Here is a 72,089-nt window from a genome sequence, read left to right as displayed (position 1 = left end):
CGTCCACTGTTCAGATACAAAGATAAGGTCCAGTGTGCCTGCTATTGATATCTTGTTGAAACCCTAATGCATCATATCCCACTGATTTGTCTTTCCTCTGGTTTTCCTAGCTCCTCTCTTTCTTCCCATCAGCCACTAACAATATTCCAGTGAAGCATGTCCCATGAATTTAGCTGCCCCCATCTTCTTAGCCCCTTTGATCCTTCCTTGCACTTTCCTCTTCTGCTTATCTTTTTCCTCATTATTTCTTTTCGGAAAAAACAGCCCCATTTTGACTCCCAACCATCTGTTCTATGCAAGGAATATTTCCTATATGGAAAGTTTGCATATCAGCCCTCTCTCTTTAATACACGGGTGTTAAACTCTTGTATCATGTTGCCGTCGCATGATGTTTCATGACATTTTTCCCATTTGTGGAACTGGGGTAGGCGTGGCCTGTGCATGACGCATCTGACCCATGGGCCGCCAGTTTGACACCCTGTTTTAGTATATCTCTATATTTATTAAATAGGAACCATATCATTTAATTTCTGAAAAATGTGGATTTTTGAAGATATATACTCCTGTAAATATTGCAGGGGATACTGTTGGCAGCCTTGAAAGATGCTATGCTCTACCTTCCCTTTAGGAAAGATTGCTGAGGTTATGATGGAGAATCCAATATATAGCATCTTAGGGGAAGTGGATTATCTCAACCCCTTCAGTCAGGGTTTAGGGCTAGATATGGGTTGGAGTTGGCAATGATCACGTTAATGGATAACCTTTGTCAAGTTCTGGATCTAGGAAATGTGTCTATCCTCATAGTCAAAGTCAGAATAGAGCTGGAAGGGACCTTGGGAGTCGTCTAGGCCAATCGCCTGCTGAAGCAGGAGATCATTTACCATTTCAGACAGGTGGCTGCCCAGTCTCTTTTTAAAAACCTCCAGTGATGAAGACTGAAGGCAAGCTGTTCCACTGGTTAATTGTCCTTACTGTTAGGAAGTTTCTCCTTAATTACAGGTTGCTCCTCTCCTTGATTAGTTTCCATGTTTCTTGTCTTGCCCTCTGGTGTTTTGGAAAATAAGTTGACCCCTCTTCTTTTTGGCAGCCCCTCAAATAGTGGAATACTGCTGTCATGTCCCCCCAATCCTTCTTTTCCCTCGACCGGCCATACCCAAATACTGCAACTGTTCTTCATATATTTTAGTTTCCAGCCTTTAATCATCTTAGTTGCTCTTCTGGAGGCAGTATTCCAGGTGTGGTCTTTTTATCCTGAACTTTTGAAATCTTTTTTAAAAAATTCTGATATTTTAAAATATTTCAGTGCCATTAATGGGGGTATCCTACTGGGCCATGGGGGGGGTGTTTGGACACGGAAGACACTTTTAGACTTAATGTTTGTATTTAATGTACAGGTAGTCCTTAATGTATCACTACAATGAAGCCCAGAATTTGCACTGTAAGTCACAATGATGTACATCGAGGCACTGGATTGGACCCAAGGATTGGGTGACCAATCCACTGGATTGGAGGTCATTAAGAGAACACCATAGTTGTTAAGTGAATCCACATTTTGCTATGGGTGTTTTTTGCGGGAAACCAGCCCCAAAAGCCAGAAACAGGCAAAAACCATTGTAAATCATGGTCAGGTTGGTGAGCTGGTTTCTAAGTGCCCAAAATGTGGTCTTGTGAATGTGTGTGCAGCCATCAAAACTCCAGAACTGGATCCTAAGTAGTTTTTGGAAGGTCTGTCATAAGTTTGAATGGTCGCTATGAGACTGGTCATTAAGCAAGGACTACCAGCAGGCAAAGGAAGAACACTTTATATTTACGCATTTTTATTTTACAGCTAATGTGGGGCAAGAAGGAATATCATCTTTTAAGTAACAGATTAAAAACCTTCCTGGCCTATGGATGTAGCCATGCCATGCTTGATAAGCTTTGCCTTCAAGGTATTTTCTTTATGGGAGGACATAATAAAAAAAACCTAAATACAGTAAGTACAGTAAGCTCTACTTTTATTGTAATTTCTATAGAGGAGGTGGGAAGATGAAGAAAAAGAACAGCTTAGAACCAAAACTATACAAATAGAGTAATTACAACTCAATATGAAATTATATGGTTGGTTGATATTTGGGGATGAAAAAGTCAAAAGGATTCTTATAGGACAGGAAAACCTACTCCCACAAAACTAATAGATATTATTACAGTTAGTGTTTGAAATTCCCATTTTATTCACCAAGAGTTTTCATTGAATATTCTCTAGGAAAAAATATATATTACGAATAGGTATAGAAAAATTAAATGTAATAATAATGTCTAAACAATCTCTGTAGAATGAAGTATCTATAAAGTAGAGTTGTTGTTATTTAGATGTACTTCTTACATTTTCTCCAGAATTTTAAAGTAGGTGTCCAGTTTTCTCAGAAGTGGTGTAGGGTCTTCTTGGACAGGGGGTTGGACCAGATCAATGGTCACTAACTGGTGGTCTGTGAGAAAATTTTGGTCCGCAGAAAATATAATTGCATTTTTTATATTGCGCTAAATCAGGGCTTCTCAAACTATGGCCCTGGACTGGATACGTGCAATGAACATTTGTGTTGATGCAGAGAGTCTCCCCCTTCGGGGTCTTTTTGTGCAGGTCGGAGGGGGTTGATAAATTGCAACTTGGGGTCTGCTTCAGCCTCCTTGTGTGGGGCTTTGGTTGAAGGCTGGAAGGAGGTGCTGCTGGTGGTGAAGAGTCGGAGGATCTTGTTCCAGTGGGACTCATCATGGCCTGGAACTGGCTGATCATCTCAGTCCGCTGAGTCTCCAGGCGCCAGTACCTGGCCTTTCACTTCTGCAGGTCTTCCCTTTGCTTGGAAAGCCTATGCTCATAGTCCTCACTGAGGTGTTTCTGTTGAGCCTCCTTCTTGGCCAGATCCAATTTGAATTGAGCCAGCTGTTTTGTCAACTCTTTCTCATGGTGGCTGAATTAAACCATGAAGTTTCATTGCCGCAGGTGAACCTGATCTTGGGTTCCCTCAGACCCAAGTTAATACACAGCCTGGTTTTTGCTTCCATTATATCCTAAGCAGCAGCAGCTCTGGGGAGGCGGGGAGGAGTAGATTGTAAAAAAAACAAAAAAGTCAGGTGATCAACTGTCATGTGTAAGACATATGCCGTACTTTTTGGTATATAAGACACATTTCCCAGCAATTTGCCTCCTTGCAGCAAACAGCAAACAGCCTGACTTAGCACAAGCAGCTGGTTGGTGATTGGATTGACCTCCTATTAGCTGTTCCAGGTTGCGGGGATCGCCATGCCCATCGCCGCCGAAATGCGCTGCTGATTATTGCCTCTGTGAATCACGTTTTCAGCCTCTGCATGCCCTGTTTTTGGCCTCCGCATGTCACGTTTTCAGCCCGTTCCAGGCGGTGGGGATCAGCCGCACCATCTGGAATGAGCTGAAAACACATTGTGCAGAAGCTGAAAATGCGACATGTGGAGGTGGTGATCAGCAGCAATGTGCTGTGGTGATCCCCGCAGCCTGGAACAGCTGATTGGGGGAATTCCGGGAGATCGATCCAACTGCCAATCAGCTACTCATGCTAAATCAGGCTGCGATAATATACTGAAGCTGATCAGGCTGTTTGTTGTTTGTTGCAAGAACTCTAGCCAGATGAATACCAATGGATACTAGTAGGCAGAGGCAGAATTTTGATTTTTCTTGTTTTCCTCCCCAAAAACTAATGTGCATCTTATACTTTGGAGCATCTTATACTCTGAAAAATATGGTAAACAAGGAGCAGGGATTTCATCACACAGCTTGTGAAAAATCACATCTTGACTTTATAAAACTCCCTATATTCCTCCCTCTCACCTCTTCCCCACTTTTTTTGCATCACTTAACTATTGCAGGATTGTGCTACCAAAATTCCAGCACACATTACTTTAGTGGTTCATTTCTTTTCACTTTTTTTCCTTCTTTTAAAATAAGTAGGTCTAAAATAGCCATAAACCCTTCAGGTATTCTTCAGTTCTGTTTTTAGAAGATCAGACCACTTTCCATTCAAATGTACATCAGCTCTTTTCCTAGTTTTGCAAACATACAGTGTACCTATTTTTTTTCCTTTTACTAATTGTTTTTTTTTACCATATACCGGGTGTGGGTTCCTGCCAGTTCTAACCTCTTCTATAGAAGTGGTTCCACAAATCTACAGTGCCATTTAGAACCGGTTCCAACTCCCTCCCCCCGCCCGTCCGCACATCATCAAGATGAAGAGCGAAAGGAGGAATTCTGGGAGTTGAAGTCCAGAAGTGTTAAAGCTGTCAAGTTTGAACACCCCTGGGGGGGGGGGTTTCTAAAGAGTTAGGGGTGCAAGGGTCTTGTAACTTGACAGTTTTAAGACTTGCATGCTTCAAATGCCAGAGTTTCTGAGCCAACATTTTGGTTTCTAAGCAAGAGTGTTGTTAAGTGAGTTCCACCACATTTTACAAGTTGGCCAGGCCCACCCAGTCACATGGCCAGCAAGCCACTCCCACAAAGCAGGCCACAACTACAGAAGAAGTTCTAAAAAAAATTGAAACTCACCACTGCTATATACTCTTCTTATATTCCAAATCTTAATCTTTTAATTGTGACAGTTAACACCAGATGAGCGCATAATAATCCCATTGATCAATTGAATTGAGTTGAGACAAAGAGTAGGATAGATACCTGATTTTTCTTAGTATATGAACAATGATCTCTGATTATTAGGGGAACGGTTGAAGGGAGAATACAAAGATTGCAGCAAGTAGCATTGTTTTCAGATTTGGAACCTATTTATAGGTAATGCAAAACTGTTAAATTGTGACTTTCTTCCTCCGGCCCATTCAGTACAGGGAGGGAACAAATTTCTTGTTAATCTACCCTCAGGTTGTGCTTATATAATGGTATCCTCATTATCAGTGTGAGAATTCTATGTTACAAATGATTAGTAGCTTTATTCATCATATATGTCACATATAGTATTCCTTTCTAAATGTAATAATACTGGTAAGATAAGTCAGTCTGGCCATAGTTTGGTCTGTAGGTCATTAGGGCAACTGAACCTAGTTTTACTCTAAGCATGTTCAAGCTATCTTTGCAAATTAAGAATACTAGAGGCTGCTGTTGTCCACATCAACTAGGAGGTATGTACAACATACGGATAGATATTAACATGTAAATTCCTCTTGTTTTCCAGAGTCGAGCAGATGTTTATGTTGGAATTTTTCCTGATTTCACATCTGTTAAAACATTATCTCATTGGGGACAGGTAGCATGTAATTTACATTTTCACTGCAAGACAAAATCAATATTGTATTTGACAAAATGCTTTCTTCAGTATGCAAGACCTTATTTTTATATATTTATATTATTAACGCTGTCTATAAAATATTTTTAAAAATAATTATAAAGTATATTTTATATATTTCTTGGAATATGTCTCTCCTTTCTGCATTTTTAAGAACTAATCACCAAGTTCCAAATCTTGGAATTTATATATGAGTGGGCTAAAATGAATTGAGTGCCAACTGCTCACATAGAATATATCGGATGATTCTGCAAATGTTTCTAAAATTCTGAATTTCATCAGTATCTGAACAGGAACTGTCAGAAATGTTATATTAATAGAGTCTGAGTTGATAAATTCATATTCAGAAATTTGTGTTAAGTGAGGTAGTACTAAGTATCAATCCATTCCCAATATTATTACATCTTCTTGTTGAGTGAAAGTATTTGCTTACATACTAATTAAACTCTTTACACAATCAATAATCCGGATCAGGAACAACATGAAGTTTCGATTCATGTAATTATAGTTGCTACCATCCTGACCTATATGACATTGTTTTGTTTAGTCTTGTTTACTTTATAGAGCTGATACTCAGGTCTGGAGGAAGGAATAAGAGAATATTCTTAAATAGTGAGACACGTTGCTGCAGATTTTCAAGCCTTCTGCTGGTGAAAGTTGGGAAAAAGAAAAGTTAATTTTAACTAAAATCTATCTTATAGAAGATTTCCCTCTATTTAAACTACACTATATTGCCAAAAGTATTCACTCACCTGCCTTTACTCGCATATGAATTTACTGTAAGTGACACCCCATTCCTAATCCATAGGGTTCAATATGACGTCGGTCCACCCTTTGCAGCTATAAAAGCATCAATTCTTCTGGCAAGGCTGTCCGCAAGGTTTAGGAGTGTGTTTATGGGAATTTTTGATCATTCTTCCAGAAGCACATTTGTGAGGTCACACACTGATGTTGGATGAGAAGGCCTCTGCTCTCAGTCTCCACTCTAATTCATCCCAAAGGTGTTCTAGCGGGTTGAGGTCAGGACTCTGTGCAGGCCAGTCAAGTTCATCCACACCAGACTCTTCATCCATGTCTTTATGGACCTTGCATTGTGCACTGGTGCACAGTCATGTTGGAAGAGGAAGGGGTCAGCTCCAAACTGTTTCCACGAAGTTGGGAGCATGGAATTGTCCAAAATGTCTTGGTATGCTGAACCATTCAGAGTTCCTTTCACTGGAGGTGGCCCATCTCCTGAAAAACAACCCCACACCATAATCTCCCCTCCACCAAACTTTACACTTGGCACAATGCAGTCAGACAAGTACCGTTCTCCTGGCAACCACCAAACCCAGACTCGTCCATCAGATTGCCAGATGGAGAAGCGTGATTCGTCACTCCAGAGAACATGTCTCCACTGCTCTAGAGTCCAGTGGCGGCATGCTTTACACACTGCATCCGACATTTTGCATTGCACTTGGTGATGTATGGCTTGGATGCAGCTGCTCGACCATGCAAATCCATTCCATGAAGCTCTCTGTGCACTGTTCTTGAGCTAATCTGAAGGCCACATGACGTTTGGAGGTCTGTAGCGATTGACTCTGCAGAAAGTTGGCGACTTCTTCGCACTATGCGCCTCAGCATCCGCTGACCCCACTCCGTCAGTTTACTTCGTGGCTTTGTTGCTGTTGTTCCCAAACACTTCCACATTCTTATAATACAGCTGACAGTTGACTGTGGAATAGTTAAGAGCGAGGAATGTCACGACTGGATTTGTTGCACAGGTGGCATCCTATCACAGTTCCACGCTGGAGTTCACTGAGCTCCTGAAAGCGACCCATTCTTTCACAAATGTTTGTAAAAACAGTTTGCATGCCTAGGGACTTGATTTTATACACCTGAGGCCATGGAAGTGATTGGAACACCTGATTCTGATTATTTGGATGGGTGAGCGAATACTTTTGGCAATATAGTGTACGTGTTTCATATACAATTAGGACCATTTTTAATTCTACAGCGTCCAGAGTTACTTTGTGACTGAGGTGGGCAGTCTCTAAATTTGATAAAGAAATAAAGCCATAAATGGTTTTTGAACTGAGATCATTATTTCCTACATTTGGGGAAATAATTCACAAATGTTGTAATAGAAAAACGCTGCAATAATTTTGATTTAAGTTTTTACTTTTTATAAGTCACCCCCGAGATAGATCACACTAGGAAATCAACGTCATGCAGACCAATATTACTTATGTTACATAGTAACAGAATCTTGCAAGTTTGCATGTGCTTCCTCCTCCCTCCTTTTATCTTTGTTAGAATTAGGAACAGGTCTTGTATGAGTTTACAATTTTGCCAGTCCTTTGTTTTGATAGCATCTGTTTCTTCTGTTCCCCCAAGATCATTCCTTCTGGCAGAGACACACAAAGTGGGTCTATGATAGCACCTTCTCCCATGGATTTTAAATGTTAAATGTAGAGCTCCTGCATGACATTGGGGTAGTTTGTTTTATAAGTTGCTTTTGTACGCACACAATAATGCAAGTGTATATACATACTATATATAAATAGATGTGTCATTTGTTTACTTTAAAAATGTTCTTTCTGTGCAATTTACTAACCTATTTTATTAGTTTATTACTCTTACTCTTCTAAATAAATTTCAACAGCTATATGCATTTTGAGAGCCAAATATGACTCTAGGTTTGTGCCTCACCATGCATAGTTTCCCAGTAAAATAGACCAAGAGAAGACTATTTTATTAGAATTTATTCAGAATGTTCTGATTAAAAAGGATTCCTCTCAATCAAAGGGGGAACCCAACTCTACAGTTTACATTGTTTTACAGTTAACACATCAAAGGAAAATACAAGGGAAAGGTTAATTTGACAGGACAAAAATAGCCATTCCCTTGCATAGAAAATCAGTTACATGGAGTTTAACATGTGACATGTATGTCCATTTAAATCAGCTCTGGCATAAGTAGAGTACAAAATTTATATGTTTGGAGTTCCCAGACAAACCAATCCCAATTAACATAATCCTTCTCTCCCTCCCTCCTCCCCTCTCTCACACACACATCAGGAAACATTCTGACCTGGACAACAAAGACAGTTTTTTTAAAGATTGAGATTTAGGCATGTTAGAAATTATCAAGTTGATACTACAAAGTCCATGTTCCATAAAGGTCATATTTTTAATGAGCAAATGATTCTTAATAACAAGGACATTATGTTGAAACTCAATAGCATTGATCTCAACAGAACATTTGAAATGAGAATCAGACTATTTAAATACATATTGGCTATTGTATTACTTCTACTAAACCAGCTTTCATTTCTTTTAGGTTATTTATTCCAAGGAATTTAAATATTTTGATCATGGCAAAAAGAACAAAGCTATATATAACAGAGTAAGGATGCTATAAAGAGTCCCACTTGAAAAATACAAATTATTGAAATTAGACTTTTTAAAATATGTCCTGCATCTTTTCCCCTGGGTTTTGTCTTTCTAGAAATAAACATAAGCTATGCTCAATATTGCTTTTATTAACTATTTTATCTCATCCACATGACTCATACATATAATCTATATGATTATCAGTATTAACCATAGAGTCTTCATTGTGTATAATTTATTTTCAAAGAGAGAGTTAATCAAGTTGATAATAATTTAGCTTTGGTCAGAAATCTCTTACACAGTGAGACCCACTCACCAAACCTAAACTTGTTGCTTTGCTTGTATATGCACTGCGTTTTCTGCCTCCATTCATAGCTCAAGTCTTTCAGAAAAGATGTAGCGAGAGCATCCAGTCTTGTAGGTTTCTTCCTACCTTGCCGGTGTGTTTGAATATACCAGAGAGAAACCGGATTTCCAGCCTATATTTAAGTACAGTTCCAAGAAGGTTGCTAGACCTTATGGAAATTGACCAATTGGCAACAGCACATTGTTCTTAAACTCCAGAAGGACAGCCTTCCTGATATCCTGAAATAGTTCTGCTAAGTTGGGTTTCATTACCCAGAAAAGGCAACTGGCTTCACCTGATTAGCTGGATCCAGACTCAGACAAAGGGAAGTATGCCGATACCCACCTTTTGAACTGATCTGAGTCCTCAGCTGCAGGAGAATCATAATTTCAGGACTATAGGAAGCAGACTAAGTAAATTCAGCCAAAGAGCACTTACAGAGCCATTGTTGATAAGATTCCCCTAACTTCCTTCGCTTCCAACTGCTAGAAACATCCCCCCCCCCCATTAAAGTGGTATCTATGCAAAATGTGCTACCTCCTTGTGTGGAATGAGTAAGTGGTTGCATCTTATAAATGCAACCATTTGTTATGGCAAGAAACCACCATAATTCTAATTTCTTTTGAACAGTCAAAATGTCTCTTCCTCTTTCTGCCCTGCATATAGCAGGTTGCAGAATCAAATTGTGCAGTTCCTGAGCATGAGTGACAGTATGTAATGCCTCTTGATCCAGGAATTACAATTGTCACCCAAGATCATGACAGGAGCTGCAAGTTATGAACCAGTTCTGCCAAAGGATACGCTGTTCAGAGTGAAAGAGACATTATCTAAAATCCAATATTAATTATAGTTTTGCTTTTTAAAAAATTTGGAACACATAAGCATGTTTAATAGTCTATTACAGTGATGGCAAAATTTTTTGGCACTGTGGGCTGAAACTGGAACGTGGGCGTGTGCATGCACCGGACCCCGGAAACCCAAAGACCACCTGGCTGGTATGCATGTGCGTGCTGGCTGGCTGGTCTTTGGGTTTCCAGCACTTCGGCACGTATGAAGACCAACTAGCCAGTGCACATGCATACACCAGAAACAAGAAGACCAACTGGAGATGGTGCATGTGCCCATAGAGAGGGCTCTGTGTGCCACCTCTGGCACACATTCCATAGGTTCTCCATCATGGGTCTATTATATAAAGTCCCAGGGTTCTTGCTTAGAAGGCAGTTTTGCTTTCAATCTTTTGGTGCTGGGGATAAGGTGAAAACATTAGTTTCTAGGGCCTGACATTTCTGAAGTAGGAAATACCTGAGCATGCAATTGATCCATAAAAAGCCATTGCTCTTTTTTCTCCTCTTTTCATCAACAGACAACACCTCTGTTTTATAAAATTGAAGATGTTACAATACCAGTAGCTGTGTGGAGTGGAGGAAAGGATATTATTGCAACAAAAAAAGATGTTGAATTACTGATTTCTCGAATCACTTATTTGGTTTTCTATAAGAATATTCCTGACTGGCAACATATGGATCCTATCTTGGGCCTAGATATCCCACAACAGCTATATAAAGATATACATAAGCTAATGCAGAAGTATTAGGCTTAATTTTAGAGGTGGAACCTAAAAGGAAGAAGCAAGATCTTAAAGCATTCATTTATTTTTGCCATGAATTCTTCATCTCTAATGTTTAAATTATATTGAAAAATATGTTAGAAATTAACTTTTCTATGTTATACATGTACTCAAAGTTATATGCATACAGACATGCACATTTCCTAGTCTAAATAACCTGAAGTTAAAGGATACTTTAGATTGGGCAGAAAGGTTAATTTGGAAAAAGTCGTTTAAACTGTATGAAAGCAGATGGTTCAATTGAGCAGTTAGCTGGTATTTATTAACATTCTATGAGCATTTTACTTGTTGAATTTTACTTGTATTTGTGATATTAGGTTCTTGTTTCATTTACATTTTGTAAGAAATTCATGTTCATTTTCAAATTCAGATCATTCAGAGTTGATTCCAGTTTTAAAACAGGTTTTTTCGTTTTTGGGTCATATGAAAAGTTTTTGAAGAACAATGGTCTTTCATAAATATTGTTACTTCATTTCAGGCTATTTGTCATTTGTAAGTTTCTGTTATTGTTCATGGGTTTTTTGCTATTAAATAAATATCTTTCCATGGATCAATGAAAAGATCAATTCAATATTCCCTGGAAAACCCCTTAGAAACCAAATATATCTCATTCCTCCCCATCAGCTCCTAAGCCTTCTGTTCCCAAGAATGGGCAAACTGATTATAAAAATTCTTCAGAGTGAGTGTCTTTGTCCTCATTTGTGTCCTGTGGACAGATCACTAAGCAGCTTCAAGCATTATATGTTTGATTGGATGCTTTCAATATATAAAGCTGACATCTTTGTTGAACTGGTGCTTGAAAGTATGTCCCGTTTTCTTTTCTTTTCTTTTTTTAAAAGATTTTATTGGTTTTTACAAATATTTTGGGGAAAAGGGTACATAAGTATGGAGAAAAATTTTGACAGCTACATCATACGGAAGGTGGTGCTTCCCCGGGATCCTACATCTCTCTCTTATTTTATACATATCAAAATATCATTATTACATACACATTGGCAGTTTAGGTTTCAAATTCTTTAACATCTTCAATCATTTACTTTACATCACTTCTAACCATTTCGTTATATTAACAATTGCAATGTACTTTTAATTCATTTCTGTGACCTGAGCCTCATTGCTGCCTCCTCTCCCCTGTCTGTTGGCAGAGCCATGGCCCCTCCCTCTTTCATATCTTGCGCACTGTCTCCTGTTCCGTCTAGAAGAGTCTTGTGTTTTTCCATGAAGGCTTCCGCCTCCACCACTGTATTAATTCTCACTCTACCTCCCTTCCAGAAAATTAACAACCCTTCTGGAATTAGCCATCTAAACCAGATATTTTTTTCATACAATTTTTTGGTTAAAGAGTAAAATTTCTTCCTCTTATCTCTTATTTTTTGGTATCTGTTTTAAAATGGTTATTTCTTTATCCTTATATCTTAAAGGTTCCCACCTTTGAACCCTTAGAATCTCATCTCTTGTAGTCTTTCTAAAAAATTTAACATGAACTTCCCTTGGAACATTGTGTGTTCTAGCATATGCTGAATTAATTCTGTATATCAAGTCAATAACCCACCCTAGCTGTTGTTTATCTCTTTCAATATAGTCTGCTAACATTGTTGTCATAGTCTCCCTCAAATCTTCACCCTCCACTTCAGGTATATTTTGAAATCTAAGAAAGAAGGAGATCCTTTCAAAGTCCATTTTTTCCATATAGTTTTCAATTCCAGCATTTTGTTTTTGTATTGCCTTCACCTCTTCTCTCATCCCCACAGCACCCTCCTCCAGGATGTCTATTTTCTGTCTATTTTCTGAAGTTTGTTGTTGATTTTCTCTGAGTTGTTCCTTTAAATCAGCCAGCTGCTTTTTAATTTCGTCCTGTCCCTTTATAAGCGTCTGGAACATTTGTTGAAACATTTCTTGAGACAGCTGTTCCCCCTCAGAAGCTTTAGGTTGTAAAAAGGAAGATAATTGTGTTTGTTAGGAAACAGGACTTGAAACAGAGGATGTTGGAGCCGACGCCGGTTTAGGGGGGGGGGGCTTCTTCGCAGGCATTGCAAAACTCAGAGAAAGTTATAAGTCTAGACAAAAATATGGCGTCTGTAGAAGTGCACCATCAGGCGAGATCCACAGGCAGGCAAAGTCCAATGTGGGATATTAGTCTTTCAATACAGCTCCCCGCCAGTTAAAATCATTTTTTTCCAGTCCAAGGAAGATTATACGAAGAGATGCCTCTAGGATTCACTGGGGTATAGTAATTCCAACCCAGAATTTTTTTCAGAAGAGACAGTTCATTTGTAAAGGCAGTAGGAAAGGGGGAAGAAACGCCCTCCCAGAGGATCAGAGAGCAACAGTTCAGAAAGTTTCCATACATAGTTTATAAAGTCAGCTCACATTCTTTCTTTCGCAATTGTTAGAAAGTCCTTGCCCCGTTGCTTGAAAGAAGTGAGTATCAAAAAAGTTTTTTTCCAATTCTCTCTCTCTCTTCCAAGAATGAGATCGTATAAAGCCGCTTTTCCAAGAGGGGGGGAAACTGCTAATCCGTATTTACAAGTTTATTCAGAAAAGAAAAAAGGAGACCCCTGGGGAACTCCCCTCTCACCACATTTCAGCTGTTGCCTTCCCGTATAGCGTTTCTTCCGATCTCCTCAGGACGAAGGCGCGCGTGGGATTACGCACCCCCTATGCCTCCCAGCGCCTAGGGCAATGCTGGCAGCCCCCCTGCGGCCGCTGCCACTCCAGGGGGCTCCAGCAAGCAGCCCCTCCGGCAGGATGCCCCTACAAGGCACCCTGTGCCCCCCCTAAATCAGGGGGAGCCCGCCAAGACGGCGAACGGCGGACAGCATGTCCTTCGTCCTCAGAAACTGGAAGCGGAAGTCCCGTTTTCTGATTGATTTTTTGGGGGAAGCCAGTTTTATGATGTACTTACAATAGAAGCAACATTTCTTCCTTTCACTTATCTCTTTTATTTCAATCCTTCCAGTATTAATGTGTTTTGTTTTTTCCACATATGTGCAGGTGAGGGTGAAGATTCATTCTCTGAGTTTGCAGGTTGGTTTCCAAACATTGTGTTACCAGGCTAGGATTGGTAAAAAAAATGTTTGGAAACCAACCTGCAAACTCAGAGTTTGAGAGATTAACTGGAAAGCATTTACATATTCAGTTACTGAAGACATCATTATTTCAGTTTTCGAATATAGCTATTCACTGACTAAATTATCACAGGGTCAAAATGCATGACATAGATTTGTCAACTACATTTACCAAAATTGTCCAGCAAGTGACTGTTAACAATGGCATGGCCTATCTAGCAGCATTTCCAGGTCAAAGGCACATTATTGTGTCATCTGTAAAGCTATGGACTCAACAATAAACCAATCCATCACCCTCCACATTGAGACAAACAACTTGATATCTAACAAGCTGTTTGGTTTTAGAAAAATATTTTCTAAAATCTCCAACTCCTACGCTGTATAAACATTTGGACCACACATCTTGACCAGGGTAAAACAATAGATGCAATTTACATAGACTTCTGTAAAGCTTTTGATTCAGTGGTACACAACAAACTACTGTTGAAACTAAGTTCTTACAGCATCTCTGGATCCCTGCACTAGTGGATAGCCGCATTCCTGTTCAACAGGCAACAAATAGTCAAAATAGGGAGGGCTCTATCAAATTAGGCACCAGTTAAAAACGTGTCCCCCAAGGCAGTGTTTTAGGACCCACACTCTTTCTGCTTTACATCAATGACCTATGCGATCATATTAAAAGCAGCTGTATCCTCTTCGCTGGTGACATAAAATTATTCAACTAACAATGCTTCTGCCCTACATAGTGACTTTGACTATGTGTCAGAATGCTCTCGCATTTGGCAACTCCAAATCTCAACTAATAAATGCTCTGTCCGGCACATTGGCAAAAAAATAATAATAATCAGAACACCAAATACAAGTTGGGTGGAAACGATCTCATAGATAATCCTCACTTTGTCAAGGATCTAGGAATACACATCTCAAATGATCTAAACCCCGGAGCTCACTATAACAGCATTGCCAAAAAGGCATTAAGAGTTGTTAACCTAATTTTACGAAGCTTCTTTTCCGGTAACATTATACTGCTAACTGGGGTGTGCATAAGTGCACAAAGCGTGCCTACCATCCCTGTCTTACTGCCCCCATTTATTTGTATTCATTCCCTTTGTTCATGTCCATGTTCATACTTATACATACTATCTTGTACATGTTTGACAAATAAATAAATAATAAAATAAATAAATAGTCCAGACCCCTGTTCAAGCAGGAGATCCTACACCATTTCAGAGAAGTGACTATCCGGTCTCTTCTTTAAAACCTCCAGTGATAAAGCACCAACAAGGCCTGAAGACAAGCTGTTCCACATAGACTTGCATTTCAGTTCCGCCTCTTGATCCTGCTCTTTAAAAATGTCTGGTGGAATGCATTGTTGACAAAGATCAAATTGAAAGAGCAACTAAGAAATCAATGTCCCTCTGTGGACTAATGAAGCTGCAATACAGATAATCAGGAACATTGCTGGGCGTATACAGATCTTTTTGCTTATGCACCTTGTAATTATGATCTATGTATTTTTGCACATATATATTCAAATTATATTCCATTGCAAGCTTTGTGTAGGATCTATTCAGTATCAAGTTCTTCTAGACAGCACAACTAGGTAAGTTAAAGTATATTCTCAAATTTTTGTCCTAAATTTGTATGGAAGATATTTTTATCTTGCAATACTGTTTTAGATGCTTATTAGTCTTTTTCAAAAAAGAATCTTATTATTTCCTTGAAGTATAATCCATCAGTTGAGAGAACATTATAGGTAAAACTATTGCTTGGATTTTTAAAATAAAACAACTGATAACTGAAGACCAGGAAACTCATCTGGGTCTTCCCGTGTCTTCTTAAAAATATTGCGAATACCATTGATGAAAATGATTACATCCATATCTGAACAAGCTGTCACAACTAAACAATAATATTTCTAGTTCCTGCTTGAAATCTTTCTCTTTAATACATTATATAAATATGGGGAAAGAAAGATAGGGTGCATTTGCAGTGACTTTCCCAGAATGTTTTAATTATTCTAAAAACAAATTTCCAAGTCCTCCAGGCCAATTTCAAAATTAACATGAGTATTAAATTGTGATCACTTACCATTAGTTTTTTTTTAAAAAAAATCTACACATAGTGCTAAGGCTTCAATATCACTTACATAATGGTAGAAATTCACCAAAAGAAGGAGCAAAATACCAAGCTGAAAATGCCAGATTGTTAGATGTCTGTTTTACAAGGAAAGGGAACCTGAACAACAGAAAAAAAAATTATAAACTTACAAACCTTGATGCTGAGAGGTAGGAAATCTGACAGATTTGACTCATTAACAAGAGGAAGAGAAGTGGAATGTGCTGCAGATAATAGAAAAATATTTCTCTATTGTAAAGCAAAAGCAGTACAGAAGATTCCATTTTTAACAAGGATGAAATGTTGAGATACAGTATCTAGCCTGCTTGTGGACAATGAAATGCTGGCAGTTTCTCCCCTAAACAGGTTCCTTATAAGGATGCCTTTTAAATGAACTTTAATGAGTGAATATTTTTATTATGAGATTTGCAAACAAAACATTAAAATAAAGATGAAATGTTACATTTCGTGGTGAGTTCATCACTCGATTGTCAAAGTTTGCCTAATTTTACAGGCTACATAACAAAATATATGTTCAAAGAGATTAAAAACATTGGCTGGCAAGGGAGGACGTTCCCATTGTTTTAGGACTAAAAGAGGCTTTTCCCATAATAGGAAATGGTTGTCTATTTTATTTGTTTGTTTAAAACAATTATATATCCCCCAAAATTCTGGGTGCACCTTAATTGGGGGACAAGCCCTAAGGATGCATATATGTTTTGTAGGTATTAGCAGTATTGTTTTCATTAGGTGTTCATTGAACAGTAGTACAATCCTAAAATAAGGATGGTGGTTCTTGGATTGGTGAGGCATTACACCACATATTACTTTATTATTTCTTCTGAATTCAGATCCTTAAAGTATACTATACTAAGTATACTATGTTTTCCACGGCGTGGAGCAGCGGCGAGGCTCTGTGCGGCCGGCGATGACTCCAGAGGAAGATGAAAAATGCGAGGGGGACCCCGCCCACCACGGATGGCCTCTGGAGTCATCACCGGCCGTGCATAGGCGCGCACATGTGCACAGCTCGTACAATTACAGCCTCGGAGACTTCGTAATGGCGGGAACTTGTTCTCACTCACCTGGGCTTCTGCAGAAGCTTCCCTCCGAAGCCTTCCAAGGGAGGAAGGGCCAGTTTGGAGAGGGGCTTTGGTCCTGCTCCGGGCTGTAAGCTTCCCTCCAAAGTCTTGGGATGTTCTGCGGAGCTCCCCAGGGAAAAATGCCACTGCCGGGTACTTTTAACCATATATTTTGGTCCTATGACTGCAGAATGCTGCAAAAAACCATAAATGCAGGCCAGTTGTTGAGTGTTTCAAATGTGATTGGAACACTCAACAAGGTGACCACAGTATGTGTGTGTCTATCTATGTGTGTGTGTGTGTGTGTGTGTGTGTGTGTGTGTGTGTGTGAATAAGACAGATAGACACACAGAGACAGACACACAGAGACATAGAGACAGAGAGAGGGAGGGAGGGAATCAGAGACAGACTGACAGACACACAGAGAGATAGAGAGACAGAGACGAGGAGGGAGGGAGGGAGAGACAGACAGACAGACAGACAGACAGAGACAGACAGACACACACACAGAGTGAGTGATTAAGTGAATGAGTGAGAAACAGACACACACATACACAGAGTGACAGAGAGAGAGGAAAGGAGGGGAGAGAGAGAGACAGAGACAGACAGACAGACAGAGAGTGTGAGTGACACACACACACACAGAGTGACAGAGATGGGGGGAGGGAGGAGATATATATATATATACATAGAGAGACAGAGAGACACACAGAGAGAATGACAGAGAGAGAGAGAGAGAGAGAGAGAGAGGGAGGGAGAGAGAGACAAAGAGCCACAAAGAGAAAGAGAGACAGACAGACACAGAGAGAGACAGAAAGAAAAAGAGAAAGAAAGAAAGAAGAAAGAAAGTGAGAGAGAGAGAGAGATGAAAGAAAGAGAAAGAAAAAAAGAAAGAGAACTTATGACCACAATTGAGCCCAAAATTTTGGTTGCTAAGCAAGAGCGTTGTTAAGTGAGTTTCACCACATTTCCCAAGTTGTCCATGACCACCCGGTCACATGACTGCCAAGCCACTCCCACCCGGTCATATGACTGCCAATCCACTCCCACAAAACAGGCCACACCTACAGAAGAGGTTCTAAAAATTTTTGAAACCCACTACTTGCCTACATACATAACACTGGGAGCAAAATAAGTCAAGCTGAATCAATGTGTATTTTTATTGTGTCTTTAGTTTCATAGATGTCCTTCTCTGTGCCTCTTCTGTAACATCCTTAAAAATGGAGGTTTATTGTTGCCTATTTGGGGCTGTTAATAACTTCTTGTAACCATGGCTCTTTATTTCTATCACTTACCAAACACAGGATCATCATTTTACAATAACAGTTGAAGCTGGACCAAGGTATAAAAACTGATAAAGTGTATTTTTGACTATGGTGTCTCCCTTTGTGACCACCTTGTGCCTTTATCAATTGATTCTGTATAGGGAATCTGCTGCTAGTATATGCACATGCTCAAACTGTCTGTTATCAATACATTACATACAATCAATATAACAGTATTATGTAAATTCTATGTAAACTCACAGCTCTAAACCCTGGCACTTATGAGTCAAAGAGAGCCGTGACTCCTAACCTCCAAGCTTTAGAATAATAAAATGTTATTAGGACTCTTGAATTTTATTGAATTATTTTGCTATGACAGTAGAATTAGCCCAGAAATATAACACTGAATTAACAGACAAGTAGTCCCACTTACCTACTACTTTGTTTAGCAATTAAAGCTACAACACTGTAAAAAGAAAATAGCTTTGTAACCAATCCTTGCAGAGTGCATTTATGAGTATTACAGTGAAGTTATGGCTGTTCCATGACCATGAGCCTCTCATTTCGGGTACTTCGTAACTGGTTTATGACAATTAGAGTTAATATAGAATAAACGAAGAAGTAAAATTGTATACACACTCACATGATGCCTTGTTTTAAAACCATAGTGATTTGCTTAATGACTAAAGGGAAAGCAAGATGGTAAACCCATCACAGTCAATTCAATTCAATTCAATTTATTTGTGCTTCTAGACCGCCCCCTCTCCCAGAAGGGACTCGGGGCGGTGTACAGTCCATAGAGAATATCACAAAAATACAATAAAAAATTAAATATGTACAGTTTGGAGGAGGTTAAAATGCAATTAAAAGAACTGTACAAAGCTGAATAAATATAATTTTTTAAAATCCCTAAAACAGACACAACAGATTAAAAAACCCTAAAATAACCAGATAATAATACATTTGCCAGGAGGGACAGTTGTAATTATGCCAGGCCTGCTAATCGGAACAGGTGAGTCTTCAATTTTTGCCGGAAGGAGCGGAGGTCAGAAGTGGTTCTAATGTCGGGGGGGAGGTCATTCCAGAGGGTTGGGCCCATCACAGAGAAGGCCCTACTCCTTGGTGTCGCCCGTTGGCATTGCCTAGTGGACGGCACCAGGAGAAGTCCCTCCCTGTGTGAGCGAATTGGCCGCAGGGATGTATGTGGGAGGATGCGATCCCGCAAGTAACTAGGTCCCGTGCCATGGAGCGCTTTAAAGATGGTAATCAGCACCTTGAAACGCACCCGAAAAACCACAGGTAGCCAGTGCAGCTCGCGCAGGAGAGGTGTTACGTGGGAGTACCTCGTACTCCCCATCACAGCCCGCGCGGCTGCGTTCTGAACCAACTGCAGTCTCCGGGCGCGTCCCAAGGGCAGCCCCATGTAGAGAGCGTTGCAGTAATCCAGGCGGGACGTCACCAGCGCATGAGTGACCGTGCGTAGGGCATCCCGGTCCAGTAGGGGGCGCAATTGGCGCACCAGGCGAACCTGGTGGAACGCCCCCCTCGCCACGGCTGCCACATGGTCATCCATTGACAGCCGGGCATCAAGGAGGATGCCCAAATTGCGCGCCCGTTCCACAGGGGGCAATTGTTCGCCCCCTATGGCCAGCGATGGAATCAGCTGGCTGAACCGAGGTGCCGGTAGCCACAGCCACTCGGTCTTGGAGGGGTTGAGTTTAAGTCTGTTGTCCCCCATCCAGACCCCGACGGCTTCCAAACACCGGGACATCACTTCAACAGCCTCGTTGGGGTGGTTTGGGGTTGAAATATACAGCTGAGTATCATCAGCATAGAGGTGATACTCAACCCCAAAACCACGGATGATCTCACCCAGCGGCTTCACATATGTGTTGAACAGGAGAGGCGAGAGGACCGACCCCTGTGGCACTCCACAAGTGAGTGGCCTCGGGGTCGACCTCTGTCCCCCTGTCAACACACATTGCCTCCGGTCGGAGAGGTAGGAGCCGAACCACCGCAAAACGGTACCTCCGACTCCTATCCCCTCCAACCGGCGCAATAGGATACCATGGTCGATGGTATCAAAAGCCGCCGAGAGGTCTAATAGGACCAGGATAGAGGAACAACCTCTATCTCTGGCCCTCCAGAGATCATCGACCAACGCGACCAAGGCTGTCTCAGTGCTGTGCCCGGGTCGGAAGCCGGACTGGCGTGAGTCTAGATACTCGGATTCGTCAAGGTGTTGTGGAAACTGCTGCGCCACCACATTCTCGACAACCTTCGCTAAAAACGGAAGGTTGGAGACTGGACGATAGTTAGCTAGCTCCATTGGGTCGAGTGCAGGCCTCTTAAGTAAGGGTCTCACCACCGCCTCCTTCAAGGCGGCTGGTAAGGATCCCTCACCCAATGAGGCATTCACCAGGCCCAGAAGCCAGCCTCGGGTCACCTCCCAAGATGCCAGTACCAACCAGGAGGGACACAGGTCCATTAAACATGTGGTGGGTCGCAGCCGTCCACGCAACCTATCCAAATCCTCGGGGGCAACAGAATCAAACTCCTCCCAGGATGGTCTCACAAGACTCGCTGTTGGCGGCCCGTCCGGTCCACTGAGGGGGGCCCATCCGCTCCGGATCTGAGCGACTTTATCCTGCAGATATTCCCCAAACTCCTCTGCTCTGCCCTGCAAGGGTGCCCCTTGCGTCCTCTGTGACAAGAGGGAGCGGGTCACCCTAAACAGGGCGGCAGGGCGGTTATCCGCGGACGCAATAAGAGCAGCGCAATATCTACGTTTGGCCGCCCTTAATGCCACAAGGTAGGTCCGTAAATAGGCTCTTACCTGTGTTCACAGTCACCTGATCCGCCTTTCAGTTCTATTTAATACTTAAATTCAGATACACTTTCTTGATTGGAATTTATTTACATAATTCATTATATTTGACTCCCTATGATTGTGAAGAACACTTCCCTACTATTGGTCCCTAAAAAGCTGTTATGCCTGTCTTATCTAAATAAGATACAATAAACAAATGGCATTGCAATCTTAATTTGCTGATTTGGATCACAGATGTTATTTTTATAAGCCCTATGATGATTTCTTTGTACCTTATGCAAAGATCAAAGACCAATTAAGGTGGGAGTTTGATTTTTCTGTTCTATTAGTCGATTAGTTAGAGGGCTTGTATTGAAAAAGACTTGTGGTGACAAAACCTTACGACTCAATGTTTTTGCTTTGCAGAGACCGACAATGTGGCTGGTTTGGGTGGTGATATGCTTAATCCAGCAAGCAGTGACCTCAGAAAAATCTATAAATGGAAGATATTTGAATCCTGAACATTTGATGAACATTGTAAATGGCTCATCTAGGTGGTGGTAAAAGGGAAAGGATCCTCATGTTTTATTCAACCAGATGATCAAGAAAAAGGGTTTAATTGATTGAAGTTCCTGACTGTTTTGATTATTCTGGGAGACAGTTTTGAAATGTATTATTCAATTTTCATTTCCAGATTGAGTAACTCACACTAAAAAAACTACCTTTTTTATGGCCCTCACATACCTTAAACACTTCACCAAACTGGCTCTTTTGTAAGATACATAATCAATGATACCTTGCATCTAATCTATTATTGCTTTTGAAACCATTTAACCCCAACTTGGCATGTTATCGATTCCTCACAATATGAATTTAATCCCTTAATTCAGGGTAGAGTCAGGGTGACTGGATGGAGCTGAGCATTTATTGTCTGGATGCTCTTCCTGATGCCACATAGAGTAAGATTTTTTTCTAAACATCTGCTACTACCTAGATTGAACTTTCAACCTTCTGAGTGGAGAAATGAGTGTCTTCTCCACTAGTCTACCATGCTGCTTGATGAAGTAATTCATACTGACCATGTTAAAAAGGCATATCATCATTATGGCAATATTGCTGAAACACCCACTGTAAATTGTGCTTCTTTCGCAATTCTGTTTGGGAAAATAGAATTGTCTATTCTATTTCTGTTTGGATAGACAGGACATGACTACTTTGGAGTATTAAAAATATGTAGCTGGCTTGCCGTTAACTTCTAGTTCAAGGACATCCCACCCTGCACAAAGGGGAAAAAATTATACCACTATTTAAGATATGTAGACTTCAGCTCCCAGAATTCCCCAGCCAACATGGAAATGTTCATACATCTACAAGTTGTCAAGTTTGAAAAACATTAGATTGCAGAGAAGGAGCAGTTTCATCTAGTAAAAAAACCCAGAGAAAATACTTAGATAGTGACCAGTTATTTAAAAAATATTTACCATATTATGAATGGTTAGAGTAGTAATACTCCTGAATAGTATTTAGCTATTTCAAGGTGTTGTTGATTTAATTTTTTTGCAGAGTGAAATCATTCAATATTGGGGATACCCCAGTGAAGAGTATGACATCCTGACAAGTGATGGCTATTATCTCAAAGCAAACAGAATTCCTAATGGAATACACAGTCCTGAAAAGACAGGTACTTTGGAGATGAATTATTAGTATGGTGACATTTCTAAGGCAAATGTCGGCTAGATTAACTGCTTTAATACAAGTCAAGCAATGAGGGAAAAGCGTTTTCAATGTCATGAAATGACAAGTTAAAAAATATAAGAAAGAGAAGAATAGTGTGGACAATAATTTTTCCACACACTCTATTTCTTTACAATCAATTTCTATTTTGATGTTTTCCTTCCTTGCAATGGTCATGATCTTGGTCTTTTTGATGTTCATAAAAATACCAACATTCTCACTTGCTTCTTTGATTTTCTTGATTAGATGTTCCAGGTCTTCTTTGTTTAGTGTATAGTTTAGAATATAGTTTATATATATTGTTTAGAATATAGTATATTCTCATTTGGTTATTTTAAGGGTAATGTTTTAGTTTTAATTGTTTTTAGGGCTTTTAGCCTCATATTTATTCCTCTGTACAGGACTCTTAATTTTAACCTCCTCCACATACATACATATATTTATAGCCCTATTTATATTTGTATTTTTTCTGTGATTTATTGTGGACTGTACACCGCTGTCCCTTTTTGGGAGAGGGGGCGGTTTAGAAATGTGAATAAATAATAATAATAAATAATAATAAATAATAGTGAGATGAGAATTATATCATCATCATATCAAAGATCATTGATGTTTGTCCACCGATCTTTAGCCCAATGTTTAATTCTTCAAGATCTAGCTTCCGCATGATCCTTTTGGCATACAGATTGAATAACAAAAGAGAGAGAATGCAAGCTTGTCACACTCCATTCTCTCCTCTTTTAAAATACCCCTATAATCAGATCAGTATCTTCATATGGTGTTCACACAGTGTGACTTCCTGATTTGTTTATAGTGATTGCACCAACTTGACCAGATGTGCTGGTATCCCAAATCTTGCACAGCTCTCCATAGCTTCTCTTGATCAAAAACAATCAAATGCTTTCTTGTATTCGATGAAGCACATGTAAATGATCTTTTGGTATTCATGAGATTTTTCCATGATCCAATATAGATTTGCAATATGGTCATGGTGCCACAACACCCTCAACATCTGGTAATTTCCTTTTAATGGATGGTACTAGACATTATTGTATACTTTTAAGCAGAATCTTGCTGATGTGAGGGATGTCAGCAATTGTGCGATAATTGGGCCAATTTTTTTGAGTTATCCTTTTCCGGCAGTGGAATGAATACTGGACATTTCCAATTATTTGGCCATGTGTTGGTTTCCGAAATTTTCTGACAGAATTTTTTTGTGGGGTAGGCTCCCAGGTCTTTCTCCGACCCCGTAACTCACTTTTCAACAGCTGCCCAGAGACAGCAACTGCCACAGTCCTTATTAACCTGGGCAATAACCAATCTGTACGGGATTCTTTTCTTTTTGTCTTATCATGGTTAATGGGTTTGTGGCTACTCTTAGTTTGGCTCCTCAGTTGAGGCCTATTTAGCTTCGGTGACCTTTCCCATATACTTTCTGGTGGTATATGTACAGCATAGCTCTCAATAGAAAACTCAAGCCCTTCTTCCATTATAAGGGAGTATTCCCATGGAGGGGAGAATGGTCATTATTGTGATGAAAGCAGGAAGACCCTATAGATGCCCTGTTTCAGTTACTTCATTTTGATAACACATCTCCATGCAAGCGTTTTGTTTGCATGCTATGTTTTGTTTGTCTGTATGTGTAAAAGAAGAGCAGGCAGAGTCAGAGGGCAGAATTAAGTGAGTCATCAGCCTAGAATCATTAGATTCCCACAGTCTAAGTCCAACCCCTCTTGAATTCCATTGATTCCTATATAGCACCAATTTAGCATTGAACACCGACTAGATTCTTCTGAATAGGTTTGAGCAATAAACCTTCTCAACTACAACTTAAATATATGGTTCCTGATTCATTGTACCTGACGGTATATAGATGAGATGATAATCAGTGTGGGTGTAGTAGCTTAAGCATCAGGCTACAAATTGGAAACATTGAGTTCCTGTACTGCCTAAGGTAGCAAGCCAACTAGATTACCTTGGACAGGTCACCCTTTCTCACTTTTAGAATGGGGCAATCGCAAACCAATTTCAAAAAACCTTGTTAAGAAAACTGCACCCCCACCCTCTCCAAAATGAATGTAACTAAATCAGACCTGGGGACTTTTATGGACCCCAGGTCATATTCAGCCCTTTGCCTCTCCCTATCTGGCCTCTGTGAGGTCGATCAGAAATTAGAGATCAAATGTAAATAAGTGAATGCCATGAATGCAATACAACAGCATTGTTTTTAATTTGAAAGTGATTGATAATGTGTGTGAGCCTATGCACCTTCACAGAAATGTGTGGGCCCTATTAGTTCAGCTTCCACAACAGTTCCAGTTTCCCACGCGGCTCTGTTATTACTCAATCAACTTTGATATGCATCAAAGTTCCATTGACACTAAAGAAATTGGGACAAGTATGGCATCTTTTTTTTTTACTTTTTCTTTTAAGGAATTATACATCACATTTCAGACCATTTTTTCCACAGCAGTTACAACATAAAATAAAAATAGAATAAACAATGCACTACACTTGAGGCAGGAGGAAGGCTTTCCTTTGTGAAATCAGAGTTTTGCAATACAAATATCAATATTAAGATCTCACTGAAGTTGTATGTTTTGTAGGTCAGCATGTTGACCCTAAACTCTGATGGGCAAGTGTATGAAACATTTCCTCCACTGCTGCTATTCTATTGGTTACAATTAGCTAAGGAGGTCCCGCTGCATTTCATTTTGTGGGTTTGGGTGGCACTAAGATCTGCTCCATTTTTAGAATGCTTTCCTAGAGATATTGTCTTGCTTTACAATGTGATTGTTTTGCAATGACAGAAACAGCCGTTCCTGTTTTCTAATTTCAAAATAGCAACTTTTTTCAGCATAGCCTATTATAGATATTTTTTTAAATTGTGACCTTTATTTGAGTTACTTCCATTTAAAGCTCTTCTGCGAACAAAATGGTATGTAAGAGTCAAATGAAAAGTAATGCCTTCACCTAGTTGTAGTTTAAATAGGATATTTGGATCAGGGGTGAATTGCTGCTGGCGTTGCTGCCTGTTCACTTCGCAAGTGCGTGCATGTGCAGTCGACTGCAAATTGTTCTGCTCATGTGCAGAACATGAAAAAATGACTAAAAAATAAGCAGCGGCAACCTGGGAACCGGTTTGGGGGCATGGCCAGCCAATCGTCCCTACCAGTTCGGAGTCCCAATTTCCACTACCGGTTCGTCTGAACCGGTGCAAACCAGTAGCAACCCGCCTCTGATTTTGATGAACAAAAGAGGGGAAAATCCTTGAAATGTGCCCTTAATACCCTGAACTTATTTTTCCACATAATCATCAAATTCCTCTGCCAGTAATAGACAAGCTGCTTAAAACCTACAGAAAAGACCTCCACAATTTTGTTTTTTCAACCAGATCCTGATAGTCCTTTTCAATTCTTCATTTGAATCAGGTAGATGTCCACAAAAGTATTCCTTCCATTCTTTTTCCACGCAGGTGAAGCTTTGTGATCATATTTCCTGGACTAATGCTTTGTTTGTGTAATATAGTGAGCCTATGTTTCATTGCTGTCTGGGAAGAAAACCCTCATCTCAATTCTCATAACATGACAACGGCCAGCAAATTTCAACTACTGAAGCTTTCATCTCTGCCCTCAGCACGTGAAGAACCCATCCTACACAAACTGTCTAATGTTGAAGAATAGGACCAGACTTGGGATTTCCTCTGAAATCCCAAATTCCACAGTAATCCATTTTAAGTGATCTGCTGATTGTCCTTAATCTATTTATTAACTTTTAAAGTCAGTAGTTGCTGTCACAAGTTGTTCACTTTGCTCTGGCTCGTGCAAATAGGTTCTTTGTTATTCGCCATCTTTGCATATATATATTTTTACCCATGCGCATGGTTCCTGTCAATATAGTCATCATAAACAACCTGCATTCAACTATTAATCTCATTTGAACAGACTCCTTTGGCAGTAAAAAAAAAATCAGTCATGGCACATTGCTTAACGTGTAGCGATGATTCTCACTATGTTGTCCATTTCACAAACAATAGCAACACTAACTTTTCTCATAACAACTTTCCAATAATTGAAGTGAAACAATAGGTCCTAAAGAATATACCTGAACGCCTAGCATGTCAAGACTATTCTACCATCTATTGGCAATTTATAAAATTGCAAGCATTACTTTTCATTCAGCCTTCATACATTTATGCTCATATTCAGCCTCAAGGTTCCATAGTTATCATAAAGAGAGAATTGTTACATTCCATGTTTATAGAAATACAATGCTCCTTGCTAGAATGCTCCTTACATGTTGTAATACCTAATGTTTCTTATTTTCAAGGGCCTAAACCAGTTGTGTTACTGGTATCTGGTATTCTGACTGAAGGAAGAAGTTGGCTCATCAATCTTCCCGCCAACAGTCTGGGATTTGTTCTAGCAGACGCTGGCTATGATGTTTGGATAATAAATAACAGAGGGACTACCTGGTGTAGAAGGCATCAGAACCTAACAGCTGACCAAGAAGAATTTTGGGATTTCAGGTAAAGCTGGGAACAGTTTATATAGTAACTACCGTATTTTTCAGAGTATAAGACGCACCTTCCCCACCCCCCCCAAAAAGAGGTTGAAAATCAAGGTGCGTCTTATACACGGAATACAGCATTTTTGGCCTACCGAAACCCCACCCCCTTGCAAAAATGGACATGCAGAGGGTTTGGGAGGCTGGGGAGAGCTGTTTTTGCTCGTTTTTGCCATGCCCCCCCCCCAGTTCCCATCGGAACTCTACAAGCCTCCCAAAGAGTCTGCATGTCCCTTTTTTTGCCCATTTTTGTGAAAAACAGGCTGTTTTTTGGCCACCACAACCTCCAGGAGCATTCTACAAACCTCCCAAAGCTCTGCATACCCCCCCCTTTTTTTTTTTTTGCAAAAAATGAGGCATGCAGAGGCTTTGGGAGATCTGCAGAGTGCAAAAACTTTTTTAAAAAAATTTACCTCTTCAAAATTATAGTGTATCTTATGCTCCGGTGTGTCTTATAGTCTGAAAAATATAGTAAATATAAGTATATTTTATCCAGAGAAATAGGTCAGGCTTTGTAAAATAGGAGATATATCCTTTAGTAGCTTTTGAGATTGTATGACAGGTAATCCTTGAATTACAACCACAATGGAGCCCAAAATTTCTGTTGTTAAGTGAGACCTTTGCTAAATACGTTTTGTCCCATTTTAGGACCTTTCTTACCTCAGTGGCTAAGTGAATCACTGCATTTGATAGGTTAGTAACCCGATTGTTAAGTGAATCTGGCTTCCCCATTGACTTTGGTTGTCCAAAAGTCGCAAAAGGGGATCACATGACCTTGGGACATAGCAACGGTCAAAAATATGAGTCAGTTGCCAAGCATCTGAAATTAGATCAAGGGTCGTAAGTGTGAAAAATGGTAATAAGCAGGGACGTGCGGGCAGGGGAGGCAGGGGAGGCAGAGCCTCACCTCTCATCATGAAATAATAATATATAATAATAATATCCATGAGGGAGTTTCATATATATAAGAGGAAGAGGAGGGAGGAGGAGGAGCGCACGCGGGGCGGTGGCAGCTGGGCAACCGGCGGAGGCAGGAGGGTTCTCAGAAGCGCCAATAACCTTCCTGCCTCCGCTGTACTTTGCGCACTCCTCGTGACTGCAATAGACGTCCAGAAGTGGCAGGGGCTTGATGACATCGCCGCAGCTGCCATGTGTGGATGGACTGAGGTAGCCAGAGTGGCGCCGAGGCAGTCCGGCAGACGAGCGACCGAAGATCAGGCTGCCTGATCCTCCATCGCTCGCTCACTCGCTCTTTCGTCTGCCCGGACCCCTCGGCACCACTCTGGTTACCTCCGTCCGGCCGCGCCCAGCAGCGACGTCGGCGACGTCATCAAGATGAAGTGGCTTGGAGGCGAAGTGCTTTTCAGTGCTTTTCTGTGTGTCTGGCATTTAGGTAGATAGCCGGATGTCCTAAACGCCAGACGCACAGAAAAGCACTGAAAAGCAGCTGCTGTTGGGGATTGCGGAGTGCGAGCCAGCGGAGCGCGCTCAGGAAGGCGGGGAATGGGATCACGTGTGCTGGAGGATAAGGCAGCCTCAGCCTCCAGCACACGTGGTCCCATTCCCTACCTTCCTGATGACGTCAACAGCCTCAACTGCCATAAACCTCACCGCACATCACTGGTAATAAGTCACTTTTTTCAGTGCTGTTATAACTTTGACTGGTCACTAAATGAACAGTTGTACATCGAGGACTGCCTTCATATTCATATTTATAGTATGAATTGTCAGATTCATTGGATTTCTGACACTATTTTAGGGAGCCCATCGGAACATTTCCTTCCGGTTTCAATATCAGTTATTCATTAAGGTTTATCTGCTGCTACCGCCAGTTCGCTTAGGGATGTGCTGCGTGTGCGTGCATGCTTTGCGCATGCATGTGCTTGATGCACTCTATGCATGCATGCGCAGTACTGAAAAATGCTTCTGTGCATGCCAAGATGGCGGTGCCATAGACGCCGCTGAGAGAACCAGTTTGGGGGTGTGGCAAGCGAAGTTACTACCTACTTGGCCGAACCAATCCAAACCAGTAGGAACCCACTTCTGGTCCATGTATTAGTAGTCTTTGACAGTTACAACAGTTCGTTTAGTGACTGTTTAATGTTACAATGGCACTGAAAAAAGTGACTTATGACCGTTTTTCACACTTACAACTTTTGCAGTGTCCCTGTGGGAACATGACCAAAATTCAGACATTTGGCAAGTGACTCATGTTTATGACAGTTGCAGTATCCTGAGAGTCAGGGAATCTCACCTTTTATGACTTGCTGACAAGCAAAGTCAATGGGGAAGCCAAGTTCACTTAATAATTGCATTACTAATTTAATTGCTAGGGTGATTCACTTAACAACTGTGTCAAGAAAGGTCATAAAATGGGGCAAAACTCACTTAGCAAATGTCTCACTTAGCAACAGAAATTTTGGGCTCAATTGTGGTCATAAGTCGAGGACTACCCGTAGTCAAAGTTGGCTTGAAAGACCACAACAAGTTCTATGTAACCAAAATCGCATCATCTATACAAAAGAGGAAGGTGTGCCTGGAAAAAACCCAGCTGTTTGAAGAAATACGTTGTTAGGAGGAAACAGATTAAGGGAAATAAACAGAAAGAACTTCATAGAGGCTCAAACAAGCTCAGTTACAAAATTATGGCAAAGCAAATGGAAAACAAGTAAGGAGAGAAAACAGAAGTCATTATAGTATCTTAAATGGAAGCAAGACTGAGCCCTCATTGGTATATTCTCTTTCTGGGCTGACTTATTCTTAATTATTAAGGCAAATGCTATAAAGCATGGAGAGGAATTTAGGATCCCCAGTTTTTGCTAAAGTGCAGCACAAGCCATGTGAAATTTAAAAAGTGAGCAATTTGATAATGAAACAATTAAAATGACAGCTGCTATTTTGGAAATCTAATGGGTTTAGTTTATGTAACTAACTTAACATGTAATAAAAAAATAGTTTTCTTCACTTCTATGCTGTCTATGTAATACAAACAAACTAGAAACCAGGAGCCTGTGAGTTTCAATCCCACCTTAGCCATGAAAGCTGGCTGGGTGACTTTGGGCCAGTCATTCTCTTCCAACACAACTCACCTCCCAGTGTAGTTGTTATAGGCAAAATAGGAGGAGGAAGGAGTATAAGATGTGTTCACCTTCTTAATTTAAAAATAAATAAATAAAGGCAAGATTTAAAAAAAAACCTTGCAGCCTTCATATTTTTTTTAACCATTAACCTATTATACAGAATAAATCTCATCAGTGTTTTGTATCTTTGCTTATGTCTCTCTATTACAGTTTTCATGAAATGGCAATTTATGATGTTCCTGCAGCTATAAACTTTATTCTACATAAGACAAAGCAGGATAGTTTATATTACATTGGCCATTCTCAAGGAACTTCAGTGGGTAAGTTAAGAATGAATCATATTTAATCATTGCATCTTTCTCGAACAGTCAACGATTAAGCAGTATAGAAACATAGCTGTTTAATGATCAACAATATATTTACTAATCTATTGTGAAATATATGCCAAACATATGTCAGATATAAAAGTGTCTTGACAGCAAGAAACCTATCTTGAATTCTTGAAAGATAGATGGGAAACAGGATAAGTAGGTAGGTAGGTAGGTAGGTAGGTAGGTAGGTAGGTAGGTAGATGATAGATAGATAGATAGATAGATAGATAGATAGATAGATAGATAGATAGATAGATAGATAGATAGATAGATAGATGATAGATAGATGATAGATAGATGATAGATAGATAGATAGATAGATAGATAGATAGATAGATAGATAGATAGATAGATAGATAAATGATAGGTAGGTAGATAGGTAGGTAGGTAGGTAGGTAGGTAGGTAGGTAGGTAGGTAGGTAGGTAGGTAGATAGGTGGATAGGTGGATAGGTGGATAGGTAGATAGGTGGATAAATGCAAATAACTGATTTATTTATTTCTCTTTTTTTCTGAAAAATGCTGCAATAGTGACGAAACTAAGCCAGTCATGAATATAGTTTTTTTTATGTTCCTGTTAGAGGCATGGCAGAAATGTAGGAAAAGAATGAGATTTAAACTTTAACTTTGGAGTTAAGCAAAATGTTGATATCAAGGCTTTGTGAGACTAATCAAAAACATTGCATTTGGTCTTCTGCTATTAACCTTCCAAACAAGTAGAACTTGGTGGCCCTTGGTCCTTCCAAAGATAATATTTAGATTATGTTTAGCATTTAACTATGTGATGCCTAGGTGCAAGCAAAGCCCTCCCATATCATTTTATTAGCCTTCACTCTACCTGTTTGAGTAAACAGGCTCATCTTTCCAATCCTGTTCTGTCTTTGTTATATCCCATTAATTCACAATTCTTCTAATCCAGAATTCCTTCATATTTCTAATATTCAGTCTTCAAAAGAAATCAATCCACTTCAGATATTCTGCTGCAAAGAAAAGAAAGCCATGTTTATAAAAACAACAATAGGATGAGGAGGAGAAGGATAGCTGACACTTTCTTGCAAGCTTATCCTTTATGTATCTGTCAATCTTGGAACAAAACAAGTATAGCAACACCATCACTTAAATATCTATACAAATGCTGACACTACGTTTTGATCTACATTTTGCTTGGTTTCCATTTTTAAAAAACTTATATTTCTTTCAGGTCTTATTGCTTTTTCAGCCTTCCCACAGCTTGCTCAGAAAATAAAGCTTTTAATGTGCCTTGCACCTCCCTACACATTGAAGGACGTCAAAGGAATAGTAAAATATATCTTACTACTTCCCTACAAAGTTAAAAGAGTAGGTATTTCCCATAGGTTTACATTCTTATACTATTTGATTCAGTATAAAAATATAGATGTGTTATTATCTTCTGCAGTTCATATAATTTGGGAGTAGGCTTTAAATATCTGTTTAAAATTCAACTCCTTTTTTTTTCCTTGTACGGATTTCCTCCTCCCCTCCAACTTTCTGTATTTAAACACACACAAAAAAACCAACTTCGATTCCCCATCTTGCATAAGACATCATGTAATGAATCAGTTTTGAAAAAAACTGGTGGGGGTTTTTTTTGTACAAATGCTTGCTTTTTGAAGGGACCCTCCTTCATTATTAGAGATGTTCTTTTCCCCTTGACAGAATATTTGCAAAATGTTGCTTTCTTCATTTTGTCTTTTATAAAGATGGTGCAGAATTTTACATGAAGCTACATGCACAATATTTGCTTTTTAAAAGTTCTGCTGAAGATAGACTTTTATTTATTTTATTTATCTCCATTTTTTTCTCTCTCCACTTTTTAAAATCAGTTGTTTCTCTCCAAATTCTTGAATAATTCCTGGAAAACATATAGAAACCATTCTTTTCTGTTTCCACAAACAGTGTAAAAAAAATTTTAAAGGCCATTTTTCATTCACCTGCAGTTATTTTTCGCTAATTTTTAAATATCTATTTCCTGTCCCCCATCAGTGTAAGCCATATTTGCTTGATTTAATCACAGTATTTAACTTCACTTTCTCTTCTAAAATTCTTTGATAAAACTGATTAAACAAATTTATGCACTCCTCACTATAAAAGTAACTAGCTTTTTTTGTGACTCGTGACCATCTTTGATTGCTAACTCTCTTGCTATCAAAAAAATCTCACCTCTGCTTCCAGCAATTTTCCTGTGTTCTTTTGAAATCCTGGATCGTACTAAGAATTTATTCTAACACCAGGAAAACCTACCATATTTGCAGTTCCCCATGTTCAAAAAATGAGGAGAGCAGATCTTATAAGTCTTTGTTTCAGTGATCCTACATGTTAGCCTCGCCACAGACATTTGATTTGTCCCTTTGCTATTAAAAATGTAACTATTCTAGAAAGCCTTTGAGTTATGAGTTGTTAACATGGTAACTGTTTTGTGTATGTTAGGCTTCAACTGTTGTATTATTGTGTTGTATTTTTATCATGGATGGAGTGGCAGTTGGCATGCTTTATATTAATGAATGTTGTAAATAATATCCACTAATTATAGTAGTCAGAAATCCCATAAGTAAGGAATAAAGAAGGATTGCATGTATTTTAAAATATTGTTAAAATAATGCAGGGAATCAAAGGGTGTATTGAATTTGCTGAATTAAATGAAGAACTGATAAGTTATTCAATTAGAGGTGCTTCAATAGAATTTTGCAATAATATTTGTATTTGTATTTTGCAGTATTTATGGGGAAGTAAAGACTTCATTATTTTGGGCAACAGAGCAAAAAACATTAATGCCAATCTATGCAGCTACCCAGGATTACACAAGATTTGCATCCAATTAATTTTCTCTGTTGTGGGTTTTAATAAAAACAATATAAATATGGTAAGTGGATTGTGGAATTTTTTCTTTAGATAAATCAAAGTATTTAGTTTTAATATGGAATTTTATACGTAATGTTACAATAAAGGTATATATTATTTCTCCAAGTGATTTTTTTTTTACAAGAGTTCAAAATTTAGCAGATGCACCAACTTTTTCAATTAGTTTGTTTTCATTAGTTAATCTTATGTAGTAGCCTTGATTGCATGGTTGCAGTTGCCATCTTGATTTTTTGCCCCCCCCCCTTCCGTTCCTGTGGTCACCTTACTTGGTGACTGTTGGCCAATAATGAGATAGAATGTGTGTTCCTTGGTTTGAAAATTTCAAGATCACTGTCACCAAGAATTGAATAGTCTTTCTTCCTAAGAGAGGATTTAAAGAAATCTATCTGCCTCTCTTTTTGGCTTTAAGAAGCTTAATTGGTATATTATCTCTCAATCAATTTCTCAAATCTTTTAATTATTTTGTGTTTATTTTGTTTTCCCAGAGTCGAGCCGATCTTTTTTTGGGAACTTACCCTGATGTTTCTTCTATGAAAACTCTATTTCATTGGACCCAGGTAAAGTTTCATTTTCCAATTTTCTTTGCAAGTCAAAATAGAATGGTACTATTAGTTGCCATTTGATTAAATGTTTAGTATTAGGAATACACCAAAATCTCTGTTCCTCAAGTACTTCTTTGAAAACTAAAGTCTAGATCTGTGATGGCGAACCTATGGCACGCGTGCCACAAGTGGCACGCAGAGCCATTTGTCAGGGCATGCAAGGCGCGAAAAGAGCCTCTCCCGGCCCCTCGGAGGCTTCAGGGACCGTCCCTGAAGCCTTCGGAACGCTTAAAACCACCCTCCGAGCAAACCGGAAGTGACTTCCGGGTTGCTCGGAGGGTCGTTTTAAGCATTCCGAAGGCTTCAGGGACCGTCCGAGGCTTGACCTGATGCCTTCGGAGCGCTTAAAACGACCCTCCGAGCAACCCGGAAGTCACTTCTGGTTTGCTCGGAGGGTGGTTTTAAGCGCTCCGAAGGCTTCAGAGAAGCCTCTGGACAGTCCCTGAAGCCTCCGGAGGCTCTTTTCGCCCTCCACAGGCTCCTATAAAGCCTCTGGAGCCTGGGGAGGGCAAAAAAAACATGTAAAAATGGAGGGGGGTCACACGTTTTGCACGCATGCGCACTGGGGTGGTCGCGCGTTGCATTATGGGTGCAGCACGCCCGCACTCGACCCCCCTGCACTCTCCCCACTTGTGGCACGCGAGCCAAAAAAGGTTCGCCATCACTGGTCTAGATCATTGTCCTTAATCCTATAATTATTTGCTAAAAAACTCTAGTATTGTTGTTGATGGAATCTGGCTCTAATTCAAGACCTTCATCATAGCTCTGGGCTTATTCACAATCATTTAAAGATCAACCCACAGTAGTGACCATGTATTACACTAACTTCAGAGCAGTTGTCTTGTGATCTCTAGGATGCTTTCTAAAACGTGTGCTTGGACCCTTGCACACTGCCTGGCTTCTTGTGTAGCCCCCCCCCCCAAAAAAAAGGAAAAAAAGAATTGTTCCCTGGGTCTGAGAGTCAGTGCTTATTTTTGGGAGGAATGCTGCTTGTCACCTTAAAGAAAGCTGTGATATATCCCCTCTTTCAAAGGACTTCTCTGAATCCAACATGTACAATAACTAACATCTAATTTTGTCTATGGAGATTCTCAGTCATCCAGGTCATGGTTGTCCCAAAGGTGCTTTTTTTCAAGAGGCAACTGGGCTTTCTTGGGTTTTTTTGAAGATGTTTCACTTTTCTGAAGAGCTGAAGAAGCTTCTTGGATGAGAAGCAAATCATCAAAAACCAGAAAGTCCAGTTGCCTCTTGAAAAAGCACCTTTGGCATAATATCTAATTTCTTCAAAGATAATGAGGATCAACCACAGAGAGCCTTAGATGGAATGGATTATCTAGACCTTGTCAGAATTCAGAGCCTGGGCATGGGATGGATATAACCTTGATTAGGGTAGTGGATGAAGTTTCTTGAGATCTGGAGGACAGTAGAAGTTCTTTTAGACTTCTCTGGGGCTTTCGATCTCTGGGCCTAGATCTATTATTCTAGGCTATCTTTGGGGTTGGGATTGGAGATGCTGTTTTGCAACACTATCTTCCTCTACGGCCCGTTCCAATTGCTGGTAATAGGAAAAAGGAGGTCAAATCAGTGACTGTTCCACCCCCCCCCATTGATTAATATCTCCATGAAACCACTGGATGAGAGTGATTTGTAATTTGTAGTTCTACAAATTAGTAGGATGATGATACTTTGCTTTCCATCTTCACCCTGTGGAGGTCTTGTTCCACTGAGTTCTGGATGGGAATGAAATTTAATCCGGGCAAGACATAGTTACTGTTTCCATTGGAGTACTTAATAGCTCCAATGGTATGTCTTGAAGCATGACCATTAGGGAGCAGGTCACTGTTTTGGGATCCTCCTGGACTTGCAACTCTTCCTTGAACAGCAAGTGGAAGCTGCAGCCAGGGATCCTTTGGCAGTTGTGGCCCTAGGCAAGACAACGGTCTTTCTCCTATGCGCTGCTTGGACAGTCCAAGCATGGGTTAACACAGTCTAACTGCCCTAGGACTGAGTGAGTTTTTTTGTTGACCACGCCTCCCTTTGCCTCGTGCAAGTCAGTTTTAAAAACTCAGTCCGCCCGTTTTGACTGTATCAGGGGAGCTCCTCAGTTTTAGATCAGTTATACTGGACTCCCCATATATTAGATTTCAAAAAATTTATTAATCCGATATTGACACGCTGGAAATCACTCTACAACTGAAATATTGCCTGCTGGAAGTGACTGCTGAGGTACCTGACGCTCGCTGAGCATAAAGGCGAGTGCGCAGGAGTCTGTGAGTTGTCCGGCGGCTGCCAGCACTCGGAGGGAGGCAGGAGGTTCCCTCCCCCCCAAATCACCCCGACGCGCTTTAGGCTAGCTAGGAGGAGCTCCGAGACTCTCCAGCATAGCGGCAGCCATTGCCTTGCCCAGCAACAGCGGCAGCCAGTTTGAAGGATTTTTTGCGCGCTTTCTGCCGCAGCCCGTACATTACTGTAAGGCGACAAGCATAGAGACGGCCATTTTGAAGGGTTTCGCGCGCTTTTTGCCGCAGCCCGAGCATTTCTGTAAGGCGTTAGCTGCGCGTGCAGTGGCGGCCATTTTGTCTGCACCGAAGCCATTTGGAGACAGCGGAGCAGAGAGAAGGACGTTCCAAGACTCAGCAGCAACGATAAATAGTTATTTACGTGGGCCTTGTCCGGAGCACCAGCAAGGCCCACTACTACCAAGACTACGACACCCCCAGTATTCAAGGCGGCATCGGCAGGTTAGAGGGTCTTGTCCCTTAGGCTTCCCTCCTAACCTTTGGCGGTTCGACGGGTGTTCTTCGGCCGGCTGGCCCACGCCTCAATCCCCTCCACCGCCTCGATCCCAGCCTTCCTGCCTTGCTGCACCAACCTCATGGGAGACAAAGGGACTGTAGAGATGCAGGCTGGGCCCTCCTGAAAGCGGAGCAAATTAGATCTGGCTCCTAGCGGGGGTAAAGGGAACAGGAGCGGTGCTAGAAGGGCATCCCCAGAGCCCCAAGGGGGTGCGGATAAAAGCACCCGCAAACACAAAGCCCCGCAACCTCCTAGGCCTAGTGGTCGATGCCTGGCATGTATTACCTGACACTGTAGTTTCTTCCCCAAACCCCCAAAATTTTAACGTTAGACTATCTACCGTGGACCTCACCCCATTCCTAAGAGGTCTTTAAGGGGCATGCATAAGTGCGCCAGCGTGCCTACCATCCCTGTCCTAATATTCCCTTGTATTTGTATTCATTTCATGTATTCATAATCATATTTATACTTATATCTGTTATCTAATTCATGCTTTGACGAAATAATAAATAAATAATAAATAAATAAATAAATAAATAAATAATAAATAAATAAATAAATAAATAAATAAATAAATAAATAAATAAATAAATAAATAAATAAATAAATAAATAAATAAATAAAATAGTATCTTGTTACATTGACTCATATCCCATTATCACTCTCCTAGAATGCTACTCTGTTCTTTACATGCGGATGTCTCTAAAGCAAACTCAGAACCTTCAGTTGGGCCAAAATACAGCCGCCAGTGCATTCTCCAACACTCGTCAGAGTACATCACAATTGTATTACAGGCCCTATAGTGGCTTCCTAAAGCTTTCTGCATGCAATTTAAAACGCTGGCCTTAGCCCATCAAGGCAAATTATCTTCCCACTAGAAGTATGTTTTCCCATAGAACTGGTACAGCCTATTCATACTTACCAGGATAAGGATAATAGTAGTTTTGCACTTTTGTGAGGTGACAATGCCCAAATTATCTGTCAAATGGACAGTTGAAAGCTTGCCATGTATCAATGCGTGTTCCAGGATGGTTGAGCCTTAACATAATGAACTCTCTCTTTTGGGAGAGAACCATTAAAAAGGATTTGCCTCCAATGTGTACTGTATGATCAAATTGATAAGCAAGTACTATTTGAATTTCTGGCTACGAATTTTAGTAAATTAGTAATATAATTGTCTAGAAGGTCCCAGGGATTGCTAATGTAATAATAATGTAATGGAGGAAGGGGTATACAAATATTTATAAACAAAATATTGCAAGGCAAATTTAAGGAGAAAATCTAAGGCTGAACTGGTTCTAGCATACTTGTGAGAATACTAAATGGAAATTGTTATCATAACCAACATTACCAAAACTCAGTCATTTCTTTAATAAAGGGGACATAGAAGACTTAACCAGACAAAATAGATAAGCCATATTTTTTTGAAAGAGGAGCATGTCAGAATTGCAATATAATCCAGGACTGAGATGTCAAGATTGTTTACTTTTTGCCTTGATGTTCTAAGAAAGGATGGGAATTAGATCATGATCATAGGAAAATCAATTGGTATCAGGAAGCTCAATCCAGGCCCACACTGAACTATCAGGAAACATAAGAGAAATCAAGTGACATAGCATCTGCATAGTGAGTAGCAAATGTCTCCCACAATAGGCAAATGGATTGAACTTGTTTTGCCTATGGGTGTGATGGTGAGCCTATGGCACGCGTGCCAGAAGTGGCACGCAGAGCCCTCTCTGTGGCATGTGCGCCGTCACCAGCTGCTCTTCTGGTTTCAGGTGCTGATCTTTGCACCTGCCAGAGCCCCAGAAATCCCAAGACCAGCTGGCTGGCATGTATACGCATGCCAGAACCTAGAAGACCAGGTGGCCAGCAGGCGCATGCACACCAGCCAGCTGGTCTTCGGGTTTCCAGGGCTCCAGAGCATGGGGAAACCAGCTGGCCAGTGCGCATGCCGGAACCAGAACACCAAGTGTGCATGCACGTGCCGGCCAGCTGGTCTTTGAGTTTCCGGGCTCCGGCATGTGCATGCGTTCAAGTTTGTGCACTTGGTGCTGAAAAGGTTCACCATTCCTGGACTATGACGTCTTTGATTAATCAGATGCAGAAGCTGGGTTTGAGCTAATAGAGTTCTGTGAAAGACCCAACCCATCTGAAATGGTGGGTAGGGGAACTTCTAAATCTACATAGCTTGAGGCTCCCTAAGATTGAAAGCAATTTTCAATGGAGTGAAATATCCAAATATTCTTTATAGACCATCTTCCATTTTACGACAAATTTTGCAAAGTGGAGAGAGGACCTGATAATTAAGATCCTTTCATTTTGAATTTATATTTGTCTCAAATTTCAGATTTTAAAAAAGTAAATATGAAAGTTTGTTAACTATACACAACTCTTTCTTCCCAATTTAGATTTTTGAATCAAATGAATTTAAACATTTTGACTATGGAAACCAGAACAAAGCTATATACAACATGGTGAGAAAAACATTGTTACAATGCTTATAATGGGACATGTATTTGCATACATACACAAAGATGTGTGGTTTCTGGGCAGCCATCTTCACAATATTCCTATTTCCCACAACCTTGGTGGCAGCCTACTCTGCATAATACCATTTTCCCCCCAAAATACAACACGTCCTGAAACTAAAGCCTTGCCACATTTTTCGGGTGGGCAAAAATATAAGCCCCGCCCCGAAAATAAGCCTCCTGGACAACATCCCCCCCTCTGGCGAGGCACAGCACCGCTCACTGACCTAGTGGTATTCCGAAGGCGGCAAGCCATGGGAGCCGAGGAGGGGGGAGAAAGGCACTCATGTTGCTTGGCACCTTCGGGATACCGCTAGGTAGGGGAGTGGCATTCTGCCTGGCTGGAGAGGAGAGTTGCCGGGCGGTTGCTCCCTTGCAAGTAGGCTCCCGAAGAGCCGGGCACAGCCTCAGGGGCGAAGCAGGCATGAGGTGACCATGCTCACGAGCAGCCACTTGGCAAACCCTCTCTCCAGCCGGCCAGAGCAACATTCATTGACCTAGGGAGTATCCCTAAGGCACCAAGCGATGTGGCGTTCTGCCCGCCCCTCAGCTACCGCAGCTTGGCACATTTGGGATACCCCCTAGGTCAGTGCATGGAGCTCTGCCCGGCTGGAGATGGGGGTTGCACGAGTGCCTGCTCCGCCCCCAGCTCACATGCCTCCCAGCCTCACCATGCCCTTGCAGCCACCGCTGAGCTCCAAGCAAAATTTCTTCTCCAGCTTCCAAACTCCAGAACTCGGCTTCTGATTCTTCCAGCAGCGGCCACTCTAGGAGTGTTTTCTATGGTTATGGGCAGGATGCCGGACAAAGTCTTCTGGGATCCTGCCCATAACCACACTCCTAGAGCGGCTGCTGCTGGAAGAATCGGAAGCTTGGCGCCTTAGGGATACTCCCTAGGTCAGTGAATGGTGCTCTGCCCGGGTGGAGAGGGGGTTTGCCGGGTGGCTGCTCGTGAGCATGGTCACCTCATGGCTGCTTCACCCCTGAGGCTGTGTCCAGCTCTTCGAGAGCCTGCTCGCAAGGGAGCAACCGCCCGGCAACCCTAAAACAATAAGCCCTCCCCTCTAATAAGCCCAAGGCCATATTTCATGAGTCAAAAAAATATAAGACGCTGTTGTATTTTCAGGGAAACACGGTATTACCATCCATACTGTTTCAAAGCAATTTCCTCCCTGCAATGGATTAATCAAAGTCTAACTGGGAGGAAAAGTGTGCTAAATTAAAGCTGTAGTGCTTTTAGCCAGTTTCTTTTGTATGTCCAGTGTAACATCTTCCTCCATTGCAGTCTCAATTTTGTCAAGGAGAACTTGTTCCTGTTCCCTAGCATCTTTAAGCCAGTCTGTTTATAGGGACAGAAACTATTGAAATTAACTTTTGGATCTAGTTTTCAAAAATATCTTTTCTTGTCCAATCTTAAAATATTTTGCTTCATTCTGTAATTGTAAGTTGACTTTGTGTTATTCTTTTATTGTAATCTTTGGTTCCCTTTAGTTTCCTCTAGTGTCCAGGTTTGAAAAACTTACTATATTTTTTAAAAAGATCAAAACAAAAATGCTTTTTCTATAGACAGGATTCTTTATAATTAATTCCAAAATCTAATTCAAATTTATCTGGACCTTTAGTTTGTAGTTTTCTAAGTTTTAATAACTTTTATGTTTATCTCATGGAGCTCTAAACCTGCCAGAGGACGCAAAGCAGAGGTGGGTTGCTACCAGTTTGCACCGGGGTGAGCCAGTAGTGGAAATTGGGACTGGGTTGCCAAACTGGTAGGGACAGTAGGCTGGCCATACCCCTGAACCAGTTCCCTAATCACCACTGCCGTTGCTGGCTTAGTTTTTAATCATTTTTTCATGTTCTGCGCATGCACAAAACAATTTACACTCAACTGTGCACATGTGTGCAGCACATGTCTGGCCCGTGCGAGTGAAGCAAACCGGCAGCAACCCCGGCAGCAACCCACCTCTGCCACAAAGCTGTCTGGAGCACTTGTGGGTGACCTCAAGTCCTCTCCTTCTCCAGAGAAGAAGTATCAAAGAGTCAATGTAGTTGCTGAGTTTTCATTCTGCCATGGTCATTGGTTTTCTTTTTTCGGGGCACCACTTCTTTCTTGGAAGTCTTGTGACTTAGTGCATTATAAAATGGGCTTCTCTGTATTAAATTGGGCTTCTCTGTATTAAATTATTAAATTACTAATGTACTAAACATTATGAATGCAATTTCTCTATACCAAAATATACCAAAATATCATAATGCAAATCTCCTTTTAATTACATTTATGGGTAAATTTCACATTTTTCCAAATAGATTGTAAAAATATACCTATCAATCAACGTATTTTAATTACATACATGGGTAAATTTCATACATGGGTGAATTTCACATTTTTCCAAATAGATTGTAAAAATATACCTATCAATCAACGTATTTTTTTCCCCAGCAATTTTTGAAATGATTGAATTTGGTATGATCTGATACAAAATATGCAGATGTGATTCATCCTGAGTTACTGCTTAATGAAACCTTTAATGTAAGAGCTTTGTAACTTAACAGTCACAAAATAAGAATTGTGTATCACAGAAGATAAAAGGATCTGTCAAAGAATAGGTATTTTTTTTCAGATCTGGATGCATGAAACTAGAATATTGGTATTACTGAAAGATGAAATATCTGGAAATAGGCAAGCTGAAGACTTTTTTCATATTTTGCATCTTTTCTTCCACAGACCAAGCCCCCATTTTATAAAATCGAAGATATAACTGTGCCAACAGCTGTTTGGAGTGGTGGGAATGACTTCATTGCAAATCCAGAGAATATCAATTATCTGCTCCCGCGACTTACTAACTTAGTTTTCCATAAATATATTCCTAGCTGGAACCATGCTGATTTTATCTGGGGCCTTGATGTCTCAAAACTCTTGCACGAGGATATTTTTCATCTGATGCAGAACTATAGATAAATATAGATGGAAGTTTTCTCTGGCAATAGAGTATAACAACAATTGGAATTTGATGTAGAAAATAAACAGTTTATATTTTCCAAATTAGTTTTGAAATGTTGCTATCCCCTTTTGTCAGAAAATGTCTTCCAGACGCCTTTTGCTGAAAGTAAAAGAGGGAAAGTAATAGAAAAATAGAGAAGGAAAAAAAATAAAAAGAAGTAGCTTCTCATCTTCTCTACAGCAATTATAGATATAATTATAAATTTACCTCTTACTCTAAGGGCAAAGCTCAACTATCTTTTTTTCTATGATCCATCCTGTCTAATTATCAACCTCATACATTATAAGTTCATTTTTTTTCTGTTTCAAGCAAAAAGTCCATAAGGGTTTCCACTTAGTAATGAATGCTAGATATTGTCTTTTCTCTGATCAAAGTCAATTTAGCTACCTCAGCAAATTCCACCAACTGTTCCTCCATTGTAAGGTAAAGATTCCCCTCGCACATATATGCTAGTTGTTCCTGACTCTAGGGGACAGTGCTCATCTCCGTTTCAAAGCCAATGAGCCAGCGCTGTCCGAAGACCTCTCCGTGGTCATGTGGCCGGCATGATTAAATGCCAAAGGTGCACAGAACACTGTTACCTTTCCACCAAAGGTGGTCCCTATTTTTCTACTTGCATTTTTACATACTTTTGAACTTCTAGGTTGGTGGAAGCTGGGACAAGTAACGGGAGCTCACTCCGTTACACAGAGCTAGGGATTCGAACCGCTGAACTGCCAACTTTTTTGATCGAAAAATTCAGCAACTTAGCCACTTAGCCACCATGTCCTTCCATTGTAGGTAGTGCCAAATCATTTCATTTTTGTGCAAACAATAATCTTACTAATTCACATTTCTATTTTGCTGTTACATTAGTCAGTCTAACATGTTAACTCACAAGTTAAGTTAGTCCAAGCTTGTCTTCACTTACAATTCCTATGTAGCTCACAGACATCAATCACTTTGTATGCAAGTGCTAACTCAGACACCAAACCTAGGTAAATTCAGGCAGAAGTTAGTGTGGCTCAAGTCAAGGATTCAAAAAGAATTCCTACAGCATGTGGGGTCCTTGGTGATCACTGAACTTGGTTGTTTTCTTGCAAATGTTTCATTAACAAACTAGGTAATACAACTGATGAAGTTATGAAGCTTAATAATGAAACAACTGCAAGAAAACAACCAAGTTCAGAGAGCATCAAGGACCCCACAGTTCAACCCCAAAATACAAATATTCTTTTCTATTAGAATTCTTACGATATGTTATGGCAAATATTAAAGATACATTTCACAGTTAAATCTACATGTTGATTTAACAGGCATTTATAATAACTCCTCCTGTAAAACAAAACATAACCCAGAGGCTTGTGGAAGGAGCCACCCTGGAGACAACTTTTTTTCCAACTCTTCCCCCTCGCCCCCAGCTGTGCTCGGAATTGATAACATTGTGCTCCTATTGGGAGGGATTGGTCTGAAACTGAAGGCTTAGACTGTATAAATTGCTCTGTTATATCAAACCTTTGTAATTGCTAGACTGCAGCAAAACTGCTTTTCAAATAGCAACTGGGCTTTCTTTGATGTTTCCTAGGCTTTGCGAGACTGTACATTATTTCATTGCTTTACTCTCTTATTAAACAAGAAGAAAAAATATTTCCTGCTCTCTAATGAACTTTGTCTCATGATCCCCCCCTCCCTCCGGATGAGCATTAACTGTCTGCTAGTGCCACCCATCAGGTAAGAACCTGAAGGAATAATAAACAACAGATGCCATTTAAAGCAATATGAAATCATGGTGTGAGAGGCACTTTGTTCCATAATTGTAGCTTATGTGGGTTGCAACTATTGGTTCTTTAGCAACCAGGTTTATAGTCGTAGGCTCCCTTCTCCCATCTGGCACCAAGAAACATTGCCACATTGGCTGATGATGAGTGACTTTTGTGCTTTCATATGAGGGAATGAGGGATACTTCCTCTTCCCCAGGCTGCATGCAATAAATTATTGATGGAAATCAAACCTGTTGATGGGAAGCTAGTTATGTGATCAGGAAGAGTGCAAGGTTAATTACACTGATAGTTACAGTGGAAATATTTGCATAGCAGCATCATTATCTTCAAATATTTGCATTGCAGCATCCTTATCTTCTGAGCCTAAGAGCCCTGGAGACACCATGACTTCCTTAGAAGGAGCAAGAGGGGGGAAAAGTAGCTTGATAGACACTGGTTAACCTTGCAGATTTTTTACAAAATCTAATACACTGAACAAGTAGAAACCAAAGCTCAACAGGTGCCACAAATGGTCTACTCCACGACTTTCCTATGGAATACCCTGGTGTTCAGCCTATACTTCAAGTGGGGATTGAGAAGAGGTATATTGTGAGAGCTTAACCTGACACTGTTATATGTGTAAAAGACTTTTCAATATTCCTTGTATTGAAAGGAGCTTCACGACTTTTGGACGCTTCTGTTATCTGCTAAATAGAACTTCATTTATCCCTTCTGATTGGTTTGGTGATCTGCAGCAAACCTCCAGCTGTTATTAGCTTACTCCTTTATCAAAACTTGCTCTCAGCACATGTTGCTGTCAGGTCAATTGGCCTCTGCAAATATGTTCATTCATGTGTTGCTTGGATCCTGTTCCAAACAGGAGTTCTTCTGAAAGATTTTATTCTTTTTTTCCTGCTGGAGCTTTGCATTCAGTGAGAAGTATTGAACACAAACATATTTTGCTACAGTAAGGATTCACTCATGTTTCACCTGGCATTCCTTGCTGGAAAGAAGATGCCCTGCTGCTTGTGTTCCACAGCTGATCCTCTCTTCCACTGATTCTACTGGGTGGAGAAAAGGAAAGTTAAATGGAACATTAAATGGAACACACACGAAGGTGGGCACACACTGGACCTTGTTTTTGTCTCTGGACAGTGGACGAGTGATCTGGGAATAGGGGATTTGGTTATTACACCCCTGTCATGGTCAGATCACTCATTTCTCCGGCTCGACTTCCCCGGTGCTACCCCCCACCGTGGGGAGGCGGAACCTGACTGTCCCAGATGGTTCCGCCCCAGGCGACTGATGGAACCTGATAGGTTCCAGACGGAGCTTGGGCCACTTCCTGTAGCCCTGACCCACTCCCGGACGGAGGATCTAGTGGCCGCTTGGAATAGGGCGGCTGCTGGGGCCTTGGACCGGGTAGTGCCTTTGCGGCCTCTCCTGCGGCAACGAACCACCCTGGCTCCTTGGTTTACCGAGGAGCTGAGGGTGATGAAACGCCACAAGAGACACCTAGAAAGCAGGTGGAGGTCCTCACGCTCCGAATCTGACCGAACACAGGTAAGATCCTATTTACGGACCTACCTTGTGGCACTGAGAGCGGCCAAACGTAGACACTGTGCCGCTCTTATTGCGTCCGCAGATAACCGCCCTGCCGCCCTGTTTCGGGAGACCCGCTCCCTCTTATCACAGAGGCCGCGGGAAGCCCCTTTGCAGGGTAGAGCAGAGGAGTTTGGGGAATATCTGCAGGACAAAATCGCTCAGATCCGGAGTGGATGGGCCCCCTTCAGTGGCCCAGGGGAGACATCGGAAGCAAGTCTTGAGGCACCACGCTGGGAGGAGTTTGACTCTGTTGCCCCTGAGGATTTGGACAGGTTACGTGGGCGACTGCGAGCCACTACATGTTTATTGGACCCGTGTCCCTCCTGGCTTGTACTGGCATCCTGGGAGGTTACACGAGGCTGGCTCCTGGGTCTTGTGAACGCTTCATTGGAGGAGGGGTCCTTGCCGGTCACCTTGAAAGAGGCGGTGGTGAGGCCCCTACTCAAGAGGCCTTCCCTGGACCCGGGGGAGCTAGCTAATTATCGTCCCATCTCCAACCTTCCCTTTTTAGCGAAGGTTGTAGAGAGTGTGGTGGCACAACAGTTCCCACGTCACCTGGAGGAAACCGACTATCTAGACCCACGCCAGTCCGGCTTCCAGCCCGGTCACAGCACGGAGACGGCCTTGGTCACGTTGGTGGATGATCTCTGGAGGGCCAGAGATAGGGGTTGTTCCTCTATCCTGGTCCTATTAGATCTATCAGCGGCCTTCGATACCATCAACCATGGTATCCTATTGCGCCGGCTGGAGGGGATGGGAGTAGGGGGCACTGTTTTGCGGTGGTTCTGCTCCTACCTCTCCGACCGGACGCAATGTGTGTTGGCAGGGGAGCAGAGGTCGACCCTGAGGCCACTCACTTGTGGGGTGCCGCAGGGGTCGGTCCTCTCGCTCCTCCTGTTCAACACATACATGAAGCCGCTGGGTGAGATCATCCGTGGTTTTGGGGTTGGATACCATCTGTACGCTGATGACACACAACTGTACATTTCCACCCCAAACCACCCCAACGAGGCCGTCGAAATGATGTCCCAGTGCTTGGAAGCCGTTCGGGTCTGGATGGGGGACAACAGACTCAGACTCAACCCCTGCAAGACTGAGTGGCTGTGGCTACCGGCGCCCCGGTTCAACCAGTGGATCCCATCGCTGGCCATAGGGGGCGAACATCTGACCCCCGTGGAACGGGCGCGCAATTTGGGCGTCCTCCTTGATGCCCGGCTGTCGATGGATGACCATGTGGCAGCCGTGGCAAGGGGGACGTTCCACCAGGTTCGCCTGGTGCACCAATTGCGCCCCCTATTGGATCAGGACGCCTTACGCACGGTCACTCATGCGCTGGTGACGTCTCGCCTGGACTACTGCAACGCTCTCTACATGGGGCTCCCCTTGAGATGCACCCGAAGACTACAGCTAGTTCAGAATGCGGCCGCGCGGGCCATCATGGGAGGAACAAGATACTCCTATATAACACCACTCCTGCGCGAGCTGCACTGGCTGCCTGTGGTTTTTCGGGTGCGTTTCAAGGTGTTGGTTACTATCTTCAAAGCGCTCCATGGCATGGGACCTAGTTACCTGCGGGATCGCATCTCACCTCATACATCCCTGCGACCAATCCGCTCTCACAGGGAGGGACTCCTCCGGGTGCCGTCCACTAAGCAGTGTCAACGGGCGGCGCCTAGGAGCAGAGCCTTCTCTGTGATGGGCCCAACCCTCTGGAATGACCTCCCCCCTGATATTAGAACTACCACCGACCTCCGCTCCTTCCGACAGAAGCTTAAGACCCACCTGTTCCAATTAGCTGGCTTAACTGATTTATAGTCCCATTTTACCTCCTGGCAAACATCTTATTGGGTAATTTTTAAGGGTATTTTAATGTTTATTTGTATTTTATCTTAAATATTGTACAGTCCACATCCTACCTCCTCCGTGTACCTATTTGTATATTTAATGTATAGCTATATTTTGTATTACTGTTTTAATATGACTGTACACCGCCCCGAGTCCTGTTTAGGAAAGGGTGCGGTTTATAAATTAAAGTTTATTTATTATTTATTATTTATATTCTGGAGGTGCAGGAGGGAGCAATTTAAATGATTAATTCCCTGGAATAGATGCCCTGATATGGAGCAATCGTAAAATGTGGCAGGAGCCAATTGTAATGCCAACTGCCATCGCAAATAGTTCTCTGCTAATTCCCCTTGAAATACAAACTGTATCCTAATGAACCACCTCCAGACTTGCCAAACAACACTCCCTGAAAGAAGAAAACACCTTGCTTCCTGCCACATTGGATTCCATGAAACAGTAAAGAAGAGGAGACACTTTTCAGCTCCATCTGGATCTTCCCTATCAGAATTGACCATTGACCTTGATGAATTGCCAAGCCCATCTCTACGCATGAGAGAAGGGGTGATTCTAATGGAAGGGTTCAAAGGAATGGGGTAAGGGATGAACAATTAAGGGAGGAGTTTCAGAAAGTATTGCTCAGTTTTGGGAAAGAAACACCTGGTTCTGTTTCTCAATGTGCCTACCTTGGAGGGCTGGCATAACCATCACTGTTGACCAAAATGCCTACAGATCTTACTACACAGCTGAAACTTGGCCTATGTCAAATATGGTGAAAAGTGCATGTGAAAGCCAGCATTCCAAGGAAGAAGCAGTTTGGCCTCTTTGCATATACAGGAATTAGTTTTGCAGCTCCTTCATTTCTTACTTCCATCACATCCAATATGATGCAACTCATTGTTATCAAGATTTTCATTTTCCTGGTTATCATGACAAGAAACATTTCTGTTTATATTCTGGTGGAAGCTGCTGAATCTTGTGAATTTTAAAAGTTTTCTCACTCACGAATCCAATTAATTTCATATCTATATTTCAAAAGAGAAAGCCTCAAACACTTTCTAATTTGGGAATCAGTAACAATATTTATAACAGACAGAAGAATTGGACGAGTTACATCATTGAAATCCACTCCCTATAAGAAGTTGGGACATCAAAAGGTGAAAGGACTTTAAAAGGCAGCGTCACTCAATCTTCTCACTTCTTAAAGCGGTGAACATTTTAATCTTTCCAGGCCCAGAGTTTCCCTCCAGGACAGCAAATAGATTCTGGTAAAAAATTCTTTTTTTCTTTATGCAGATTGTCTTGTTGATTTTTGTAGAACAGAAGACTTATAATGTTCTCTCTACTCAGCAACATTTTAAGGTTCTGAAAGCAATTTTAGCTATGATAGATCGTTGGCTTCTCGATAGATGCCAGCATTGCAATTGTTTGCTTTCATTTAAAGTAGCATTTCTAAACTTGATATGTTTAAACTTGCACATCCCTGAGTAACCTAGCCAGCCTGGCTGGCTAACTGGGGAGTTCTGGGACTTGAAGTCCACACATCCTAAACTTGTCAAATTTGAGAAACACTACTTTTAAAGGAACAAAGATTCCATTTTATTGGGAATACAGAATGTGTTTTTTCCTCAGGTTCTGAGACTTTGGCATACAAGGAACAGGGAATAAAAATTGAAAAAAATCTTTTGTCAGAGAAGATGGATAATGACTCCCTTCTTCAAACCCCCTCTTCTGACAAATGTCCACCAATTGTTTATCTAAATCAGTGTTTCTCAAACTTGGCGACTTTAAGTCCTGTGGACTTCAACTCCCAGAATCCCCCAGCCAGCATAGCTGGCTGGGGAATTCTGGGAGTTGAAGTCCACAGGACTTAAAGTCGCCAAGTTTGAGAAACACTGATCTAAATTCTTCTATACCCTGAACCTGTTTTTAAAAATTAATTCAAGAAGCTGTGATACTCCTAAAATTGTCTATTAAATGGATGTATGCCAGATTTGTACTAACATCACCGAGTTTATTTTGCTTAACCAAAATTCTAGAAAAGAATTTTAGCTGAAGAATATTCACGGAATCAGTAGGAAACATCTGTTTATTTTACCGTTGCATACATTTGCTTAATTTTATTGCTCCTGCATCACCCCTAATATGATTTTTTTTAAAAAAAAAAATCCATCCCTGTCCTTAGAGGTAAATACTTATTGCAGTGCAGAGTTTCTGGCAGAATTTACATGTCTAAATGCCAAATTAAGTCAAAAGTTTATTGTACCTTTAAGACCACCAGTGAAGTGAAAATAAAACAGGTAAAATTTGAAACATAAAACTAAAAAGAAATTGGTACACTTTTTCAAGCCCCCCCAAAAGACTGATCTGTAAAAAAAAGGGGGGGGTGTAGACCTGGGCAATTTGGAATGATGTGTCCAAAGATTGGCCAAGCTTTCTGTCAGATGATTTCTCCCACATACATCCCTGCGGCCAATTCGCTCTCACAGGGAGGGGCTTCTCCTGGTGCCGTCCACTAGGCAATGCCAACGGGCGACACCAAGGAGTAGGGCCTTCTCTGTGATGGGCCCAACCCTCTGGAATGACCTCCCCCCCGACATTAGAACCACCACTGACTTCCGCTCCTTCCGGCAGAAACTGAAGACTCACCTGTTCCGACTGGCTGGTCTGGCATAATTCTTAACGTCTACCTCCTGGCATATATATTTCCTACTGGTTTTTTAGGGGACTTAATTTTATAAGACACTGGGGTTTTAAACTTTTTATATTTTAAATTATTTATTTAGCAATTACAGTTCTGTCTATTTTATCCTCCTCTTATTTATGTATTTATCCATTTAATAATTTTTAATTGTTATTATGTATGATGTTTTTGATATGGACTGTACACCGCCCCGAGTCCCTTTTGGGAGAGGGGGCGGTCTAGAAGTGCTAATTAAATTAAATTAAATTAAAAAACAGGATAGATAAAAAATAATCTGGAATTCTCTGTAGAAAAAGCAATGAAGGACTGTTTGACTCAAGGACAAAGCACAGTAGTTTTAAGATTCCACCGTAATAAATGTTTCAGCTCTTTGGATTGCAACATATTGGGTATCAAATAACAGTATTATATAGAACCTTTCTGAGATTTTATTTTACATCATAAGTAGTTCAAATCTTAGGAGTTCTACGCTTGTTCCACAGTTTCTCCAACTAAAAGACTTCCCTCACGAAGGTAACCTCAATGTTTTCCAGGAGTGGGTGATATAGAGTAAATGCTCCTCCAGTCTCAGTGCTTGTACAAGTATGTGGGAATGACTTGTGACAGGCAGGGCGAAGAACCACAGCCTAGACAACAAATTTGAGTCCAAAGGATGGGTGAGGGTGGACAAAGCATCTCAGAAGGGACCCTCCCAAATTTTCAAGATAAGTAAAAATGAGGGACAGGAGAGGTGCTTTTGGACCTGCAAGATTCTGTTAATGTAACCCTAGAATAAAGCTAGTAATAGAGCTAATACCTGAAGTGGGTTCCTACTGGTTTGGCCCGATTTGGCCAAACCAGTAGTGGTATGCCAGCCTGGGTCTCAGAACCGGCAGCGACCCAGGCTGGCCACACCCTCGAACCAGTTCCCTGGTCGCCGCCATTTCCGCTGCCATCTTTTTTTAAAATTCTGCGCATGCGCAGAACAATTTTCATTGAACTGTGCATGTGTGCGAGCTGTGCACATGAGCGAACCAGAAGTAACATGGCTGAAACCCACCCCTGGCTAGTACCTCTCACTGTGCTTCTTGTTTGAATTACCTTACAATGCTAACAACAATCTTACACATCCCCTCCCATTTTTTTCCCTTCTGGGAAACTAGGGAGGATATCTTCTCAGATGCTTTCCCAACTCTTATCTCTTCTTCAGATTTAAATGTTATCAGACCATCATCTAAGACTGTAAATCTTTTTTCTGTCTCTCATAGTTTTCTTACATACCACAAACCATTATAGTTCTCTTATCAAATATATGACCCTCTGCCAGTGATGGGTTCCAGCAGTCTCTACTGCTGATTCTCTCAGGGACGCACCGTGCATGTGCATGCTTGATGTGCACTGCACATGCATGCGCAGTACTATAAAAATGTGCAGAATCCAAATACAAGGTGGCAGGAGAACTGATTTGGAGGCATAGCAGGCCTGGGTCACTGCCGGTTCCAAAAAAACCCGCCGCCAAGCTACTACTGGTTCAGCCGAACCGGTCCAAACCGGTAGGAACTCACCACTACCTCCTGCTTATAATTAAAACACAGGTATTTGAAGATAATATTCATATATTAGATTTATATGCCATTCATCTCCCAGCAATCTAGGACATTGCTTAAACTCATATGAATAGACATGAGACTGCAATATTAGTAAATATCAGTCCACGTCAAATTGTTCTTTTTAACAGGGACAACCCCAGAGCAGCTAAGCCCTTTATTCTAATTGCTAGTTACACAAGGATTACTTAATAGTTCCCAATTGTTACAACTTTTGTGTGGATATTTCTAGCAATGTCACTCATGATTTATTGGCATCAAACATTTCTCAATCTTCTAAACACCGCTTTTTTTATATATATAGGTACAAGATGTGGCTCTTATTTTTAGTGGTTTTTGCACTTCAAGGCATTTTATCTTCTCCGGAAATAGTGCTTCAAGCCAGAAATCCTGAAGTATACATGAACACTGTAAGTTGTAATTGTGTCAGTGGTGGGATATGACCGGTATGCCCTGGTACGGGCATACCACTGCCTGCTGGGAGCACCAGATACCGTTCCAGTGCAGTGCTCTGCCCGCATGCTCTCCTTATCCCTATTTGAGCCGACTGGGGCATTTGCGCATGTTCATGGGTCTGCCGAGCAGCTGGAGTGTCGCAGGTAGTGGGTATGCATGTGTATGCTGCGTGCATGCACTTGGTGGTCGCCCGGTCCCGGTTGCAACGGGAGCTGGAACCAGTGACGTGCAGTCAGGTGAGGCAAGTGAGGCACAGCCTCACCACTCTCATCATGAAAAAAAAAAGTAAAAGGAAAAAGCTGAGCTAGTTACTGCTTCACCGTGGATGACTCTGCTTAACTGTTAAAAAAAGCTGGAAAAGGTACGTGTGGGTTGGAGGGAGGGGGAGGAATTCAAACTTCATCCTCCTGGTGCTGTGCAGGGCTTTGGGCAAAGGCTGGAGGGAAGGACCCTGGCTCACTTGTGCTCTCCCTCCCCAAGAGTAGTTTGATTGCAGGCAGAGCGACGTTGTGGGGCCAGTGTGTGTGCTACAGCATGGCTCTTTGCCTGGCTTCCTGCCTCCTCCTGTGGTCTCCTCACTGGTGCTCTCCCTCCCCAAGTGTAGTGACTTCCTCCCCAGGCCCCCATTCATTTCTCTCTCTCACACACACAGCTGGATAAAACTATATAAAAATCTAGCCCAGCTTCACTGATTACAAGTTTGAAAAGGCAACGTGGCTCCACATGCAATCAAACTACACTTGGGGAGGGAGAGCACAAGCGAGCACTGAGGAGACCACAGGAGGAGGCAGGAAGCCAGGCAAAGAGCCATGCTGTAGTACACACACTTCCCCCCAGCCTCTTTCTTTTGGAAGGCTCGGCTCGGCTCCCCTCCGGCTTCTCTGCCTCTCCTCTCACCCCAGCCTGTCAGCAGGAGGTGGTGGGTGGGCTTTATTGTGTTCCAGGCATTTCCCACCCAGACAGCAGGCTGCATTTGCAATGGTGGAGGTGTTTGGGAAAGGCAGCAGGGGAATGGGGTGGATGGCAGAGGAGCTGCTTTCAAGCCACTGGAAAAGATATCCAATCCAACTTTTGTGTGTGTGGGGGTTTGTTTGAGAGTGAGTGAGAGAGGGAAGGGGTAGGAGAGATAGTCCAATCCAACTTCTCTCTCTCTCTCTCTCTCTCTCTCTCTCTCTCTCTCTCTCTGTGTGTGTGTGTGTGTGTGTGTGTGTGTGTGTGTGTGTGAGAGAGAGAGAGGGGGGGGAGTGTCAGGGAAAAAAATGCCCTGGGGAAATCTGAGATCAATGGACCGTGGCTGATTCCCTTCCGCATATCTTTTGAGATGTTGAGAAAAATAAAAGTCTTTAAAAGTATTCTAATTAATAAACAAACTTTAATAATAAAATAATAAAAGTAAATGAAACAGAAAATAACTAATGGTTACATTTTGATAATGAAAGCTCCGTCTGCCAAGTTGGCAGCCGAACAAAGAAGAAAGGAATTTTGGAATGTGTAACGCGTGCGCAATAAATCACTTTCAGATAACATTTTGTTTTATGACCTGCGCAATAAAGCTTTCTTAGTTTAACTCTTGAATGTCAGTTTAGGCAGTTCAGGCCTAGCAAACCTTTTAACATCGTGACAGGGAGGAAGGGAGAGAGGGAGGAAGGAGGGGAAGGAGAAGAAAAAGAAAAAGAAAGAAGGAGCAAAGGAGAAAAACAAATGCTGTCGCTTTAAATTGGAACTGAGCATGCCTGGCTGTGGAATTCTGGGAGTTGAAGTCCACAAGTCTAAAAATATTTGAAACCCAGCACTGTGTCAGTGCCTCACCAGTCATAAACTTCACCGCACGTCACTGGCTGGAACCCACCACTGAATTGTGTTGAATAAATGTTTGAAACAGGATTTCAAGTTATATATATACTGAATTCCAGAAAAGCAGAAAACGTTAAAAAAAATTAATAACCCTGCCTTGGTTTTGTTTAAGATGTAGCACAGAGAAACAGATGTCTTTCAAAATACTGTTCTCATAGCCTACAACAACAAATAACATTCGTGAACAACCCTGTTTCTTGACCTTCCCTTCCTCAAAGGGCTAATAGGAGCTGAAAATGACTAGAAAAAAATACAAATAAATTACCATAATTATTTATAAATAAACAAAACAAAGTCTTTCCAGGGACTTTAATTATTTCCATTATGGATCACTGATCTTCTAGGTTAAAAAGGGCATGGTGTTTTATTGATAGTAGCACTAGCAATAGCACTTATATATCACTTCGTAGTTCTTTACAGTGCTCTCTAAGCAGTTTACAGAGTCAGCCTATTGCCCCCAACAATCTGGGTCCTCATTGTACCAACCTCGGAAGGATGGAAGGCTGTGTCAACCTTGAGCCTGGTGAAACTTGAACTGCCTAAATTGCAGTCAGCTGGCAGTCAGCAGAAGTAGCCTGCAGTACTGTATTCTAACCACTGTGCCACCGCAATTCATGCATCCGTGTTCTCACATTTAAGATAATATAAACACATGAATTCTTCCAATCCTTTTCACATTTGATCTTCTACATTTTTAAAAATAAAAAAACAAAGAATCCTTTGGCTATTTCCAGACTTTTGTTAGGTGATTCTACACATTAATAATGCACCAATTGATAGGTAACATGATGCAGTTATCCTGAAATTTCCTTCAACAGAGCGAAATCACCCACCATAAAGGATACCAAGCTGAAGAATATGAAATAGCAACTTCTGATGGTTACATTCTCACTCTTAACAGAATTCCACATGGCAGAAAACAACATTGGAGCCCATGTAAGTAAAAATAAATAAGACTATACATTTTTCATGGGAGATATTTATGAAAAGTTTGTTTAGAAACTTTGGGGAAGGCCTATCTTATTCCATTGGAGTAGCCAACATAAGGTAACCAATTGTCTTCCAATTGACACAACTTTCAAATGTACTTTCAAATGATAGGTTGGAAGGCAGCATGGAGGGCTTCTAGCCATCTCCTTCCCAAGACCAGAAATGGGAGCATAATTTCCAGTTCTTTTTGAAGATTTTTGAAGATCAAAGAGATAGAACTTAGAAGTGCACATAAATTCATTCCTGTGCACATACATTTATTCCTAGGCATTTAGGATACTTATTCCTGCATTTTTTCAACATTGTGATACACACACACTAGCTCCATCATACATTGCCTTTAATATCCTTTATGCTAACACTCAACCCCTAGCAGATTAGATTTTGGAAATATGATCCTCAAAAGAAAAATGAATTCTATTTCATGGTGGAGAAAATGTTATTTTGTATTATTAGATAAGGAATGATAAATAATGGATTGAGTAGAGTGCATCATTAATATAATGACCAATTGATGAACTGTTCCCATGACCCCTTAATGATAAGCAGCATTCCTTTTATAGATACATGCTACCATTGACCATGGAAGACTAAAATCACATATATAATTTGTACATTTCAGCAAATTATGAATATTTTGCTCTGGTTTTGAGCAGCAGTCTAGATTCTAATATAAATTTGGGGATCTGAATGAAGAACTAAGGACCTACGCTGGTACTGAATCTAGAGTTGGTCCATATGCACAAGACTAACAAAATTGGATAGCCCACAAAATTTCAGGAACTGGTGTGAACAATAATGATGTTTGTGGTATCTTTTTACAGCAGGAAAACCAGTTGTGCTTTTACTGCATGGCTTATGTCTAGAAGGAAGATCATGGGTTGCAAACATGCCCAATCAAAGTCTTGGATTCATGCTAGCAGATGCAGGCTATGATGTCTGGATAGGAAACAACAGAGGCAATTCCTGGTCTCGAAAACATCAATACCTTACAACCCAGCAAGACCAGTATCATGCATACAGGTGATTTAAAACAGAATGTATAGACAGCCTTAGGATATGTAGGATTTTTTGTTTGCTTTTAATTGTATTTCTTAGACTTAATGTGGAACAGCTGTTTACCAGATTGCACAACACTATTCACAATTCCATGTGATTTAGCTGCATTTCCTATTTCCTTGTTCAAAATGCATGTTATTAAATTTTAAGGCTGTGTTACGAAGGAGAAATGATTGGCTTTTTTACTGTAAAATATAAGATTTAAACATTCAACAGCAAGAATGGAAGAGAACTTTTTGAAAACAATAGTTTGAAAGTTTGTCCTTAATTATTTGATATTAATCGACTGATTATGTTCTCCTTCATTGTGTGAATAACATTACACAACCAGTGGTTAAAATTAGTAACAAATAGGCTGTTCAGATTCTTATGTGTAACAGTGCACTATAAAGAAAAATCCATCCATTGGATTCATCCACTGACAAACTTTATGATATGGAGATTCAATACATCAAAACATTTTCTAGGAGTTAGGGAGGTATAGCAATTTTTACCTCTAATCAATGGAATGAAAAGTTCCATATACATGTGGGGTCTGAGAGTGATATGAACTATTTCCTTGCCCATGAATGTATGTGCAGAGTTCACAGCAGGGGTGTCTGTTCAGAGGAAGATTTTAAAAATTGACATGTCCCAAAGGTGCTTTTTCAGGAGGCAACTGGTTTTTTTGTTTTTCTTTGAAGATGTTTTTCACTTCTCATCCAAGAAGCTTCTTCAGCTCTGACTGGAGGGTGGGGAATGGAAAGATTTATACTCCTTGCAGACAGCTGGTCATTTGCATTCTTTTAGCGTATCATTGAGGCCACTTGGAGGTTTATCTGTGTCCTCAGGGTCACCTGAGTAGTCCAAATGAGTGTGGAGCCTTCTTGGCTGCAGGATATTTTTCTGTCCTATGTCCCTTCACCGTTGAAGACAGGTGCATGCTGTTGGGGATGAGTCTTTGTTGCCTGCATCTCAAAGTGAAGTGTAAATGGTTCTCGTAGTATGCAATTTTTTTGGAAATCTGTTCAGATTTGAAACACCATTTGAAATAGTTCATCCCAAAGTGCCTGGCTAAATGTCTATGAAGCTTCTTGGATGAGAAGCAAAATGTCTTCAAAGAAAAACAAGGAAGTCCAATTATCTCAGCACCTTTGAGACAACCATGACCTGGATGACTGTGAATTCCCATAGACATTTAAAAAATTGAAGTTGCAATAGCACCATTAAAGCCCCTGTCCCTCTCTTGTTAAATGCATTACATATATGATACATGTTTTTAAAAAAACCACACAGGACTTCAATCATGGTATGCTTGGCATACTGAGAGTTGAGAGAGCTAGACAAAGTCCTGCTTGATTGGATTGTCTTTGAAGTGAGGGACATTAACTTACAACGGTGGTTGTTAGTAAAGCCAAACCTCACTCTACAAACTGCATTAGATGACGTCAGAGTAACAGAATCATCTAACAAGTCCCCAGCAGCACTTCAAAAAGATGGCAGCCCGCCAGTTTCATGCCGCACTGTGCAGTGCATCATGGGAATGCCAAGAGCGAAGACTCAGAAGACATCGAGGAAGATGTGTGCCATCTCCCTTCGGAGTGGAAAAAAACAAACCTTGAGGCTGAGGAACAACACAGGTGCACCAGTTGTGGGGGAAACCATCTGAGAACAGACCTCAGTTTCAGGGACACTATATGCCAGAGGTGCGATCACAAGGGGCTTGCTGCCCCAGCCAACCAGCCTCGCATCATGCATGGCAACCAACCACACAGACAGGACCGCAGAGATCATCCAGACAAGAATCCTGGAAGCCCCGGTGGAAAAACAAACGAGCCACAGAGTCAACGGGGACGTACCAAACGACAATTGGGCAAGCCAGCACTCCCCGGATCAAGAAACTGCACATCACTATCCACCTTGAAGGATCGTCATGTGACACGGAGGTGGACACAGGGTCATCCATGACCATCATGTCCTGGACAACAATAAAAAGAGCGATCCCAAGCCTCCAGAAGAAGCACCTCAAATATCAATGGCTACAACTCAGCGACTATCAGGACTATCAGCACTGTCATAGAGTGCAGGACCTTCAGGGTACAATTTAAAAACTTTGACAAGCCACTAACATTAACAGTGGTCAGTGGCACCGTGCCAAACCTGCTCAGCCTGGATTGGTTCGAGTCCCTGGGCATGGGGGTGACTGGCATTCACTCCATAATCGATGACAGCTCAGATGAATTGATTAGAGAGTTGGGGAACATTGTCAGAGGAGGCCTGGGCAAGTATGTGAGGATGCCCATATCTTTTACTCTTGACCCCAAAATTGCCTCAATTCGGATGAAACCCTAGAGGGTTTCTTTCACCCTTCGGCCCAAAATTGATGAAGAATTGGATAAATTAATTGGTCAGGGAATTCTAGAGCCAATCAACCACACCCGTTGGGAGACCTCCATAGTAAACCAATCAAATAAAAAAATGTGGCTCTATCCACATTTGCGTGGATTATAAATGCACACTAAATAAGGCCCTACAGCAAAGCACCTATCCAGTGCCAATTGTGCAGTATTTGCTCCACTCCTTGGGACAGGGAAAGATCTTTGCTAAACTCGACCTGGCACAGGTCTACCAGAAACTGCCAGTAGATGGTGCTACAGCACAGGCCCAGACCATTGTAACGCATAGGGGTGCATTCAAATGCCATCAGTTACAATCTGGGGTCAGTGTGGCACCAGGACTTTTCCAGAATATTACGCAAAGATTATTGCAGGGCATCCTGGGGGTGGTGCTCTATTTTGACAATGCCCTGGTGTCCACAGCTAATAAAAAGCAACTCCTCAACCACCTGAGGGTTGTCCTCAGCAGGTTTCAGGAGGCTTGCTTCCGAATAAAAAAGAAGAAATGCTAAATTGCTGTGCCTAAGGTCAAGTTTCTGGTCAACGGCTCTGGGATACACACCACTAAAAGCAAAATAAAGCAATCCAGGACGCTCCACACCTTGCAAACAGACCGAGCTGCAGGACTTTCTAGGCTTACTACATTTCCAAGACTGAGTGGCTGTGGCTACCGGCACCTCGGTTCAGCCAGCTGATTCCATCACTGGCCATAGGGGGCGAACAATTGCCCCCTGTGGAATGGGCACGCAATTTGGGCGTCCTCCTAGATGCCTGGCTGTCAATGGATGACCATGTGGCAGCCGTGGCAAGGGGGGCGTTCCACCAGGTTCGCCTGGTGCGCCAATTGCACCTCCTTCTGGACCGGGATGCCCTACGCACGGTCACTCATCCACTGGTGACGTCTCGCCTGGACTACTGTAACACTCTCTACATGGGGCTTCCCTTGGGACGCGCCCGAAGACTGCAGCTAGTCCAGAACGCAGCCGCGCGGGTAGTCATGGGGAGTACCAGGTACTCCCACGTAACACCTCTCCTGCGCGAGCTGCACTGGCTGCCTGTGGTCTTTCGGGTGCGTTTCAAGGTCTTGATAATGATCTTTAAAGCGCTCCATGGCTCAGGACCTAGATACCTGCGGGATCGTATTCTGCACCATACATCCCTGCGGCCAATTCGCTCTCACAGGGAGGGGCTTCTCCTGGTGCCGTCCACTAGGCAATGCCAACGGGCGACACCGAGGAGTAGGGCCCTCTCTGTGATGGGCCCAACCCTCTGGAATGACCTCCCCCCCCGACATTAGAACCACTACTGACCTCCGCTCCTTCCGACAGAAATTGAAGACACACCTGTTTCGTCTGGCTGGCCTGGCATAATTATAACGTCTACCTCCTGGCATACATATTTTTTACTGGTTTTTAGAGGGATTGTCTCGTTTAAATTTAATCTTACAGGATATTGGGGTTTTAAATTTTGTATATTCTGATTTATTTACTTAGCTGTACAGTTTTGCATATCTTTTTATCCTCCTCTCATATACGTATATATGTATCTATTTATTTAATAATTTTAATTTGTTGTATTTCTGATACGGACTGTACACCACCCCGAGTCCCTTTCGGGAGAGGGGGCGGTATATAAGCGCTAAGAAATAAATAAATAATAAATAAATAAATAAATTTCTATAGCGTTTTTCTGCAGCAGAAGCCAATTTGAACTGCTGCACTGATTGCTGGGGTAAAAGGCAAAGTGGGCCTGGGGCCAAAATGAAGCCACTGCTTTTGCTGCCGTAAAGGAACAGCTGTCAACAGACAGCCTATCAATCCAATGCAACAAAACTATCCCCATTTTATCAACTTGCAATGTCTTCCTGTTTGGGGTAGGGACAGTCCTCATCCACTGAAGGCCCAACAGCATTAAGGCCCCAGTCACCTTTTATTCCAGAACTCTGTTAGTGGCAGAGAGGAAGTACCGCCAGTTGGACAGGGAAGCGCTGGCTGCGGTGGCTGGGGTCAAGCGGTTCCATGAGTATTTGTATGGTTGGGACTTTCAGCTCATCATGGACCATAAACTGCTGTTGGGACTACTGGTTGGCCCCACCCAAACTATCCTTTCACCACGAATGACCTGATGGACAATATTCTTAGTGGCCTATAGCTACTGACTAACCCACTGCCCTGAAAAGACCCTGGGGCATGCAGACACCCTCAGCAAATGCCCATTGCTGGAGCTCCTGGAAGCCCTTGCTCCCATCACCTCAGTCCTGCCAATAGACTGCCTAAACTCTGGCCCAATCACCTTGGCCGAAATTGCATGGCATACAGCCATGGCATACAACCAAAACCTTTACACAGGTTTTGAACTGGGTGTGGAGGGGGGGGCAAGGGCTGGTTGGCACCGAATTTAAACCATTTTTTGGTGAAACAGCATGAGCTATCAGCTCAAAAAGGGTGTCTACTGTCGGGGGACCAACTGATCATTCCTCCCAGTTTGAGAATGCTGGTATTAGAGGCATTGCATGTGGGGCATCTTGGGATTGTCAGGATGAAGGTGTTGGCAAGGAGTTATCTCTGATGGCCTAATATGGATGGGGAGATAGCAGAATGGGTCACCACCTGCACACCGTGTCAGGAATCCCTATCAGCACTACCTGTGGTGCCAGTGCACGAATAGGAAAGACCAAAAGTACCCTGGTCCAGGGTGCACATCACCTTTACAGGGCCAGTGCAAGGCCAAACATTTCTGATAGTGGTGGACGCATACTCGAAATGACTCGAGGTAATCCCTATGACCACCATAATAGCAGAGGTGGTCATCAAGGTATTGTGGAGACTTTTCTCCACACTTGGCCTGCCCGATATTTTGGTTTCAGACAATAGGCTCCAATTCAAGGCCACTCAATTTGAAACCTTCCTAGCAGAGCAAGGACTTCAGCACGCCCTAGTCGCAACTTTCCATCTATCCAGCAATGGCCAAGCAGAGTGAATGGTGTGACCTGCAAAAGAAACCCTATCTAGAATGGGCTCAGGTGATTGGCAAACCTACATCGATAATTTTTTCCTGGTACAACACTTCAACACTAACACCACCACGGGAAGAAGCCCTTCTGAACTACTAATGGATCGCTCGCTATGGTCTCAATTAGATTGGCTACACCTAGCTATTCTGCCAAGACACCTACCAATTCAACCAGCCAACTCCGATCATTTAGCATAGGGGATCGAATATATGCCCACAACTATGCTAAGGTGCTCTCTCTGAGGTGGTTCAAGTCACTGAGCCATGCTCATATAGGGTGGAACTAGAAGACGGCAGGCATTGGAGGAGGCACATAGACCAACTCCGGGGACGACTCAGGAACTCCGTCATTAGACAACCAGAAATAACTCCTAAAAAAGAAAACCAAATCCCTACCAAAATTAAACAATCACACACTCTCTCCACAGTGGACTCAAGCCTGAAGGAATGGGATCACACATAAAGAACCGGGCATACAGCAGTGCTCTGAAGGTGAACCGGTTCCATGTGCAGCTCAAGGGAAACTTCCAGGCAATTCCATTGGAGGATCCAGGAGTGGCAGCAAACCCAACCGAACAGATTGCTGCCACCACACCAACTGAGCTGCGCAGGTCCAAAAGAGCCCACAGATGCCCCGCCTACTTACAGGACTACATAAGCTGAGCTAAACACTGATTGGGTAATGCTCTACGTCAGAGGTGAAAGGTGTTAAGTATTCACAGCGAAGCAAGTAGGCTTCACTCAGGTCCGCCATTCCGGCAGGAAACTAGTTTAATTGTGATTGGTCGAGCCATCTGGCAGCTCCCTATAAAAGGGCGAGTTGTCAGACAGGCTGGCTGCTGGGTTGTACATAGTTGTTAAATAAAGAGCTGTTTGTTGCTGAGCCTTGAGTCCTGCCTCTTTCATTCACCCAATCTAACAAAGACCATCCTCTCATATTTTTAGGACACCCCAGACACATTTGATTCAAAGTATGTTTATTTCTACAATGATCTCAATACTTATTGTTATCCATCTTTGCAAGGGATGGTTCAATCTATCTATATTATGTTGAAATTCTATTGATTGAATTAGAGAGCTCATAAAAACAGTATCAATTATCTCATGTAATATGAATTGCCTATTATGTCTTACAGTTTTGATGAAATGGCCAGATATGACCTCCCAGCAATGATTTCTTTTATTGTGGAAAAAACAAGAAATTCCAAGATACATTTAGTGGGCTACTCTCAAGGTGCCACTCTAGGTATATTATAGAAACCCCTTCTACACAAACTACATGCAGCTGTAGTTGTATAGCATCTATCCATGACAGAATGGCAAAAGTTAGACATAGATGGAGATATTATAAAATTTGAATGACATTAATATTTGCTTATTTCATACATGCTTTTAGATATATTGCTTCAGAAAATCCAGGATAAAACACGTTAATTTCTCTAACATAGGATAAAAGCTTAACCAAGCCTTTCTGATTTGGATTTTAAAATAATCTACTTTTTAGTCTTCAGAAAGACTCTTAAAAACGCTTAACGTTTTTTGTAATGCAACTTTCTGAAATTAAGTAACATTATGTTACTAAAAAGTCAATAAAGTGTTACAAAATAAGGAAGTTGGTTGTTGCAGAATAGTTCAGTGGAGAGCAACATATTGCCCAAGGGACCCACAACTTCCTCAAGTAGCATTAGCAGAACTCCATAACCAAATCATTTTAAAGTGGCCCAAATCTCATGAGATTGCCAAACAATATTTTAGACAAAAATGTCCCAGTCTTATGGTATTTAATTATCAGAGTGCCATTGCACAAGGTCTTGAAACTTGTGCAATCTCACCACTTTTAATGATGTCATAAATTGTATGTGTGTTTGTGTGTGTGTATGTGTGTGTGTATGTATGTATGTATATACATATATATATACATACAGACACACAGACACAGACACAGAGACACACACAGAGACACACACATGTAAGTATGTATGTATGTATGTATGTATGTATGTATGTATGTATGTATGTACAGTATGTATGTATGTATGTATGTATGTATGTATGTATGTATGCATGTATGTATCTATGTATGTATCAGTGGTGGGTTCTGGATCCCATTGCAACCAGTACGGTATAATGGGATCCAGTGTCCCCCATGTCCTTACCTCTGTGATGCCTCTGTGATGCTCCAGCTGCTCGGCGGAGCATCGTGCAGGCACCATATGCTCCATGCACATGCGCGGAAGTGCCAAAGAGCTCAAATACAGGTAAGGAGCTCGGGCTTCTGGCAGGCACCAGTACACCCATTCCTGGGCATACCACCTGCAGCCCATCACTGATATACACACACATACATACATACATACAATTTACATAATGGTATTTGCTGCCTAAAAAGATTGCTGATTCTAGAATAGTTGAATTACTTTGGAGTGGTTTTGAAATAAGTGATAGATCGCGTTCAGATGGCTTATTTCCATTTTTAAAAAATTCTTCCAGAGATTGTGCTATAAGCAAATCTGTGAATTGAATGCCATTGATTCCTTGGCAGAAGAAATGCAAGCTAATATTTGTTCAATTCTAAAGGATGAGAGGAACTTCTCATTAATGAGTAAAAATTCCCTTGCCTTTCTAGATTAGGCCTGTGATCATATTGCAATATTCCATGTTTCATTTGCCTTTTTTTTGTCCTAAGTATTTGTAATTTGAAAATCCTGCATATGAACATTAGTTTGGATCAGGAATCTATCCCCCTACTCCCAAATAAATCTATCCTGGTTCTTTTACTTCTATTAATTGTGCTTAGAGTTTCACCTAAAATATGGACTCTGGAAAAATGTGGGTTTTTAAGGTTAATATTTTGGGTCTGTATTCTCAGGTTTGATTGCACTTTCATCCATGCCACATGTGGCTGAAAAGATAAAAATGTTCCATGCTTTGTCTCCAGCAACCACAATAAAGAATTCTCAATCTCCAATAGCCAAATTACTATTCCTGCCAGATGCTGTATTAAAGGTATTTGACGTACAATGTGATGGTAGTAGCAAAGATGACTTAATTACTGTTTCCCTATAACACATTGATTCAACTCTGAGTACATAACTTTTTAATTTTGGACTGCTTTAATATTTGTTGTCTGGGGGAATCCCTGCTACATAAAATGGAATGTCCTTCAATATTGGACCATTTATGGCCCAATCTTTCTTCTAGAAATACTTACTAGGCAAAAACTAAAATGTGGGGGCATTTTAATACACTATCCTATGCTTCTGCTGATCTGAGCTTTCTTGAAATACAATATTGAAATAGTTGGGCCATTATTAAGAATTAACCAACATCAAGAGTTGGCTACTAACATTGGAATGGCGACACATTTTTTTAAGTTCACATCTGACTACACTTTTCTCTAATTTTTTTGTTTTCTGACTAATTGAAGAAACAAAATTTACTTGTCATTGAAAATGTCCACGGTTCCAGGTTTTGCACTATAGCAAATCAATATTATATTTATTGGGGGGGAAATATTGGGGAAAGAGTTTTAAAATCCTTTAATATGAGGGAACCTCGCTTGCAAAAATACTAGAGCTTTAAAATGTTTCTCTTTCAAGAAAGAGGAACCAAAATGCACCCAAATTCTCAAGGCTGAGGGACCAAATTTAGCAGATCTACAGAAATGAGAAACTGGCAAAAAACCAACACAATAATAACCCACAAACAAACCGCAGATGCAAACAGCTTTTCTCTTAAAAAGAAGAGCAGCCTATGCTCATATTGAAAGTGGATAGCTTTTTGTTATCCGTGATGCAAGTAGCTCTTACTCAAGTAGGCTGGAAACCTGATTTGTTTATTTGGCCTAGATGGTTTTCTTCCTCCTCCACTGAATAATCTGGCATTGTGAGGTAGATCAGGAATGGGAGAATTATTCTGCTGATAAAATCATTACAATAGCAGCCTTTCTAGTAGAGCAGGCTGGCAGCCCTTGCCTCCCAAGCTGTGAATAAGTCCTCTCACTTGTCCTGAGGAGGAGAAAAATGAGGGTTGGCTCAGAAACTCTGGCATTTGAAACATGCAAGTCTTAAAGCTGTCAAGTTACAAGACCCTTGCACCCCTAACCTTTTAGAAAAAAACTCCAGAGGTGTTCAAACTTGATAGATTTAAGACTTGTGGACTTCAACTCCCAGAATTCCTCCTCTCACTCTTCATCTTGATGATGTGTTGATGGGCAGGGGGAGGAAGTTGGAACCGGTTCTAAATGGAACTATAGATTTGTGGAACCCCTTCTTTAGAAGCGATTAGAATGGCAGGAACCCACCCCTGGTGCACATGCACAGAACTAAAAAATGCTTCTGCTCATGCGCAGAAGCCAAAACAAGATGGCGGCACCTATGGAATCCACCTCTGAAGGTACATTTTCCTCCCATCACCTTTACAAGAAATTAGATAAAGTCACTTCCAACATGCTTGGCATGCCCACATTCCTTTTGTGGGACCAGCTGTCTCTTATCTGTTCCCCTGGATGAGGCTCTTCCCCCACGTCATTCCCAGGTACCCTTGCACAGAATGTTGACAGTCCTTTCAGTCTGGTGCTGACTGTGTTCACCATACGTCCATCTGAAACAGCGTTCTTTCAGGAAATGAAAGGAAAATGCACTTTTGGAAGGGGCATTTAAATTTCTCCAGGTGAAATCCTGAGATATGAAGGTGCATTCACTTAATTATTTCTAAATAATTAATTGCAGTGATTTGCATGGTTAGAGTGAAACCTGGCATTGGGTATTTCTCTCACACCCAGCTCTTCCAAGCTATTTGCTTTGAAACAAAGTCCTCACGCTCCCATCCTCATTAATAGGAGAAGCCAAACTCTAGAACAGAGGTCAAACTTGATTTCATTGAGGGCTGCATCAAGTGTTTGACCTCGAAGGCTGAGGTAGGTGTGGCCAGATTGACATCACTCATGTCGGGGGCACCTGTGGTGCCCGAGAACTCTGCCAGCAAAAACAGGCTCCTGAGCTACATTTTCAGCCACGATGGCCTCCTGCTGCCCTCTGCCAGTGAAAACAGAGCTCTGTTTTTGCTGGTAGAAAGTGGCAGGGGGCCGTCGTGGCTAAAAACAGAGCCTGGGAGGACCAAATGCAGCCCTCCCAAGCTATGTATTTGCTGGCAGGGGCACCATGGGCCGGTCCTTTGCTATTTCTAGGATGGCCCCATGGGTCAAATCGAAGCACCCCATGGGCCGGATCCAGCCCCTGGACCTTGAGTTTGACATCCCTGCTCTAGAACATTGATAGAGCCATTCATCCATATCAATGTAACTATATATAATATTAATATATTTACAGGTTGTTTTGGGCAGAAGGGATTTTCTACTGAGAAATGAGATTTCGAGAAAAATGGTCATCCGCATATGCAGCTCCAAAATTTACAACCAACTCTGCTCCAACTTTATTTCATTAATTGGAGGATATAATCAGAAGAGTCTAAATTTGGTATGTGTCAAGTAAAATGTATTTTAGCTGTCTGAAATTTCTTCAGACCATCTCACAGAGATTAAAAATCTAACTGTTCTCATGAACTTCCATGTCTTACGTAATGGGAACTGAGCTATCTTAATTAACAGGTAGCATAAACTTCATCGCAGCTTTTGCAATCTTGTACATTCTGCAAGAGTGGCTCCTTCTATTTAGCTCCTTACCCAATTCATATAGGAGGAAGGGAAAAAAAGCTTTACCATAAATTAAATTACATTAAATTGAACTAAACTCCGTAAATAAATTAAGCTGCAGCTCAGGAGGATTATTAGCATAACTATTCCATGTATCACCATTAAGAAAATTGGAAAATTACTTCACTGCTCCATTTCAGTAATCAAAATATCTGTTGCAGAGCCGCATGGATGTTTACTTCTCATACTTTCCAGATTCAACATCCGTTCAAAATATACTCCATTGGGGACAGGTAAAGTATCTCAAAATCCAATATTGTTTTTCAGGATTTTATATGATTATAAAAAGAGTCACGGTGGTGCAGTGGTTAGACTACAGTACTGCAGGATACTTCTTCTGAGTACCGACTGACTGCAATTTGCCAGTTGGACTCTCGCCAGGCTCAAGGTTGTCTCAGCCTTCCATCCTTCTGAGGTCGGTAAAATGAGGACCCAGATTTTTGGGGACTATATGCCGTCCCTGTAAACTTCTTAGAGAGGCCTGTAAAAGCACTGTAAAGTGGTGTATAAGTCGAATTGCTATTGCTATTAAACTTTATAGGAACTGTAAAGGCCTGAACTGAGGGGAGGAGAAACAAGTTTGTTTTGTGAGGTGGCAGGAGCTGCCGAGGGAGTATAATTTCCAGGACAGCCTCACAGGCCAAGACCAACGCACCTCATGGTCTGGATCCAGCCCCCTGGGCCTTAAGTTTGACACCCCTGCATTAGAGCATTATTGGTGTCACTTGTAACAGAAAGTTCTACTGATCTTGGGTCTGCCTAAATTCTTTGATCAGTGTTTAAACCTATACTTTCAGTAGTCATGTGTTTAGTATAATAAAACACCAGAATTTGGAATCATTTATAATTCCTTTCCTCCCTTTCCCTCCCTCTTTCTCTCTCTCGCTCTCCTCCTCCCTCCCTCCTTCTCTCTCTTCCTCTCCTTCCCTCCCTCCCTCTCCCTCTGTCCCCTATCTCTCCCTCTCTCTTTCTCTCTTCCTCTCCTCCTCCTTCCCTTACCTCTTCGCTCTTTCTAAAATCTAGACATACAAAACAGGACAATTTAGAGCTTTTGATTATGGGGATGGAAACAAGGAGAGATACAATCAGGTAAGATTTATCTGACCTAATTAAAGTTCTCTGTCTCTTCAGCAAGTACAACAGGAGCTTGTAAATGACTGTGTTGTCCTTGACTAGCTGCAACTGCTTTTGTGCATATTACTAAGAAACAAAATGATGGCAACTCATGTACAATACAATATACAGAGTTCGATGCATAGCTATTAAAACCCAACAGTCATTGAGGAGCCATGCATTCACAGCCAAAGGATAAATTTGTTTCCCTGTTTGCGTAATTTTTTGAAAATGTCTCAAACTGCTTTCACCCCAATGAACTTCAGGCAAGCATGTTATCTGTGCAGATCAAAGTCTTACTGTGGTGATCAAAGTCCATCATAATTTATATGATACCCTTTAACATTTATTTAATATGAATTTTATTCATCTGATTTGGTTGCCATACAACTCCAATCAATTCCAGCAGCTCAAAGCAAAACAACAAAATAACAAATATGAAGTCAGATTGGAACACAAAGCAATAAACAGAATGGTGCTTCCAGTCAATAATACCAAGCATATCATACACCCAAAAAGGGACTCTAATCATCTTACTCTGTGGTATGTGCACATCTGAGTTGTGGTGGCTCTGTGGTTAGAATGCAGTACTGCAGGCTACTTCTGCTGGCTGCTGGCTGCTGACTGCCAGCAGTTTGGCAGATTCTTGGCAGCAGTATGCTGACTGTGAAAACTGCTTAGAGGGAACTGTAAAGTACTGTGAAACGCAGAGATGGGTTGCTCCCAGTTTGGCCAAACTGGTAGTGGTTTTTTGGTCTGGGTCGCTGCCTATTCTGCGACCTAGTTCCCTGTTCCCTGCTGCCATTGCTGACATGCTGTTTTGTAGTGCGTGTGTGTGTGTGCAGTTCACTGTAAATTGTTTTGCGCATGTGTGAAGAACAATTTACATTGAACTGCGTGCGCGCGCAAAGCAAACCAGTAGTAAAACTGGGAGCAACCCACCTCTGGTGAAGTGGTACATAAGTCTAAGTGCTCTTGATATTGCTATTAGTCGAAGGTCTGGAAGAACTGACCTTCTTTAAGGCCCTCTGGAGGGTGATTAAAATAACTATTGTCTCATTCTTGTTTTCTCAGGATACCACACTCACTGTGCAAAGATTTCTAGCATTGTAAATATTGTTTCTATTGTTTTCTATTGTTCTATTGTTTTCTATTGTTTCTATTTGTTCTAACTAAATTACCATGATCAAATATTAAGATATTCACCTCCTCTTGCACCTAGAAAGATTCATGCTAGCTTCTCAATAGGCAGTTTGTATTTAATATGCTATTTTGTGTGCAAAACCCTTCAGTTGGCTTATTTTTGTCTTTTTAGGATGAGCCGCCATCTTACAAAGTAGAACGCATTACAGTACCAATAAGTGTATGGTATGCAGAGAATGACCACTTAGTGACACCCGACAGTGTCAAAGCATTAATTAACCAGCTCCGTAATGTTGTCTACAAAGCTAGCTTATCTGGTTGGAATCACTTTGATTTTATTTGGGGCCTTGATGCTTCTAAGAGAGTTTACAGTCCTCTTATTAAATTGATATCCTTACATACATAGTAATGTAAATTTGTATAAATTAAAAAAAAACCTACTGGATTTTTCGGAGTATAAGACGCACCAAGATTTTGAAGAGGCAAATTTTTTAAAAAATGTTTTACGACCTGTTTTTGTCAAAAAAAGAGCATGCATATCCTTTAGGAGGCTTATAGACTGCTCCTGGTGGGAAAATGAGCAAAAGCAACCCATTTTTTGCTCATTTTTGCCCTCCCCAGCCCCCAGGAGCACTCTGGAAGCCTCCTAAAGGCAATGCACAGCCATTTTTGCAAAGGGGGCGGGGTTTCGGGAGGCCAAAAATTCTGTATTCAGTGTATAAGACTCACCCAGATTTTCACCCTCTTTTTTGAGGGAAAAAGGTGCATCTTATACTCCGAAAAATACTGTACTTTTCCTTTATGTTTGTCAGAAATTGGTGATATAAAAATGTTATTACTGCTAGCAGTAACAAAAAGGATTTTGAAAATCATGGGAGATTGCTTACTGAATGTTGCTTTTCATCATATTTTGTTATAATATGTGCTTATATCCCAGGCTGGCCAAATACTCATGCTCTAAAAAAGTCAAGGTCTGTAAAGGATCTGTACAATACATGGAAATCTTGGAGTTACAGTAGTTAACTGTACTGCTTTTAATCACACTGCAAAAACATTTTGCTACTTGATGGTGTCCTTCTCATAAAGAAGCGAAGAAGAATTGATTTTTGGATCTTATTTCATTACTCTGTGTGACACAGTCCTATCTGATTGTAGTTGGCTAGTCTAGAGAAAGCAGAGTTCATCATCCAACAGTTTCTTGCCATTTCTCACCCTATTATAGGGGTGTCAAACTCAAGGCCCAGGGGCTGAATCTGGCCCACAGGGTATTTAGATCTTGCCCACGGGGCTGCCCTGGAAACAGTGAAGTACCGGCCGCGGTGCTTCTGCCAGCAAAAATGGCTCCTGATCTCCTTTTTCAGCTGTCACAGCCTCCTGCAACCCTCTGCCACTGAAAACGGAATTCAGGAGGAGCACATGCGACCTGTGCTCCATTTTCACTGGCCGAAGGTTGCAGGAAGCCATGACAGCCAAAAATGGAATTCAGGAGCTGTTTTCGCTGGCAGAATGCTCGGCCCACCACAGGCACCCCTGACATAATTGATGTCAAGCTGGCCATGCCCACCCTCACCATGCCCACCCCATCCCCCCCGAGGTCAAGCTCAACCCTGATGCAGCCCTCAATGAAATCGAGTTTGACACCCCTACCCTATTGCCTATTGATACTTTGTTTAACAGGAGGATTGTCACTAGACAAAGGAAAGTTATTCCGATTTTTGAACCACTGCACTACACCCTCCACCTTTATTGTGAGTTGGCTAAAGGATGGTAGAGAGTAGGCAGTTGGCTTTAATAAAGCAGTTGTACTTTTGTTTTGTTTTTGGATGGTAGAAACCAGACTGGGGTAAATGTAGTACGTCACTTAAGCACTTAAAAGCATGACCTGTATCACGTTTTGCAATGACAGTAGGATGTAATAAATATCTCAGTCCTGTCTCTATATTATTAACATTTGTCTGCTATCACGTGAAGGACATCAGAATTCATGTGCTGGCTTCCGGTTGTTCCTGGTGCCGATGGCAGGCTTTTTTTTGAGCCTGTCAGATCAAGAGACAGTTAGAGGTGTTTTTTTACGATCTTTAACACCTCGGACACTCGTAAATTCTTGGAATTTATGAGGGAGAGATTCAGCTGCTGGGTTGAGCCCACGTGTACCCTCCGGAGTCCGGAGTCCGACGAGGTTTGCCCCCCTTCGCAGTTGTTGTATTCTCCTGCCTTTTTGATAACCTCTGCTAATTAGCAGAACCAGTCGCCGGGGACAGCCTTAACATCTTAACATCTTAACATCCCAAGAAGAAAGCAAGACTTTTGCAAGTATTTTAAGTTTTAATTGGGGGAAGAAAAAAAAAATCT

The 72,089-nt window shown here is 41.5% G+C and overlaps 2 protein-coding genes across 2 annotated transcripts; both read left to right on the top strand.

Annotated features, from left to right (window-relative positions):
* Nucleotides 1–21,424: 21,424 nt before the first annotated feature.
* On the top strand, nucleotides 21,425–42,503 carry LOC309393521 (lipase member M-like; the record flags this gene model as incomplete). The annotated part of the gene is made up of 9 exons (XM_081955832.1): nucleotides 21,425–21,526; nucleotides 22,553–22,670; nucleotides 27,053–27,251; nucleotides 30,580–30,689; nucleotides 31,940–32,076; nucleotides 33,473–33,619; nucleotides 34,104–34,175; nucleotides 39,428–39,493; nucleotides 42,270–42,503. 9 exons carry the CDS (start codon nucleotides 21,425–21,427, stop codon nucleotides 42,501–42,503), a joined length of 1,185 nt encoding a protein of 394 aa, XP_081811958.1.
* A 6,415-nt stretch (nucleotides 42,504–48,918) lies between these two features.
* On the top strand, nucleotides 48,919–70,143 carry LOC309393728 (lipase member M-like; the record flags this gene model as incomplete). Its single annotated transcript, XM_081956223.1, has 10 exons — nucleotides 48,919–49,000; nucleotides 52,327–52,432; nucleotides 55,151–55,268; nucleotides 56,147–56,345; nucleotides 62,905–63,014; nucleotides 64,638–64,774; nucleotides 67,099–67,245; nucleotides 67,643–67,714; nucleotides 68,505–68,570; nucleotides 69,910–70,143. Exons 2-10 carry the CDS (start codon nucleotides 52,334–52,336, stop codon nucleotides 70,141–70,143), a joined length of 1,182 nt encoding a protein of 393 aa, XP_081812349.1. The 5' UTR covers nucleotides 48,919–49,000; nucleotides 52,327–52,333.
* Between the last annotated feature and the right edge of the window lie 1,946 nt (nucleotides 70,144–72,089).

The sequence above is a fragment of the Natrix helvetica genome, assembly GCF_964273705.1.
Source record: "Natrix helvetica genome assembly, chromosome: 5".
NCBI lineage: Eukaryota > Metazoa > Chordata > Lepidosauria > Squamata > Natricidae > Natrix > Natrix helvetica.
The sequence above is the reverse complement of the archived record's forward strand: the minus strand, read 5'-3'. Positions and strand labels throughout refer to the sequence as shown.